This window comes from Diospyros lotus, chromosome 5, assembly GCF_014633365.1.
Source record: "Diospyros lotus cultivar Yz01 chromosome 5, ASM1463336v1, whole genome shotgun sequence".
Lineage (NCBI taxonomy): Eukaryota > Viridiplantae > Streptophyta > Magnoliopsida > Ericales > Ebenaceae > Diospyros > Diospyros lotus.
In genome coordinates, this window is record NC_068342.1 from 28018474 (window position 1) to 28090562 (window position 72089).

Below are 72089 nucleotides of genomic sequence, written 5' to 3' on the forward strand. Positions count from 1 at the left end.
CCGAGTCATCCTTACTCCCGAATCATATTATCGGTTCCTAACTTCAATAGCTAGATCATTGTACTAGCTTCTATCAGGCTTTTACTATTCATAGAGAATAGTAATCGTATACTGGAATAGTATCTGTATGTGAATAGTACACCGGGCAAGTTCCCAGGAAAGAGAGGTGGGTCACAAATAAACACACTAAAATACCAAGTCTTTCCTTAGCCAGAACTTTCCTAGACATGCACTTCCACTGCACAACACTTAAATCCAGTAACCTCTAAGCCTTCAATCGAACAATCCCCAAATTTTCAAATAGGAATTTCGTCCTACGAACCATTAATCTATTTCCCCTAAACCTCCACTTGGGGTTCCTACTAACTGGTCCTATCAATATCGGATCCTCTTAAATCTCCAAATAGGGTTTAACTCCGATATCAACTACATCCGAGTCACTTAGGGCTTCCAATAATCTTAAACTCTGATACCAACTGTAACGCCCCGCTTTCCCGGGTGCATTATAACTTGGGACAATTCCGGGACAATAATTTTTTTCTTCAAACTTAAAGCTAAATCACATCATTCCTCGAAATCATCCCAGAATTCCCATTTATTTATCTCGAAAGAGAATCATTATACATATCAAATGCGGAAGCAAAGATCGAAACCTGATATCTTAACATTAATCATAAATAAATTCTTACATCTTCAACATTCCTCAAAACGTTCAGAATCTAAAGTAGCAGAACTTAAATACATGGATTACATAACATACATTTCATTCCTTATGCACTCTGCTAAGTGCCATTCCATGTCTCATTTATCCTCGTATTTGCTACAATCTCCATCTGGAACGTTTGAATATTCCAGAGGCAAAACCCAAGTTAGATGATGAACCATCTAAGTAAGGGTACATAATGTTATATCATGTGTGTATGCAATGTCTTTTCTCGTAGGTGTCAACTGCACCCCTCACGCTACCTACAATTTTTGCGACCACCTCTTTCGAAGTCGGGGTGTATGGGTGCACCCTTGGTAAAGTAGCAGTGCCAGTTCGTACTCCCTACGGCCTCAATGCGAGTGATCAATGATGTAATACCTGGGAAATTATTAAGAGAATAAATGATATTTAATGAAGGGTATAACTGGAATTATCGAAAGAATAAGGCTATATGACACACTAACGCAGTCTTAGATGATTAAATCAGTCGGAGGGAGTAACCCGGACCTTAGATAGTTAAAGAAAATTGTACAGTATCGACAAGTGATTCGAATTATGATTTTTAGTGATGAAAGAAGTGGGATCGGGAACAGTTTTCGGTACAGCTGTCGACCGGGCTGAGAAAATCGAATCAACGTAGGAAACGTCCAGAAGATCAACGGAGCGCGTCAAGGACTGGTATTTAATGTGTAGAACAACCCTTAAGCGATTTCGGGTTGAATCAAATGGATTTAAGGTCAATTTGACCAATCGGGCCTAAGTGCAGTTTTCTAATTTTGCCCGAGGGAGGTCAAAACGGTAATCTTTCAAGAGTTTTGAGGGTCAAATGAGATGTACTAAACTTGTGGGACTTAGAGGTATATTTAGATTTATCAGGGGAGTTGTAAAAAGGGCAGAATTGTCATTTGAAGAAAACAGGGGTCAAAATGCAAAAAATGGAAAATGGCATAGTGTGAACGCAGCAAAACGGCCGCCGCAAATCTTCGCACGTGGAGGCCGAATCCGGCGATGGGACGGACGGGGAGGAGCTGGGGAAGGTCGTATACGGCGGTGGGTTGCTTGTAGGCCAAGTTGTGGCCGGTGATTGGCCGGATTTTGGCCGGATTTCGAGTATAAAAGGAGGCCGAGGGTTTTGATTTTTGGGCTTCAAATCGATCGAGTTTTTGAACGGTTTCGGGAGAGTGAATAAGGGGCTTTTGGTCGCGAGGCATCAAGGAAGATTTTGGGAGGCTTTAGAAGCATTTTCGTCAAGTGTAAAGGCCGATTGAAGCTCGGCCGAGGGTTGGTGGCGGACCGCCGCGAGCCGCCTGCAACTGCCATTTTCGGGCTTTTTCCGGCGAGTTTTCGGCCTGATTTTGGTGCCATTGGGATCGATTCTTCAAGAGCTTCAAGGGGGTACCGGTTTTGCAGCCATCGGAGCAACCGCCGGTGACCGGTCTTGAGGAAGAAGACGACGCGCGTGGCTGCACGCGCCGGCTTCCACGCGCAGACACGCGCCAAGCGCGTGAGGGCGAGTGTGATAGGGGCATTTTGGTATTCTTCTTCCAGTATTTTTGTTAATTTATTTGAGGATTTATCATGTTGAAACATTTTGGAAAATGTTTGAGGAAATAATTATTTTGGAATTATCAAGGAGAAAATTAGGAGAAAATAGAGAAAATTAAGGAAAAATTGAGGAAAATGGATTTTAATGCTTCCTTAATTAAATATGGTGTTTAGGAAGTATTGTGGCTCGAGGTTGAATATAAGTTCAAGCATTTGGGATTTGGCACGCAAACCGAGGCGTTGCACGAGGATCAAGGCGATCTGAATGCATTCGATGTGAGTGGTCTGATCCTGTCTTTACCTTATCTTAAAAATATGTTGGAAGGTGTGTAGTGGGTTCAGGTGGGCGGTGTTACCCTCCCGAACTTAGGTTACACCAATTGGAACCAGTTCTAGTGAGCGGTTTAACCCTCCTGAACTTGGGTTGTTCTGCGAAAGCATTTCACTTACGTATTTACGTCATCATTTGCATATTGTACATGTGATATATTGCATCAACTGTTTTACTTTCAAAAGAGTCAGTGCATGGCGAGTAATTTTCATATCATCGGAGTATTGATATTCGTGTCAATGTTGTTTTTGAGTGGGACGGGTTGGGGTCTACTTGAGATTGGGACAATGTTAATCCAGGTGAACGGGTGTCACACTGGGGGCACTCGAGGGAATAATGTTAAACCAGGTGAACGGGTGTCACGACGGTGCACCCAAGGGATTAACGTTGGACCAGGTGAACGTGTGCCACAGTGGGACATTCGAGGGATTAAGTATGTCAAGGTGATATCTCGAGTTAGACATGTTTTGCATGTTGCCGCTTGTCTGAATATGCCATGCTCGTGTGTCTCTCATGCATTGTATAATCTGTTCCTATACCGTCACTTAGATGTTTATCATCTAACCTGGGCTATGCCCCTGGAACGTTTAATGTTCCAGCCAGGGACTGCTGCGAAGGCAAGGATGTGGCCGGTTGGGGGCCAATGGTGCTTAGTTTGTTAGTCGTTGTAACGTTTGGAGGCTTTAGTATGTATTTCAGGTTGTAAATGAACAGTTGTATAGTAGCAATTTTATCATTTGATCTGTATTACGTATTTTGCTATTGAAAAACAATGTTAAGAACTATGGTGTTTTGGTATTAGTGTATCCGCTGCGTTGTATTAAGACTCGTTTAGATTATTGATCTTGATAGTTAAACGGGCAAGACTGGGGTTCGCGGGGTTTTGTTTCTGCATGTGAAGATTGTTCTTGAAATACCGCGCGTGTTGAACTTAAAAAAAAAAAGAAATCCCGGGAATACCCTTATAGTGACACGCCTGGCGAGACGGGGTGTTACAAATGATATCAACGTGTATTTATGCATTTCATAGTCATGTCATGTATGCAGTCTACGTGATGGGTACATATCAGAGTATGTCAATATGATGAAAACATTTTCGAGGAACATAAATCACTTACAAACCAAGCATTTTCCATAAAACTAAATCCAGTTGGGAAGTACCATTTATCTTCTCAAGCTTATCAAGCTTTTTCGATATTCGTGCCTATCTCGAAGTGCGTGCATCGCCTCAATTTGCGTGCCAATCTCAAAATTTGCACCAATCACTTCAACTTAAGCCTCAAAGCATCCTAATCACCATAATTATTTAAATAAACATTAAAACCTATTTTTCCATAATTTCTTGCAATTTCTTTAATTTTCTCTCTATTTCTTCCTATTTTTCCTTAATAAATCCAAACTAAATATTTCTAAAATATTTTCTCAAATATTTCACTACGAAAATTCATAAAATAATATTCTTGAATTTCTAAAATTTTACTCACCTTAACTGAGAATCTCCGATTTTCTCAGTATGCGTGCCATATTCCTGAAAAGCCTACCCGGGCCATTTTTCTCGCCAAAACCTCCGGGATATTTCTGAAATATAATTTCCTATTTTCTGAAATTTTTCCAAAAATTTTCTCCAATTTTTTTTTTCTCCATTTCTTTTCTTTTTTTCTTTTCCTTTTTTTTTTCTTCCCTCCTTCTCCTTCCTCTCTTCTTCTTCCTCCTGCCTCCTGCAACTCCTTTGCTCCTTCTTTTTTTTTTTTTTTCTTTCTTCTTCTTCTTCTTCTTCTTCTTCTTCTTCTTCTCCTTCTCCTTCTTCTTCCTCTTTCTTCTTGCGCGGACAGCCCCTGCCATGCGCACAGCCTCCTCCACCGCCTTGGCTAGCTTCGCCGGCCATCGCGGCCACCCCCACACCAGTTGCTGGCGCCTCCGCCGATTGCTGCACCGGCCATCACCACTTGCCGCTCGCATTGCCTCAGCAACTGGCCTCCCCTGCGCAGCCTGCACACAGCTGCGAGCTCGCGGGACAACCATGGCCGTTAACCAGCCACTACCGAGGGCTTCGGCCAACCATGCCACCTCCAAGCACCACCACGAGCCACCGGTGATGCTGCCTCGGCCCTGCATCCGCCGCCCGCACACCATCGCAGCTTGCGGCTGTGCCTTCGCCACACCGCCATGGCTGCCTCGTTTGCTGGCCACACTTTGAGCTTGCGGGTATGGCAGGTTGCTGCTTTGGGCAGCCATCGATCGGCCTCCCTCTCTCGCACAACTCTCTCTCTCGGCTCTCCTCTTGAACTCTTAGAGCTCTGCTTCTTTCGGCCAAACCCCCTGCCTATTTATAGGTAGCCATTGTTATTTCTCCAATGTGCATATATATATATTATACATTACTTTAATCACACAATCTCTCAAATTCGGCTGCCAAATCTCCTTAAATCCTACTGCCATTCTCTTTCAAATTGTGTGAATCTCGCTCGGCCATGAAAATTTTGCAGAGGATGGCTGCCAAATCTCTCCAATTGCAACCAAAATCTCGGCCACAAAAGCTGGCCTTGCACACACGTGCACACGCATATATGTATATATAAATTATATATTACACTTTAATTTAAGAAAATTATACATTAAATCCCAAATTTCATCCCTATTACACTTGTGCAATTCCCTAATTGCAACTACGACCCTAAACCTCAAAATAATTTGCATTATAATAGCGAAAATCCATAATTAATAACTTAAATTTTACTCGAAATGGACAATTTTTCCTTTGCGTCCTCTTGAGACCTTTGTTTCATCTCGAAACCACTGAAGGGTTGCTCATTACACAAAATCAGAGCCCCCCTAAGGTTTCGTTGATTTTTTGAGAGTCTTCTATAACGATTCGGTTTTGCAGGCTAAATAACAGGTGTATTTTAGCTGTATCAAAAATCGTTCCAAATCCGATTTCTTTCGATACCAAAAATCTTTTCTCGGATCGCTCATCAAGACCATATAATTTTTCTTAGACAATTTCACCCCGAGGCATTCCGTGCAACTGATTCGATACTTATAACTGCTATCAAACCAATTTTTCGATATTCTAAACTTATTAAAATTACGTGCCAATCTTATCTAAACATAGGGTATTACATTGGCCTGTAACACCCCACTTTTCTCTTACCGAGCGTGTCACTATGCTGGGGCCCAAAATATACATAAATTATTTTTTTCTTTCTTTGTCGGTACATAACTTAACCCTGAGTACCGAATTCCAAACAAAACCCCCAGCAAAACATTAAAGATGCGGAAACGATAATCGAAACCTGATATGGTACATAATTAATTTACTTTATTTAACATGAGAATCCGTACCATAGTTAACATCATGTCCTCAATATGGAAATACATAAATACATGGAGATTCCATAATGTTCTAACAAGGCTAATCATTATTAAAGAATCAGCTAAAACATATCCGAGTCAGCTTGTTGAATCCATCGGTCACGCCATCACGTGCCGTCTCATCTCAACCTGCTCCTTGCCTAAGCTGCAAGTCTAAACTGGAACGTTGAATGTTCTAGGGGTATAACCCATTAGAAGATGAAACTTCTAGTGAGGGTCAAAAAACATATATATACGAATGCATGATGCAATAACATAAACAACATTTGCTCTTAATGTAACTTCCCAGGCCCACCAGCCCGGCATGGAATTCTAGGCAAATCCCGAACCTCTGTAGAATAAGCCCAACGTTATTCTATCATTGCCCTAGGGGAATTACGGCTACACTCTGGGGGCGACATCTCATTCTCATGCACAAATATTAATGTGACAATCATGTCATGCAAATATCACAATTTTTCATGCAATATGACAAAATGAATCATATCTTTTATAATTATCATGCATAATTATATCATATAGGATAGAACAACTCACATTTTGAGATAAACTTGCATTTTCTCAAAAAGCGTGCATCGCCTCAATATGCGTGCCCAACCTCGATTTTCGTGCCAACATTCAAAAGTTGCACCACTCACATCATCTCGATCACCTCAATCATAAAATGATATTTAATCACTAAATATCCTTAATATTCCATTTATTTAATTTTTCCTTCATTTTCTCTCATTTTTCCTTTCCAAAAATCCCAATAAATGCCTCGGAACTATTTTCTCAAATTTAATTTCACAACAATTCATCATAGGCTATGAACTTCAAAAGAAAAATACTAGACTTACCCGAGTATTGTGTTTTCACGCAAAACGAGGTTCTTTGGTGCAGAAACTGAGACATTGGAAATCCCAAATTTCAATCTTTTTGCAGACACTTCAAGATCACGGAATTATAAGAATTTAGCAATTTTTCTCACATTTTTACATGCAGGGACGCGCCCTCACGCGCCTAAGGAAGCTGGTCTACGCGCTTGAACGTGAAAGACCGCGCGTGCTGGCCACGCGCCGGTCATCTTCTCCAGCGTTAGTTAGCCGGGGATGCTGTTTTTCTCCACCTCGATTAAGCACAGGTCCAGTCGATCCCAATGGCCCTTTTTGCTACTCGAAAGGATGGCCGAAAGGGCCTCAACCGCAGGCTCGAAGTCTCGTCCAGGCGGTTCGCCTCCAGATTCCGGCGAAGCCTCGAACGGCCTCCAAACCTCAAACAAAACACTTGAAAATCTCCAGAGTTAATCTAATACTCATGGTAAACAAAAGCCCCTTAATCTCACCTCTCAATTCATTCAAAAAGCTTGTCGATTTGAAGCTTTCATTTCTTGAAACCCTCGGCCAAGCTCTCGGCTATTTATAGACAAATCGATCCTTACAATGCATTTGGCCACTCAATCCAAACCCTTAGGCGTTTAGCCCTGCCCTAGATCGACCTAAATGCAACCTCCCCCGACCAAAAACGTGATTTACAGAGCCTTGACCAAACGACCAACTTTTCAGTCGAAAAAACTCGAGTGTTCGGCCATACTAAAGGTTGTTGTTGGCCTAAAAGTGGTCCCCAAGCATCCTAAAGCAACCCCGACCATCCCTCGTGCCTTCTCCATGGCAGGAAATGGTCGGTCAATGACCGCCCGTGCGTTGGTCAGATTCCATGGCTCTCATTTTCGTTTTTTGCAAATTTGCCCCCTATTTTTGGTATTCTCATTTTGGCCCTTTTCCACTTGACTCCTGAACTTTACATAATTTCATTTAGGACCCTCAAGTCCCAAAACATCATTTTGACCCTTGAGGATTCTGAAAAAATATCGTTTTGGCCTCCCTCTAGCAATTTCTAAAAATTACACTTAGGCCCGAATCTTCGTTTTGGCCTCAAACCCTCTCGTTTCTTCCTAAAACCTCTGAAGGGTTGTTCCTCATGAAAAATCGAAGCCTCCTCAAGCTTCCGTTGACTTCTCGAAAGTCGTCTATAACAATTCGGTATTACAGCCTAATTGGTAGCTGTTATTTTAGCTGTATCGAAAACTGTTCCTAATCCGATTTCTTTCGGCACCATAAATCCTATCTCGGGGTGCTCGTTAATGCCACATAATTTTCTTTTGGCATCTCGGCTCCAGGGCACTTCCGGTAGTGGATTCGGTCATCCATACGGTAATAAATTACCGTTATATCCTCAATTTATCTATAAATTCCATTTTTTCCCCAAGATAAATTACTTTTGAGTCGTTTAGAATTTCTTGGGTATTACACGTGTAGGGCCCCCACCCAAGTTCTCGAGGAACCAGAGCAGATGCCCTACTAAAATAGAGAAAATTTGAACATGGATAAACCTGTCATGCATGCGAGTTATAGATACTAAAAACCTGATAAAGGAAACTTGGCATCATGGCATGAGTATCAAAACCTCAGCCTGCTATACAACGGCCGGCCTCTAGGCTTACATAGCCTAGGCATGCATAACATACAATACTGGCACAACAGCTACAAAATAAAACATAGTCCATACAGACCCAATAAATTGAACCAAAATGCAATTCGGAAGCGACAAAATGTATCAAAAAAAACCCACAGGCTGACAACTGCTAGGTCTGCATGGCCTTGTACACCGCCTAACCAAGAAGTTGGGAACCGCTAGACTCGCCCACAATTGAGTCCCTACCTTTACCTGAAATGAAGAGAAAACAAGGTGAGTCCAAATGAGTCAGCAAGCTCATAAAGAAAGGAATGGCGAATAGAGTAGGTGCTAAGAGTAAACCTGCATCTCAAGTGCATAACAAACTGAAACTCATGCTAACATGCCAAGCAATCTCGTAAACTGATACATGTATCAACTGTAAAAATAATGATGCTCACATAAAGGATCTTGGGGCCCAAATAAGGAATGCACCAGCACCCAAGTCCAAATCACAAACTTACTGCTGCCCAAAAGGCAAGCGGTACCTATCACTCGAGCTAAAGCTCGCTCGGGTGGGAGCGACCAACACCTGCTGGCACGCATAAGCGTCCAAAATAGAAACTGGGCACGCCGAAGCGTCTTTGAGTAACTCGGTTCGGGAAACCCGACACCATACAACTGTATCTCAAGAACTAGCGCCAAGACTGTGCAAATGCAACAAATAAGGGGTGGCGTAATAGACCAGACAAGATACAAAGCCCCCATAAGCCAAGCATCCCGCCAAGCCTCGCCCAGCTAATAAAACACACGCCAAATGCAAATGCTCGTGTCTACCAACTACAGATAAATATAACATGATCGTGTAACAAGCACTCAAGTGTAAATGAACCACACAAAATGCATAAACTCGACTTGAGTGAACATTTAGCACTTGGTCGTGTAGTATGAATTTAACGGGTTGGGACAAGGAATTAGTGTTATAAAGTGCACACCCGATCCCTATGAACACTAGATATCAAGCAACCCAAAGGTACCTATCTTCATTCCATTTAGAAGGTAGAGAGTGAACAAACTCTCTGGAAACACAATCAAGGTACGCTGGATATCTTTACAGCCTCTATTATCTTATTAAATTATACGCTTATAATAATATAATAACTCAACGTATTCTTACATATAATAAATTAAGCATAACATTTACTTATAATAGTAATAATACTAATATTAATAATAACATTAATGTCAATATAATAAAAATAATAAAAATAATAATAATAATAATAATAGTAATAATAATAATAATAATATTAGCAATATAACAACTCAACTTTTAACAATATGCCAATATCATATTTTTGTACTCACCACACCAAATCATCCATTAACCTTAACCTTAAGCTTAATTAACACCACCCAAACGTCCCCTGTTTCATATGCACATATACATAAATATATATATTTATTTATTCCATTGCACACATGGCCAAAGGCCATTTCCCTTAGTGTTTTAAACACACTCACACAATGATACACACACAACCAAATTAATTCATACACTGCAAGTTACTCGTCCACTGCACTGAATATGTATATATATATATATATATACTAATATTATTTACTTACCCTCACATAAGTATATATATATATACATAGCTGTATGTACGCGCCCACACACCCAATTAGGGCCTCGAACTTCACTGTTTATCAACTCATAAGTTCAGCCACAACAAACTTAACCAACTAATATTCCTCCACTGCAACTCACAACACCAAATCACTTGATTAGGGAGATTATGGCATGGGTTAAGGCACACACTGAATATATATATATACATACATTTGCATTCTTATAAATATATAAACTGGTATAACCCAAGAATTTAACAGCTCATAACCACAGCAATTGGAGAGGATCCAACCACATTTCATGCCTAATCTTGATGGAAAATCAAAGAAAAGTGAAGATAAGAGGAGAGTTTGCCTGAAAATTCTTTCTTCTTCTTCCTCTTCCCTGTTTCTTCTTCTTCCTCACTGATTTTCTTCCTCTTCGACTCTCAGCCAAACACACTGATCTCTCTCTCTCTTCCCACTCAAATCTCCTCCACTAATCCACCACTTTAGTTGGCTTTACGCAGTGGCTTAGGAACTTGGAGGCAGATGAAAGTGGGCAACAAAAGTTGCTGGAAAATGCTTTCAACTGATAATGATAATAATAATAATAATAATATCAATGGTAATAAACGTAACAATGAGAATAATAATAATAATAATTCTAACTATAATAACAATATTAATAATAATATTGACCATAATATTAATATTGATAATAGTATGCATACACAGTTTAATTAAAACCCACTAACACATGATAAATTTTAATTAACAGTTCTAACACCTTAAACTATCAAAGCATAGATAACGAACTTAAAAACGGTGACTGCCATGGCTGATAGTTCGTGTCCCCTTTCGATTGATTGCTCCTTGACGTGGGTCATTATTTTGGCTAACTAATTAAGGCGAGCCTTCTCAGCCACAGGTCGAATCTCAGCATTGCAATGGCCATCGACGCCATGGTCGATGACCACTGGTCCCTGCCATGGCCGAAGAGCTTCGTGATCCACATGGCTAGCGTGGCGTGACCAGAGGGTTGAGGCCTCGGGTGATCGGCAATAAGAGAATAAAAAGGCGATCGACGATAAAGGAAGACGGCGGTGAAGGAGGCCAATTGTAAAGGAAGGCGTCGGCAACTATTTAGGATGTAAAACCCTAGTGGCCAATGACCAAAACTAGATAAAATTAAAAAGCGACCCTAAGTTCAGGATGAAATAGTCTATTCGGCCTAAAAATATATTGCTCTAAGAAGGAGGAAGAGAGAGAGAGCGATGCATACCCTCTCCTAATCGAGGCATACCCTCTCTCTTCTGGCCTAAAAAAACCTCCATTGCAAACAGAATGCTCTACACAAATGAGAGTCCGTAAAAGAACAAGAACAACGAAGATAAGCGAGAAGCGATAATGAATCGATTGTAAAAGCTTACCTCCCAAGACTCGACCATATCAAATATATAGAGAAGAAAATCGATGAGGCGCAGTCCAAAAAATGGCAAGGAGATCACCGCACACAAGAAGAAGGAAACAAATCAGAAAGGTGATGTCGTACAAAGTGGCAAGGAAAGTAGTAAATGGGAGATATTCGGTGCTGATACGAGGGACATCAAGAAATGCTATTTCCAATAACCAAATGTCACCGTAAAAAACCATCACATAGAAAGTGCACTAGTGCTATTAATTTCCAAGCATGTGGAAAGTGAAAATAAATATGATTCTCTATCAACCAAATAAGATTCACTGTGAGGATAGATTATTAAACGTGCAAGTAGCACTTAAACTAACTTGGTGCATGGCGTGAATAAACAAGTGCTTCCTCTACCGAGCACAACCTTTTCCATTGTAGAAGAAAATAACCATGCCTGAAGTGCTAGGGAAACTGAGTTGCAAAAAAAAAAAAAAAACTAGTGACAATTTCTTGGGATGAGATCATAATCAAGTATAAGTGGCTTGAAATTAAAGGGTAATTGCAATTGCTTAAAAGGAACCCAATCATAAAGACAGACGTTAGGCACCAAGAAATCCCCAAGGGTTTTTCCATCTAAGAATCATTTGATCCACCCTCGACAAATAAGTATAATCCACTAAAATGCACTTAAAATATTTTACACGGATGGCGTTAGCAAGTAAAATAGTTGCAGAAGATTTTGTCCAGAAATACGATACCTAGGTCTCATAGAAAGTAAAAAAAAAAGAGTTACTTGTCTGTGTAGGATAGGAGCTCTCTCATTTCCAAGGCATTCAGTCCTGAGAACCAACCCACTAATGTAAAAGACGGTGTTAGCTAGTTGGGAATTTTCCAGCAAAGCAACAAATTTTAAAAATGGTGTCTCTCCAGTTAAATGATGTGTCTCTAACTGGAAAATTCATGAATTTTCCATCTTCAATTAGCAAAAGAACTTAAAATTCTAGATAAAAGCTCAAAATTGAACATGGCATGACATAATACCCTATACAGAAGAAATTTGCATTTTAATTCAAAAGTGGTACATAATATCTTTTTTTTTTCACCGGTAAGTAAGTGATCCATAGAATCACACGCGTGGTTTTAGAATATTAATCAATACTTGAAACATGACGTGAATTGGAAGACAATATCGTGGCTGCCTAAACACCCTTATTACAGAGAAAAGAGTGGTTGTAGTGGGCTTACTCGGTAGTAGTGTTTAGACATGAGAGCCTTTGCTTGGCAGTCGAAGAAAAATGGAGAATGAGGGCCGTTGGATTGGGAAATATTGATGGATGATTGGAAGCTAGAGAGATAAGAATCGTGATGATGCTGCAGTAGAAAACGCCATTGTGGTTGGGCTAATCTGACCATGCATTTGCCCCGCCAAGTTCAACGATCTTTGTGAAGATCCACTTTCAATTGTTTTAGCCATTGCTCTTTCTTGCCAAGCAACAAAGAAATGGAAACTTTACTTTCGACTTGTCACAACTACAACATGGAACCTTTGAGATGCAAACATATTTTCAAGTTCAGCAAGGTAGTAGGAAGATTTCCATCATCCTATTTTCCTGATAAGGCTCCTATTTATGCAGTGTCATATAGTATATTCCAACCATGCAGAAACTGTGTATGGAAACACCTTTTCTTACCATATTGATCATCCATTTGATAGTAATAAATTATCAAAATCATATACCTAAGATTTCTGTATACCTAGCCAGTGCATTAGTTAATGAACCACAAGGCACGACACTGCTCAAATAAAGTCTCATAACTACTTTTCATCATCAGATGGCACAAGCTCCAGAAACACCATGGTTTTCTGTTGTCAAGGTTTTACATTTGCACAAGAGAAGAAAATTTTGATGTAGCATGCCAAGAACTAGTCAAAATTAGTCTAAAATGTTTAATCAAAGCTAAATTCTTTCAGGATTGCAAGCAAAGTGTATAGCGATTTTGCTAGAAATAATAGCGATTTTACAAAATGAAAATGGCCAGAAAAGGGAAACCGATTAACCAAACACAATTGAGTATCACATTCAATCTCCTTCCATCATGAACACCATAAGGGCAAGCCTAAAAATGTTGGAAATAATAGCGATTTTGCGAGTGTGGAACTTCCGTATCGGATGTGAATTCTCTCGTGAAGAAAACCCCACGATCAAATCGCCAAACGTTAGTTCTTACTGTTGAGCCAAGTTGCTCCAATCAACCTATTGTGTATTTTAATGTTTAACAAAACATAATTTTAGTAAAGCTATTTTTAGTATGTTTAAAACCCTTAATGGATTTTTGATATGTGTTAAGTATTATAGTATTTTGTGTATCAAAATGAACCAAGAAATGCTATTTGATTCTAAGTAGAATATTAGCACACTATAAGGGAACATATAAGAAAATGTTTTCCTTTTGGAAAACTAACTCTCGGTATTTTCATAGCTAGTATTCATTATTGTGAAAATGATTTTTAGTGAATTTTTCAAGTAATGGAAAGTATGTTTTTGGAAGTGCTAAAATCGTCAAAACTGGAATTTGTTCTAAAACCCAAAATCTACTTTCTTATCTATTTGGATTTTGATTTTTTAGATATTTTTATTGAATCCAAATGGGGGGTTCTTTGTTATTTACATTTATGCATTAAAGTAAATGGAAGATAAAATATAAATAAAAGAAAATGTGGACATTTACTTATGTAAATATCTTGTAATGAATTTATGTTATGTATTGTATTATCAAAGCAAAATCTTGTTTTTCTAAAATCTGGACTGAGAGTCGACCCTCGATGAGGGACAGTCGACTGTAAGTCAAAATGGCAGTCAACTGTGGATGTGCATCAGTCGATATAGCCGGGCATTGTTTATGCAAAGTTGAGGTAGCCAAGAGTGGGTTTTGGCCAGTCGACTGTCGAGTTGACTGTAGGCCAAAAGGAGTTGACTGTCTGTGAGAAAGTCGACTGTGGGTTGAGCGAGAGTCGACTGTCAGCAGCAAGAGTCGACTGTGGGTGTCGCGGAGTCGACTGTCAGTTAGAGCAGTCGACTGCCAAACTCCAACGGTCAGATTTTTGGAGCCGTTGCAGGTCGTTTTAGGAGTCCCAATATAAATATCAAGAGGAGAAATCTGAAGAAGGAAAATGCTCTACCATTTCCTATCTTCCTAAAGCACACCCAAGCTCTCAAGCACTCAATCAAAGCAATCCAAGGCCCAAGGAGCCTTCAAAGATCTATCCATTGGAGCCTCAAGGGAAAGAATAAGTTTTCTTCTTATTGGTAACTTGTATCATTTCATTTTGCCTTGTATATTGTTCTTGTATTGATATCCATTGTAGTCCCAGTGTGTTGGACATAAGATTGATTTATTTGTATTAGATTATGGATTGTGAGTGGCATCCTAGAGCCCAAGTAATCTAGGTGTATTATTGTGTTGTAATAGTTTCCGGGGTGAGCTAAGGGGAAACCTCGGGGTGTACAAGTTTGCTAGGTGTTCTTGTGTGGAAACCTAGTGGTGGTTTTAGTGGAACCTCAATTGTCGGTTTGACCTTGAGAGAGTGGAGTAGGTGTTGGATACACCGAACAACTATATATCTTGTGTCTATATTGTGGTTGTTTGTGTATTTATATTGCTCTCATTTCCAAACAACATATATATTTATAATAAATGTATTTTGTGTATAAGAAAATCTCAAGAGTTTTAAAAGGGAAAGACTCAATTCAATAAGTTTTTAATCACTCAATTCAACCCCCCTCTTGAGTGGCCATTGTGTGTGTCAAGGGACCAACACTTATAGCTCGAAGCTCGACGCCGGTTCAGTACAGAGAAATTTGCCCTTGTTGCAATTAAAGTACAGAGTGAGAGAGAGAGAGAGATAGAAAGAGAGGACCTGCTGAAATAGAACCGGAGGAAGAACGAGAATCGGAACCCCAAGGCATGCCTAGGGTATTGTTGTCGTTACTCAAAGGGTTTGAAGAGAGCGAATTGAAGGAAACTTGCTTGCGAAGTGGCGATTGCGATTGGAATTGAAGCTTCGCTTCGATCTGGAACCAAACTCCACTCGCTCGCTCATTGTCTATATGTCAATTTGAACAAATTGCCCTCAAGGACCTGCCGAAATCGGAGCGGGAGGAAGAACGAGAATCGAAACCCCAAGACATGCTTAGGGTATTGTTGCCGTTACTCGAAGGGTTTGAAGAGAGCGAATTGAAGCTTCGCTTCGATCTGGAACCAAACTCCACTCGCTCGCTCATTGTCTATATGCCAATTTGAACAAATTGGGATCCTCGAAGATTTCAAACCGTTAGAGAGAGAGGAAGGAAACTTGCTTGCGAAGTGGCGATTGCGATTGGAATGAAGCGGCAACTGGGTTTGGACCGCTTTTATTCTCATTTGGCCACTCACCACAACCGTTGCCCGTGGTCTGGTCTTAATACTGATAAAAATTTAAAAATATAATAATCAATTTATTATTATTATTATAAAATATATATAATTTAAGAATTAATAATATAATAATGTAATTTGCCTAATACTTTTTATATAAATTTTTAGATTATAGATTCAATGATGCCTTAATATTGATTCCTAATTAATAAATATTAAAATTTATTAAATAATTAATATTGATTTTTATAAAAAGTTGTTGAAATTTATTCTACTAAAACTTTATCGATTTTTTAAACTCCTAAGAATCAATTTGATCTAATACAACTGCATCAAGTTCGTTTTTTTGTTATTTTATATAAAATCATAACAAAACTCATACTCATTTATCAAATTTTATGATATTTAAGTATTCGGTTATCATAGTAATTTTTACTGGTTTGAAACATAAAATATCTAATAATTTGAGAGATTGAGTATTTTATAGAATTAAAATTTTTATTATTCTATTTTAATCTTTTTGAAATTAAAATTATAAAAATTATAATATCACATCTACTTTTATGCCCCCGTTAAAAAAAGTATTTATTTTTATGTAATTGTCATCCACATTCGATAATAAATTTTTTTATTTCCTGGATACAACAATTGAATTTATTTGTCTTAGGAAAAAAATCTAATGCAGAGCCCTCGAAAAAACAACAGGGTCAGAAATGCCACTTGTGGATCAATAGAGGCTGGTCTCGATCCCGTAAAAAAAAGATTTATTTTTATGTAATTCTCATCCACATTCGATAATAATTTTTGTTATTGCCTAGATACAACAATTGAATTCATTTGTCTTAGGAAAAATCCAATGTAGAGCCCTCAAAAAAATAGCAGGGTCAGAAATGTCACTAGGGGATCAATAGAGACTGATCTCAATCCGCTGTCTGGGAGAGTCCAGGCTTCGAGAGTTCCTGGATGGGTTTTCAGAGTCTTCGGAATTGTCACCACCGAAAAGTCTTCGGGGGAACTGTAGTTTGGAAGGACCCAAAGAGCCTTTGGGAGACTGGTCTCGAAAAGAGTTCGATATGTCTTCGTGGATGTGACACCGGTGGGGTCTACAACACAAAGACAATTAGAAGGCACGCAGGGGTCTTCCTTACGTGAGCCCTATGATGCTTAAGTCAAACACTGATGTCTTGAAGTAGAGATACATATGAGTATAAGTATGCCTGTTATATGTTCAATATGAGTCTTCGAATGAGTAGTCTCCCGATGGGTCGTAGTTCAAAGTCTAAGTCTTTAGGACTAAGGTTTCAAAGAGAGAGAAAAAGAGTGTGTGCGCGCGCGTGTAAGCAGTTAAAGGTTCAAAAAGGTCTGTTTGTCATGGAATAAGCGGCTATTTATAATCAATTAATGGCGGGGTCCACGTAATGCCTGGTATGCAGGTGAGAGTCTTCCTGATTGTCCAGGAAAGATGCATCTAGTGACGCCGGCGAGCCTGTAGATATCTCCGGGGTGAATGTGCCACGATAAGTATCCTCCGAGTGGGTTTGAAGACTTTTCAGAGCTACTGGGTGATTTGGGCTCTGGAGACATTCGAGTAAGTCTTCGGGTTATGCAGTGCTGAGGCTTGACTGTTCCGGAAACTCCCCGGAGGGTCCGGGGGACTCTCGCCTCGGGAGACTCTTTGGGGTCATCCGAATCTATCGTAATATTTTTATGATTTTTAGATTTACCTAGTGCACCCCACAACAATATTTAAATCAGTAAAAATATTATTAGTTGCTTATTCATACTACACCATGTTGAGATAAATTTTTCTATTATGTTTCAAAAATAAAAACCAAGTTATTAAATTGTTTCTCTTAAAATTCATTTAATTTCAAAATTAGAAAATAATTTAAAATCACAATGGTAGACTTCCTCTGATTACTTTTATTTTTTCTATATATAGAGTTAATTTCATCCCAATCATTTTTGAATAAATGCGAGTTTGAGTCTTATAGTAAAACAAAACCAAAGAAAGTTGTCACACATTCATAACCATTCGTAACCGTCAACTATCGCATATGTTTAACCAATTACCACCTTAGCTTTTGCCAAAATTTTTAAAATTTTTATAAAAATAAAATTTGGAGTTGAATAGAAAATTAAATGTGGAGTAATTTTTGAATAAATTACTGTGTTCGTTTTTCGACAACCTGGTCATTATATTTTAATTTTTGTCATCAGAACTACTAAATTTTAAATTTTAACTTTTTATTACAATTTAGAACATCTTTTAATTTTTTTGGTCAAATTTTACTAATAAAAATTAATATAGTATACATTAATATAAACATCAAGGTGACTTTATTATGGGGTTTATATTAATTTTTGATATTAAGTGATTCTTAAGTTTATACTAATGTAAATCATGCTAGTCTTCATTAGTAAAATTTGATAAAAATATAAAAGAAAGATTGAATTATAATAAAAATTAAAATTTAATAATTGTAGTGATAAAAATTAAAATATAATAACCAATTTAAAAACTTGTATTTGCTTTTGAAGGTCTGCCATTCTATTTTCCATTTGCTATTAAGAGGTGAGAACAATAGGCAAGATCTATCAACCTTTTCTTCATGTCGAGTTTGAGTCCTGGCTATATTTTGCAAAAGTTTATTCTAAGTTATAACATTATCAGACTACTAATTAAGAACTTGTTCTACAAAAGAGGCAATAGTTAGAGTGCCATCCGAACGTTTTATGTTTGGAATGATTTTTGACCTTCCAAACATAAGAGATGTTTTTTTGGAGGTATTCTCTTGGTTTTAAGGGAGGAAACTCTTTGCCGTATTTTTGAAACTTGGTAACTGCATATGTTTGGATCATAGCCACAATAGGAGAGACTAAAGGTAGTACTAGAATAGAAGATTGCTTTGGGATCCATTTCTGGGTTGCTTGTGAAACATGAATAAGGTGTGGAGATGGTGATGGCAAAGGATCATCATCATCTTCCCAACCAGAGGTGATGATGGGAACATTTATTTTTGAAATAGAAGTGTACTTAACAAAGTAGTCATACTTGTCTAATGGTTTTCCAAGTGATTTTTAAGTTTGTACTAATATAAATCATGCCAGTCTTCATTAACAAAATTTGATGAAAAAAAATTAAAGAGATATGAAATTGTAGTAAAAATTAAAATTTAATAATTGTGGTGATAAAAATTAAAATACAATAACCAATTTATTATAAAATATAAAATTCAAGAATTAATAATGTAATCTACCTAATACTTTTTCTATAAACCTTTAGGTTATAGATTCAACGATGCCTTAATACTGATTTCCAATTAATAAATGTTAAAATTTGTTAAATAATTAATATTAATTTTCAATGGGGTTTAGAAGCCCTTGCTCATGAAGGAGAGAAACCAGAAGACAGAAAGAGAGACAGAGACATTTCCTTTTGTGCATTATTGTTTTGAAATTTATTCAACCTTGTTTTTTGTATAATTCTTTTAAATTGATAGAAGAAATGAGTTGCTAAAAAGTTGATGGAATTTATTTCGCTAAAATTTTACCAATTTTTTAATATCTTAAAAATCAAATTTTAACAATAAATATAAGCAAAATAATGAAGTTTCTTAAAACTCCTTGAAATGATAATAGAGTGAACCTGTTGAAGATTGAACCAAGACCATTTGGCTAAAATACTCAAAATGACTCCAAGATGATACTTTAAATATAAACAAAAGTGAAAATAAGAATTTTAGTTGTTAAAAAGACAAATCAAAAATAAAAAACATGCCCAATTATAGGAAATTTAAACATTAGTTGAAATACTATTTAAAAAAAAAAGGAACCAACATACAACCAGAGCAAATATAATTGGAGCTAGAATCAATACTAGCAAGAATCACTAGGGAGAATCAACACTACATTTTAATTGGAACTAGAACCAACATATAATCAATTGTCTAAGCAAGAACCATTAGCCTTCATACACTTTTATTTGAATGCTCTATTAATAATTTTTTCTTCTCTGCTTTGAAGCCTTTCATACTCACTCTTTATATATAGACATCTTCAAATAACTAGCTGTTACATAGAAGGAGATTTAGCTATATTTTTAGAAGAGAAGATGGCTACTACTTTTTAACCAAAATTGTGTATGAAATTTACCCTTGTTTTTAAATTTTTTTAATTAAAATAAAAAAAATATTTTTTTTATCAAACTATAATCAAATGCCATTTCGAAGCTGGCCGAGCAAAACTAACTTATAGCCAAAAGAATTGTCAAGTCTTGATTGAACCAACTGATTTGGACTAAGAAGAGAGTCAATGGTTTGGTAAAAATTATATTAGAATGCTAAATCAAAAAAATTTTAAAAAAATATTAGATAAAAGACAGACTTCTTCAAGCTGCAGTTGACTTTGATTTCTTTTTTTTTCTTCTCATAAGCATAAATCACATATTAGCTTGATTCCCCTTTTAGTATTATTTTTTCTTAGAAACAAGATTCCCTTACCGTTATCAAACTGAGAGAAGAAATTAAAAGCTTGTAGAAGAATGGATCATTGTGACTGTTAAGTGCCTCGTAAAACGCAACTTACCAAATGGTCTTTAAGTCTACAATACTATAAACTCTCCCTCCTTCAATCTCTCTCTCTTTCTCTCTCTCTCTCTCTCTCACACACACACACACACAAAATTAAGTCAAAACTGCAAACATATATATATATATATATATATGTCCATATGACTAAAGAACAAACACAACTTACCTCCACAAGGGCGGGTCCAAGGAATAGGTGGGCAGTGGGCTGTGAAGGGTGGGTAGAGGGCAAAGAAATGAAAATGGTAAGAAAAGATTTATAATGCATACATATATATATATATATATTGATATCTGGGTTGAGAATAACACGGGTTGAAACCCAGTCCAACCCTTCATTGGATCTGCCCTTGTACCTCCATTATTGATTACATCTGAATTTAAGATCAGGTGGTGTTAGTGGGATAGGATACCATGAGAATGGTAGGGCTTCGTCCTCACAGTTATTCCTCGAGTAAAACCTTTAAGGCATCATCCTTATTAAAATATCTTAAAGTAATTCACAACATGAGGTATCTCAACAAATGTCCCAAATTGATGTAAAAGAATTTTACCTTTACAAATACATGTATATATTTTAATTTTCATGTGTTTATAAATAATTAAAAAAATAGAGAATTCCACCAATCTTCTCTAAAGTTAGGCGAAATTATACGTGGTGGTACTATATTTTGAGAAATGACAATAATCTCACTGACCAATGAGGGAAAAGTACTATTTTGCTCCTCGCCTCTCTCATTTCTCCTTTCTCTAAACAAATTCTTACAATACAAAAAATGTTTTTTAAAATATATATTTATAAATACTTTAACATATTTATATAAACTGCATATATATATTCTAAAAAAATATAATTTTTTATTTCTAATTACAAAAAATGAACTAAAAATTTCAAGTTTCAAAAAAGTATATACAATATAAAATTTTGAATATATATTATTTATTAAAATTTTGATAGATGTTAAGTTAATCGATCGAAACCTAACATCTCACTAGATTCAATAAGAAAAAAAGGTCGCATAATTTTGGAAAGTGTTTTGGGTATTTTTAAAAGTTTAATTGAAATTATTTGATTGTAAGGTGAAAAATGCAGTGATTGGAAAGATGTTTATATACAATTTTAGTTTATATTTTAGATTTTTAGAACTACATATATTTTCTATTATAAAATATATTTTTAAAATTAAAAAATAAAAGAAGTCTATTTCTAATTCATTAAGAATAAATTTCACACACCACCCTCTTGAGATTTGACTATAAAACATTGACTACTTGTGTTTTAAAAAATATCACTGATCTTCTATTAGATTAACTCTCATGCAACACATATCTCCTAACTATAAGTAATGATAGTTAATTTTGTAGAAATTTGCAAAATACCCTTCATTCTCTCTACATTTTCTTCTAAAATTACACAAGAATTTAAAGAAAAAGAAAATTAGATATGGTACGTCCGAGGTTTAAAATACAAAATCTACATTTGTTGTTTGAGAAAATATAGTAAGTGTAAGGTTTAATGTTATATTGTAATTTTCTTTTACTATTAGTTAAGCATAATTAAATATTTCTAAATAATTAAAATACCTTATATTTAAATTTTTTTTTTCAAATCTTTCTCTCACCACTATTTCTACATATTAATTGTTTTCTTTTGGTGCTTTCTATTACTCTTTCCTTTCTTTAGCCATTGAACAATCACCACCATTATTGTTGACTATTGTTACCCCTGTTCTCTTTCATCAAGCTCTTATTTTTCTTCGTATTTTTTTTCTTCTTCTTCTTCTCTCACTGCCATTTATACAACTACTATCACTAACCACGTTGCTCTCATACATATGGCATGATGTAGCCCTTGTTCTTCTTCTTCTTGTCAATTTTTAGCGATTAAAACCCTAACGAACCCTCTGCATATGGACTTAAATCGAACCCAAGTACAAGGGCAGTTGGCTTGGATTGTAAACCCAAAAGTTCATCTAAGTTTGATCTAACCTAGACGAATTCATCTCTGTCCATTTCCAGCCCAAATGCAAGGGATTTGAATTTGGTGGTCAACGACGAAGTGATTATTGATAGTTTTTTTTTTCTTTAAATTTAAAAGAAAGAAAGGAAAGTGAGAGAAAAAAAAAAAAGAAATGATGAAAGGCAAAATGATTATTTTGCCTATTTGTTTAACAATAAGAGAGGTTATTATTATTTTTCAAATATGAGAGGTACTTTTGCAATTAGTTAAATCTTAGGATGGTTATTATAATTTACCTAAAAAATAAGCTCATCCAAATAGTTATTACAAAAACACTCATCCAAATGGGCTTTAAGTCTGCAATATTATACTCTCCCTCCCTCTGTCTCTCTCTCTCTCTCTCTCTTTCTCTCTCACACACAAAAAATTAAGTCAAAACTGCAAACATATATATATTATATATATATGTATGTATCAATGTTCTTGATAAAAGAGAAGAGGAGAGGGAATTTACAAGCTGGATCAACCCCTCCCTAAGTATCTAGAGAAATAGAAAATACAATCACAATGCGCCCAACAGGCAAAATTAGCTATGACCATATGGCTCGAAGAGCCTTACACAAGGATCAGGATCATTCTGCCTGATTTCTGCTGCTCGTTCGAATTCCTCACTCACGACTTTTATGTCCACCACTCGTCCAAGATCATGAGTTTATCTCAAATGGATCCTCTGTGCATATAGTCTAGTCTTTTGCCTGCTTGTTGTAGATCTATCTGTATGCAAGACCAAATAGAGTAGTAGTCAAACAAAAAAACACAAAGAGTGGGTGTGGGTGTGGTTGTTGTTAGAAGGCTAAATTAATAAATTCAGCTCATGCCCTGGCGTGAGTTCTATCTCATTAATAATCTATATGCATGCACAAATTCTATCTTGTTCTTGTTCCATGTATCACAACAGTACATATTTCAAGTGAGATGTTAACACCAAGGCTAAAATTGAGAGCAAAGCAAAGGTTAAAATTGAGATGTTCTCAATGCCTATCTATGCCGCACTGCTGCAACTAAAGCATCAAATTTCCTGCCACCATGAACATGACTGGCTGCCTATATATATATATATGTATAAAGATGGCCGGTCACCTTAATCCCCTTTAAACACCAAAGCAACCTACTCTGCTTGAATATTATGGATGTCCCCATTGTCATTGCCCAGGCCTCTCTCTGCTTTGCAAAAGTTGGTGGAGAGAGTCATTTAGCATACACAGCCTTTGGAAAAGGGGAAAGGAGAAGAAGAGAACAGACAGAAGAAGAATGAAGCAGAGAAGAAGAAGAGAGACAGAACGAGCTCAAAGCTATTCCAAAATTTAATTTTTCAATCCATTAACACAACCATATTTCCTAATACATCAAGAAGACCATGTGGTCGAGGGAGGGTTGTAAACATATAAAAAATTGTAATTATCCTAATGAGGACCATGTGCATAGATGAAAGGACAGCAAGGATTCATGTAGAAACCCAATGTGGGGTTAAGGCTTGTGATGATGATTATGAACTATCCTAATGAAATAAGATTTAAAAATCCTAATAATGAATATCCAAAACAAAAAAAACCATTATTTGATGAAAGTGAAACAAAGGGGAAACCAAAACAATTCTATTTATTACTTATTCAATGAAAACCGCCCCTTGACAATGTTAGTTAAATGGCTTTATAAAGCTAATTCCTTCTGGCATTATATTATAAATTATTCTATGAATTTACATTTGTCATATTTTCAGAAATTAACACCAGTGCCAAGGTATAGAGCGTATACTCACCTTAGTGGCAATAAGCCCAATAGTTGAAGAAAGCCCACACCAGTTGAGCAATACTTTCCTTGTTATGTAATCCAAAACCAGAAAGTTTTTCAACTTGATCAAAGTATGCACATTCAATATTTTCAACAGTAACAGCATACGTTCTCTCCATTCCCTGTCAAACCAACTGTGCATAAACTAGGAAAAGTAATCTACATAAGGAGGTCTTAAGGAACAGAAAGGAAAGGGTATGGCAAATATATACACACACAAACATATCCCAGTTAGAAGGAATATTAAATAATTGCCTGCAGGGCCACAAATGTGGTTCTGTTGCATGATCGGGAAGTTGTAAGCAAAAAAGCAAAATATTATACATAAACCTGACTTTACCAACATAAGAAAAAGTTTATATATCCCACACTCTAAAGATTGTATCAGTTTAAGATCTCCTCACGTACTTGCATGAAGAATTTAACACCAGTAGTTTTGCATGAAAAATAGGACATTAAAGAGTTGATTTGGGCCCCTAAAAGAAATTCAATATGCTAAAGCAATATAGGGGAAACAACTTGGTGGAGATCATAAAGAGTGATGGAAGATTTTAAGGGCTGTCAATCAAGCTATCTTTTTTGAATTATTTCCTAATACATAATTAGAAGGTTAGGTGTACAGATTTGGTAGGTTCTGTAAATCAATTAGAGATTGTCTCCATTAGAGGAAATTCCTAAATTGAGAGTTTCCTATGATAGATTAGCTAAGTTTCTATATATATAAAATTCTGGACAGAATGAATAAAGTCATCAAGCCTTCTCCCTAATTTCTAACATAGTATCAGAGCTTTAGGGAACTCTCTGTGGGCGGCCTTCATTGCCATTTATCCTCCTAATCTCCAGCCTTTCATTTTTGTTCAGTTTTCCAGACTTATCACCCCGAGCACTAGTTGCCCTAAATTTTTTAGCAGCCCAGAAGGACGTCAACAACCTCTGCCAAAGTTCTCTCTCACTGCATCGGAGGAGTACCGGCAAACCCAGTCTCCGATGAACTGCAGCAAATCAGTGCTGCATACTGGCTCACTGGGAAGAACCATCTAAAATGGTCACAGCTGATCAAAACCATTTTAAAGGGCAAATGCAAACTCAACCATATAATTGGAACTGGTCCCGAGGAAGGAGATCCTAGTTTTATCTCATGGGATGAGCAGGATTCGATGATTATGGCTTGGCTCTGGAGTTCTATGCCACTAGAAATAAGTGACACGTGTATGTTCCTATCGACTGCAAGGGAGGTCTGGGAGTCCATCCGACAAACTTATTTCAAAAGTTAAGGATGCATCCCAAGTCTATGAGTTGCGGATCAAAACTATGTCAACAAAGCAAGGAGAAAAGACTCGCTGAATATGTAAACCTGCTGAAGGGGCTGTGGCAGGAAATGGATCAATATCGGGTGATAAAGATGAAGGATAGTAAGGATGCTGCATTGCTGACGGCATTCATCGAAAAGGATTGCACATATAATTTTTTAGCAGGACTGAATGAGGATTTTGATCCTGTAAGAATCCAGATCTTAGGTAAATATGATCTCCCCAATCTCAATGAAGTAGTTTTAATTATCTTTGGCAGAAGAAAGTAGAAGAGAAGTGATGTTGGAGAGGAAATCACTGGAGACATCGACAATGCTGACAAAAACTACAGCCTGAGGACCAAGAGAAAACTGGAAGGCTAAATCCAAAACAGCAAGTGGGGAAGATGGGGACGCTATGGTGTACCTATTGTAACAAATCGAGGCATACCCTGAAGAAATGCTGGAAATTGAATGCAAAACCACCCAGTAAAGAGTGGGGAACGAAAGGAGGACAGAATAAGCCTTACAAAGGGAAAGCATACCAGGTGATCGCACAGCAAGAAGCGGAGAAAGGTTTGGACTCAAAACAAATCTCAATAAAGAGGAGGTTGAGAAGTTGAGGAATTTTTTGGCAGCCCTTAAGAAACCATCAGGTACTTGTTCATTGGTACATTCAGGTATATCTCCCACCTCTCACTCTGTTTAACTGCCTTAGAAAAAGTGTTTAGACATTCATGGATTATTAACTACAGAACCACATATCATGACCCATGCCTCTTATAATTTCAACACTTATACTCCTTGTCTTAGTGATTAGGAAAATAGCTACTACAAATGGCTCTCTGACCACTATAGCTAGAATAGGAGATATAAGACTCGGTCCAAATCTCACCCTTAAAAATGTCCTTCATGTTCCCAAACTGTCTACAAACTTGGTATCTATCACCAAGATTTCTCAAGACCTGAATTGCAAAGTTACAATTTTTTTTCCCCCCAACAAACTGATTATTTCAGGATCAGGCCTCGAGAATGATGATTGGATGTGTTGAGGAAAGGGAAGGATTGTACTATTTTGGCGTGCTTGAGACACCGGACATCAGCAAAATAAACCAACAGATTCATACCAATAAGGAATTAAAAATGCACATTGAGAGTTTTCAGAATTTTTTGTTGAGAAGATAATTGTTGGGATAACTCCTCAAATTATGTTTTGATAAATATAAAGTCTATAATGTAAGCTCTAATTTTGAGTAGGAGAGCTATTCGAGGCTAGTCTAATTAGAATTGTAGCCTATAGATAAATATCCTTGGTTCAATTATTAATTAGATCATCCCTCTAGAATATTTGTGTTTTCAAAATTTTACTAACCAGTTATCGAGAGGATGTGTTCCAGGTGTTTCACAGACAATTACCTAGATTTGTTGGGATTATGATGGATATTTCAGTTTGCCATAAACCAGGGCTATTCTACAATTTTTAGTTATCTCAAACCAAAAACTACTTTATGGATCTTGTAGCTTTCCTCTCCAAAACTATGTTTAATGGATTATCGCATTAATGTTGAATCGTGGATGTAGGCAATTGCCCAACCACGTTAAAAATTCAGTGTTCCTATTTTTCTCTTGATTTCTATGTTTGATTGTGCTCGATCCAGATTCCTAATAGGTTTCGTCACAGTGCACATTCTTCAGGATACTCTAGGTGAAGCAAGAGCTTCAAGGCGCTAACAACAGAAAGAAAACACGAGAAAAGAGAGAAGAGGGAAACGTTTTTGCTGAAAGAACTTTACTGAATGATCAGAATTACAGAAATGCAGGTCTTAATAACAAACTTTGCAACTTGCAACAGCAAGTTATAATTGTCTAACCAACCAACAACTAATATAATAGCACAACAGACAACTAATATAATACCATAACAGCTTACAACAAACACAACCGTGACACAACATAAAGAGAAATACACATAACAAAATTAATCAACATTATTTCCTTCTACACTAGGAAAACATAGAGATGAAATACCTAATAACTTGTACTCTGTGAACCCTTTTTGGTTCATGCTTCTAATTGAAAGATGGAATAACATAAAGTTGTTTAATTGTTAGATATAATATGGTTTTGCAACGGGTAACTGCCAGACTAGTCAACATAACATTATTGAATGAGATAATCAACTTGGTTTCATGCCCGATAATGGAAACACTTAACAACATACAGTTATTTTATGGAGAAATTCAGCATTTAGGAAACTAAAATGCAATAATACCACCAAACCTACGCAATCGAGGAAGCTAGAGATGCTGTAGCTTGTCTCTTGTGAGAAATTTCACAAAGAATGCTCCCAAACAGCGAACAGTGATGGAAATGGCTAGGAGGGACAACCACCAAAGCCAGCACTGAAAATAAATAGTAAAAAACAAGATGAGAATGTTAAATTTGGATTGCATAAAAAAAAGTTCACCGTTTCATCATAAATGATTTAAAAATTACACGTGTAATCCATGATGTAGAAAACATGAAACCAATGCCAATAAACATGGAAGAAACATTCCTTGAAGCCTCGGAAATATGCATTGTCGCTCAGTTGAAAGCTATGAAACAAGTCTGCCCTTGCTCAATTTGGGTCGGACTCAGGCATTACTCAATAGAGGTGCAAGGCTTATAGAAGTACCAAATAAGGTTTGTGGATAAACACAATCAAGAGGCATTCTAAGCATGAAAAGGTTTCAGCTAACTGAAATATGGGAAATCAAGAGTACAGGTGGGAGACAAATGGGGAAGAGAAAAATAAAGCACCCCCCACATTGAGCTTCCCCTTCACCATGCTCTATTATTGATTAGGGTACAGCTACAAGATAAATTGGAAATTCAACCACTATAAGTTCAAGCGCCAATCAGTATGAATCCTTTGCTAAACACCACAGGTCGCATTGGTTAATAAGTAGAACCAAGAAAATAACCAAGTTCAGGCAGAAGGGATAGGCTAAAGGAGATGGGAAGGTGATTTAAGTGTGTAAACCGAACAGTCATTGCAAGTACTTAGATATTTTGGAAATAAAGATTCGTATTGAAACATATATTCACAAAGATATCTAGTCAGACCATTTATTGTGACTTTAAAAAAGTCCATTAAATCATAAGTTAATTCTTCTCGTTCTTAATATTAACAAAATAATCAACATAGTCAGACCAGAAAGTTGGAATTAACCCTGCATATTAGATACTTGATACAATCTTGTCAACATGCTTCTGCCCCATAGAGAGTTGGTTTACTACTACTAGGCCTCAACAATAGGCAACTAAGCATGAACATGTGGGTAAGACCGATATGTGTGCCATCAGCTCAAATAACCACAAAGTTACAAATGGAATCAAGTATGCAGGAATTATTACTAAAATTAAATTTTAATGGCAAGGTTGCTACTAGTACTAATGAAGAACCTAAACTTAATGATGACTTACTTAATAGAGCCTACAAAAAAAAGTAAATTTAGGATACTAGGTATTGCAAGTTCTAGGTCATTAATTTCCTTATCATTAATCTCCTTACCGTTAATTTTCTACAGAATAATCAAAATACTTTACTCTTAAAATATATTCTAGAGTCCTTCAGAGACAGTATATTCAATAGTCATTCATTGATGTCTATAATTCAATCCTTGAAATCAATTGCCATGCTTTAAAGAAAGGAAACCTCAAGTCAACACCAATAAGGCAAATTAAAAAGTAAATAATAAACCAACACATCTAAAACAATAAAAAATAAGGATGAGCAAGAAAAAGTAAACCAGCATTATCCATATCAATAAACAATGAAAAATGCATTACTTATTGAAATTATAAAAAAACACAGACAAAGATATGATTGCGAAGTTCAAGAATCAAACCCCTTTCTGAAATGAGCATACAAAATTAACATTCTTAAAAAGAGTGGTTTCTGTTGTCACTGAGAAAATGCAAAAGTGAAGCGAAACAATGAAGAATCTTAAAACTCCTTGAAATGATAATATAGCAAAAATACTCGAAATGATAACTGAGACATTGGCTAAAATACTTAAAATGACTTCAAGATGATCCTTTAAATATATAAGTAGAAATGAAAGCAAGAATTTTAGTGGTTAAAAAAGGCAAATTGAAAATGAAAAACATGCCCAAATATGAGAAATTTAAACAATACCTAAAATATGAGAAAGTAGTTAGCCTTTACAGTCCAACAAAATTCTTTAACAAAAGAAAACATCAAGTTACCAACCAAAAGTAAAATTTAACAAATACATGGAAAAAACTTTAGCCGCTGTGAAAAACCATCACATGAAAAATGTTTAAATGCATTAGTTATTTGTAGTTGTTGCATTTTTTTTTAATGTCCGCTTAGGGATAAAATTGAAATCAAAGTTTAAATTTGATGATCAAATTGAACTAAATGTCAAAACTGGATAAAATTCAAAAATAACCCTAAGCTCGGGATAAAATAGACTATTCCGCCAGAAAACATATTGCTCCAAAAAGGGGGAAGAGAGGGAGAGTAATGCATAATGGAACTCACAACCTCTTTAAGAATAAGCTTTAGCGTCTCATCAACTTTCTCATAAGAGCGTGAAATCTCGTACTTCACCTGAGCAAAACATCTTACAGTCAATATAGCACCAAAAATTCGGTACATAAAAATTGTGCACTTGATAAAAAAATCAATGACGGTAAGTAATGATGAAACATAAGTACACCATCAACAATTCAAGAATATTGAAATGCTCAAATACATAAAAGAAGATTAACAAAATGAAGTGGTTTTACAACTATTCAAACCTTAGTAGTTGAGCATCATCTACTTCCACAATCGAGTTCCATCACTGGTTTGCAGTAATCATATTTCCTAATTCGCTTATGCATTCACTTTTTCATATTCTGTGTATTTTCAGATAGCATACTGTGTGTGGATAGATTGTTAAACGTGCAAGAAAGCCTTGATCAAACCTGGTGGATGGAGTGAATAAACACGTTCTTCCTCAACCGAGCACAACCCTTTCCCTAGTAGAAGAAAATAACCACGCCTGAAGTGTAAGTGAAGCTGAGCTGCAAAAAAAAAAAAAACAAAAAAAAAAAAAGAAACAGGTCACAATTTTTTAGGATTAGATCATAATCAAGTACAAATGGCTTGAAATTAAAGGGCAATTGCAATTGCCTAAACATAACCCAATAATAAAGCCAGACGTTAGGCACCAAGAAAACCCAAAAGGTTTTTCCATCAAAAAATCATTTGATCCACCCTCGACAAATAAGTACAATCCACCAAAATCCAGTGAAAATATTTTACGTGGATAACGCTAAAAAGAAAAATAGTTGTAGAAGATTTTGTCAAGAAATACAATACCTGGGTCACTGAGGAAGTAACAACGAAGAGCTACTTCTCTGTGTAGGATACGAGCTCTCCTATTTCTCAAGCATTCAGTCCTGAGAACCTGCCCATTGAGGTAAAAAGCTATCACGACCAAATTAGTTTAAAAAGGAACGACTATTTTAACATCATAATTGAAATAGCAAGACATAAGAAAAAAATAAAAAAGGAAAGGAATAAAAAGGGGGTAAAAGGTAAAAGATCACGACAGTGATAACTAAAAGCGTTGAACCTGCATGTAGACCTCAAAAGAACAATCCAACTACTTCCTGCAGTCGAAAACATCATAAAAATATGGTCAAATAAACAATTTTATACTGAACTTAAGGTCTTTTTTCACTATTATCCAGTTTTGACATTTGTTTTAATTTTCTCTTAAAGCGGACTGGCCTGTGGCCCTGCAGACGAGGCGTGTTGTTGTGTCAAATAATGGACACAATAGGCAAACAATTCCATGGTCGACTTTGATCCAAATCCGACCCAGTGGGTCGACCGAACATGTAATGGGTCAAAACCCATCTTCTTTCCCAAATCACCAAGTGTTTTGCCTTCCACCTTGCGTTGTCGCCGCTCCCGTCGTAGCCGTTTTGGCCTTTTCCCTACCCCTAGCCGCCTCCTTCTTTCTCACTCTTCATCGCCGGTGGCTTGCTTCCATTAATGGCGGCCACATAGGCAGCCGATTGGGAAAAGAAGAGAGAGGGGAGAAGATCGCGGGTCAAGGCGAAAAAATGACCATGGCGAGATAGATGTTGAGAAGAAGACAAGGGTCATGGGTCTAAAGCGGACTGGCGTGTGGCCCTGCAGACGCGGCGTGTTATTGTGTCAAATAATGGACACAATAGGTGATAAGGGTCAATATTTCCTATATCCTAATGAATTATATCCCTATTTTGGCTTTATAATTATGCTTAAAATAAATAATTATTTGCATTATATATTATTACAGGATGAAGCAAGAAAGCTGTCTTCTACAATTAATTAGGGGCATAAATCGAAGACGTTGGATTACCCATTATTGTTGCTCAAAATCATGGGCCAACTATGGAGTCTAGAGGATGTTTCATGTGCACTTGGCCCAACAATCAAATAGAATCCAACATAAGATAAGCCCAAGCCCAAGCTCAAGCCCAACACAAGGAAGTCCCAAGCCCAAGCTCAAGCCCAACACAAAGAAGGCCCAAAGCCCAAAAATATGAAAAGCCCAAGTCCCACAAATAGGATGACATCATCGCTTACATCATGGGATATGATGACATCATCGCTTACATCATGGGATATGATGACATCATCGCTTACATCATGGGATAGGATGACATCATCGCTTACATCATGGGATATGATGACATCATCGCTTACATCATGGGATAGGATGACATCATCGCTTACATCATGGGATAAGATGACATCATTGCTTACATCATGGTTAAAATGACATCATTGCTTACATCATCAATTAGATATTTTGTATTATTAAATTATATAATTAAGTGGTTTCCATTACATCTTTTAGCCTATAAATAGAGCACTTAGGTGCACTTGTAAGGGATGATTATTCTTGAATGAAATTTTAGTTGTTTTAATTGCTCTTGTTCTCTCTTATTTTCTCTCTTATTTTCTCTTGCAATCTTATTTCTTTTCTTTCTTCTTTTAAATTCTTATGTCATTTATTATTACTTTATTATATACCGCCTATATGGTCGGTTGAATATTGTCTTTAAATATTGTCTTTTCATTATATACCGCCTATATGGTCGGTTAAAAAATAGTCTTTCAATTCTTGTCTTTTCATTATATACCGCCTATATGGTCGGTTAAAAAATAGTCTTTTAAATACTGTCTTTTAATTCCCGTCAATTAAATTCCTGCCAATTTATTTTAAAAATGGGAATGAATAGCTAAATTTAATCTTGGGTTAAGGCGAGGACAGTGTCCAATGTTCTTGAATCTCAAGATAAGCCAAACCTCGATGAATGCAAGATTTATCCGAGTTAAACTCGAGTTGAGTGTGTAAATGATTTTGTGAGTTTGGATTGGGTCATCATCCTAACTTAGAACTCTCATACCATGTATGAGAGTTGCTATAATACAATTTACAGTGACATCTTAACCTAGAACCATCATATCATGTATGAGGGTTGCTTAACTGAGAATCACTCGTATCTTGAATTATAACTACCAAATGATCCTCTATTTATTTCAGATTAATGTTGCTATTTAAATTGCTATAAGAGATTTATTAGGCACTGGTTCTGAACTCGCCTCAACCCAAGACCTTTTTAATATTCCAAAAAACCTTTTCACAATCAAGAAAACTTATCTCTCTTTGGATAAATCAACCCAAATGAACCATTTTTTTGTTAAATAAACCTCCCAGTGAATCGACCCGGACTTGTCCGGAATTTATATTTGTGCTACAACTACACTCACACACTGGTGAGTTTAAACCTCCTCACCATTTCAACACTGAACATCCAAACTGATTAAGGCTATTTAAATTGTAGGGTGAGGAGTGCAGCCAAATTTTGGCGCCGTTGCCGGGGAGGTACAACAGAAGAAAAAAATTCACTCCACGGGTAACTTTGTTCTTAATAATTTTTTTTTCTTTTCTTCTTAACTGTTTGCATATTATTCAAATTGTATGAGACTTAGATCTGGTAGAATCTTAAGCCATCAGTTAAACCATTCTATAGATTCTTTATCAGAGACTAAAATATCACTTTTACAATCCATAATGTCTCAACAAAATGAAAACCTATCTGCTCACGGGAGTGATCATGGAGAACATGATGTTGATGAGATTAAACCTCTCAGGGATTATTTGAACCCTCCAAGGCAAACCACTCCCTCTTGCATAATCCTACCAATAAACCATCATCGATTTGTCCTTAAACCAGGTACCATACAAATGCTCCCCACATTTCATGGTATGGATTCTGAAAATCCATATATACACATGAGGGATTTTGAAGAGGTATGTGGTACCTGTGGGGATCAAAATATTCATGAGGACACTGTTAGACTAAAACTCTTCCCGTTCTCACTCAAGGATAAAGCAAAAATGTGGTTAGGGACTCTAGAGCCCAGATCAATAGGAACTTGGAGGGAGATGCAAACAAAATTTCTAAAAAAATACTTCCCAGCTAATAGAACAGCATCACTCCAAAGGAAAATGATGAATTTCGTCTGTAAACCAAATGAAACATTTGCTCAAACTTGGGAACGTTTCAAGGACCTCTTGCATTCTTGACCACACCATGCATTTGAACAATGGCGGGTAGTTAGTTTCTTCTTTAATGCCCTAACTCCTAATTTGAAAATGCTAGTGTCCACCATGTGTAATGGTGATTTTTATGAAAAAACTCCTGAAGAGGCTGTTGCATACTTTGACCATGTGGCTGAAAACTCTAGAAATTGGGAAGTTGGGCCATTGACCATGGGAGATTTGAGAGACCAATACAATCCACAACCAAAGGGAAAACTCCAATTAAATGAAACTGATGACATCAGTGCTAGATTAGCTCTGTTGACAAAGAAAATGGAAGAATTGGAGATGAAAAAAATGAAGGCTATCAATGAGGTAGAGGTGCATTGTGTAGTGTGTGAAGCCAATAGCCATAGAACAGAGGAGTGTCCAACTCTCCCTGCTTTCAAAGAAGTGTTGTATGGCCAAACTTCAAACTCACAACCAAGGCAAACAGAGGGTAGGATATACTAAAACCAGAACCAGGGTGGAAATTATCAAGGGTACAACCCAAACTCAAACACCTACCATCCAAATTCTAGGAACCATCCAAATTTCTTTTGGAGAAATGACTCAGCACCTCAGCCACACCAACCATTTCCCTCACAACCACAGCCACAACCTCAGCCACAGCCCTACCAGCCTAACCAAGGACCATCTGGCTCATATCAGCCACCGCATAAGAGATCCCTAGAGGATACTCTACAACAATTTATGCAAGGGCAGATGGGGAACAATGCTCAGGTAGCAAAATTCCAAGAGCAAACAAATAGGGCAATTGAGGATATGAGGAGTCAGCTAACCAAGCTAACTCAAACTTTGACTGTGAGAGAACCTGGGAAATTCCCTTCTCAACCAAATCCCAACCCCGTGAGGCAAACAAATCAAGTGGAATCATCAAATAATGGGAACTATAATCATGAGCAGGTGCAAGCAGTCACTGTCCTTAGGAATGGAAAAATAATTGACAAACCAGATGACCCTAGGACAAACCAACCTAATGCACAAGAAGAAGAACAAAATGAAAATATAAAAAATGACAATGCTCCAGCTTTGGAGGAAAAACTTGAAAACAAAAAAAAAGAAGATAAAGAAAAAAATAAGGTGGAAGAATTCAAGAGCAACCCTGCACCACCATTCCCTCAAAGACTTACTCAAACAAAGAGGGAAAAACAAAATGCTGATATTTATGAAGTGTTCAAGCAGGTGAAGATTAACATTCCTCTACTTGATGCAATCAAACAAACACCATCTTATGCAAAATTCTTAAAAGACTTGTGTACTGTTAAAAGAAAGATCAACATCAAGGAGAAAGCATTCTTAACCGAACAGGTGAGTTCCATCCTGCAACTTAAAACACCTCCTAAGTACAAAGACCCTGGTAGCCCAACCATTTCTTGCATAATTGGAAGCCAGAGGGTGGACCAAGCACTCTTAGATCTAGGAGCAAGTGTCAATTTGCTTCCTTATAGTGTATATCAGCAACTGGGCTTAGGAGAACTCAAGCCAACAAGAGTTACCCTACAGCTTGCTGATAGGTCAATCAAAGTCCCTAAGGGGATAGTGGAGGATGTATTAGTGCAGGTGGACAAATTTTACTTCCCTGTTGATTTTATAGTCTTGGACACACAACCCCATCAAGGCCCTCAACCCCCTGTTTCAGTCATTCTTGGTAGACCATTCCTAGCAACTTCAAATGCCATAATTAATTGTAGGAATGGAATACTTAAGTTATCATTTGGAAACATGACTGTAGAGATGAATATCTTTAGAGTTTCCAAACAACACATAGCTGAGAATGAGATGGAGGAAGTAGATTTGGTTCAAACATTAGCTGAGGACTATTTTGCAAAAGAATTTTTGAACAAATCTATGGAAGAAGATCAAGAAGAGAGAAAGTTAAAAGAATTAGAGAACACTAGGGAGGAAGAAGCAATGCCTGTGGCTCAATGGATTCCCAAATCAGAACCATTGGGTTCTCTGAACAATGAGGAGTCACAATCTGATAATACCTCACCCACACCTGAAATGAAACCTTTGCCAAGTGAGTTAAAATATGCATTTCTAGGTGATGAGAACACACTCCCCGTAGTCATCTCTTCAAGTTTGACATCCCAACAGGAAATTCAGCTGATAAACATTCTGAGAGCTCATAAAAAAGCCTTAGGTTGGACCATCTCAGACTTGCATGGAATTAGTCCTTTGACTTGCACTCATAGGATATTTCTAGAGGAGGATGCTAAACCTGTTAGGCAAATGCAGAGGAGACTCAATCCTAACATGAAAGAGGTGGTTAGGAAAGAAGTGCTAAAGTTGCTGGATGCGGGTATTATATACCCCATCTCTGATTCAAAGTGGGTCAGCCCCACTCAAGTGGTCCCAAAAAGGTCTGGAGTCACAGTGGTGAGAAATGAAAAGAATGAGTTGATCCCTACTCGCATCCAAACCGGATGGAGAGTGTGCATTGATTACAGAAAACTCAATGCAATGACTAGAAAAGACCATTTTCCATTGCCATTCTTGGACCAAGTCCTTGAAAGAATAGCTGGACAAGCATTCTATTGTTTCCTTGATGGTTATTCAGGATATAACCAGATTGACATTGCCCTAGAGGACCAGGAAAAGACCACTTTCACATGTCCATTTGGGACATTTGCCTATAGACGTATGCCTTTTGGACTATGCAATGCCCCTGCCACCTTCCAAAGGTGTGTGATGAGTATTTTTAGTGAGATGACAGAACACATTGTGGAGGTTTTTATGGATGATTTCTCTGTCTATGGAGCTAGTTTTGAGGCATGTTTAGAGAATTTAGAGAGAGTTCTAGCTCGTTGTGAAGAAACCCACCTTGTGCTTAACTGGGAAAAATGTCATTTCATGGTCAAACAAGGTCTAGTCCTAGGGCATATTGTCTCTGCTAAGGGAATGGAGGTGGACAAAGCCAAAGTTGAAGCCATCCAAAAATTACCAGTCCCTAAGAGTGTTAAGGACATCAGGTCTTTCCTAGGGCATGCTGGGTTCTATAGGAGATTCATATCATCTTTTAGCAGCATAGCCCGGCCTCTGTGTAATTTGCTCTCCCAGGATGTCCCATTTGAGTGGACATCATCTTGTCAAACCTCTTTTGAGAGGTTAAGAAATGCTCTCATCTCAGCCCCCATTATTCAACCACCAGATTGGTCATTGCCCTTTGAACTCATGTGTGATGCAAGTGATTATGCTGTAGGAGCAGTCCTAGGGCAAAGAAAAGATAAAAAACCTTATGTCATCTACTATGCCAGTAAAACCCTCAATGAAGCGCAAAAGAATTACACAACAACTGAGAAGGAATTATTAGCAGTAGTGTTTGCATTAGAGAAGTTCAGATCATATCTGGTGGGGTCATTGGTCATTGTTTTCACTGACCATGCTGCTTTGAAATACTTGCTCACCAAACAAGACGCCAAACTGCGTCTTATTAGGTGGATTTTGTTACTCCAAGAATTCAACATAGAAATCAAAGATAAAAAGGGAGTAGAAAATGTGGTGGCAGACCATTTGTCTAGACTTCCATGCCAAGACCTTAATCTAGATAAGGAACCAATCAGGGACACATTTCTAGATGAACAACTCTTCCTTATCAATGATACCTCAACCTCTGTTACACCATGGTATGAAGATCTGGCCAACTATCTAGCCACCGGTCTAATTCCAAATCATTGGACCAAGCTAGATAAACAAAAATTCTTTAGGAAGGTTAGGACTTATTTCTGGGATGACCCTTACTTGTTTAAGTATTGTGCTGACCAAATTTTAAGAAGGTGTATCCCCGAGCATGAGCAACAGAGTGTTTTGAATTTTTGTCATACTCTTGCTTGTAGAGGTCATTTCTCCACAAGAAAAACATTGGCCAAGATCTTACAAAGTGGATTCTTTTGGCCTACCATGTTTAGAGATGTGCATCAGTTCTGTAGCTCATGTGATAGATGCCAAAGGCTAGGAAGCCTAACCAAGAGGAATATGATGCCCTTGCAACCCATTCAGGTGTTAGAAATTTTTGATTGTTGGGGAATAGACTTCATGGGACCATTTGTTAATTCAGGTGGACACGAGTACATCTTGTTAGCTGTTGACTATGTGTCCAAGCGGGTAGAAGCAATCCCAACAAGAACAAACGATCATCGGGTTGTAATGAAGTTTTTGAAAGAAAATATTTTTAGTAGGTTTGGAATGCCTAGGGCCATCATAAGTGATGGAGGTTCTCATTTCTGCAACAAACCAGTGGCTGAATTAATGAGAAAATATGGAGTAGTCCACAAGGTTGCAACCCCATATCACCCTCAAACCAATGGCCAAGCTGAATTGGCCAATAGGGAGATAAAAAGGATTTTAGAGAAAACAGTCAATTCTAATCGCAAGGATTGGTCCTTGAGGTTGATTGATGCACTTTGGGCCTATAGAACTGCTTACAAGACCATTCTAGGCATGTCTCCCTACAGGTTGGTATATGGCAAGCCATGTCATTTACCAGTTGAAATAGAGCACAAAGCCTACTGGGCCATTAGGAAGATTAACGAGGAATCAAAAGAAGTGAGCCTTAATAGGAAATTGCAACTTAATGAACTTGAAGAACTTAGGGATGAGGCATTTGAAAATGCCAAATTGTCTAAGTTGCATATGAAAAAGTTGCATGACCAACACATCAACAGAAAAAAATTTCATGTTGGTCAGCAGGTGCTTCTCTACAACTCAAGGCTTCATTTGTTCCCAGGGAAGTTGAGATCAAAATGGACAGGACCCTATACAATCAAGACCATATCAGAATATGGGGCAATAGAAATTGAAATCAAAGTCTGGACAATGTTTTAAAGTGAATGGTCAAAGGCTGAAACCATATCTAGGCATAGCTAAGAAAGAACTTGTTGAAGGATATGAAGAGATGGTGGAGTTGGGTGATCCACCATCAATGGTTGAGTGACCTTTAGGAACACATTCGTCTGGGAATCTGACGTTAAAAGACCACCAACATTTAGGTTAAATGGATGTTTCTAGAATTGAAAAAAAAAAAAAATTGTTTCTTTTCTGCATTACTTAAATAGTGTTTCTCTGTGTGCAGTCTAAATAAAAATTTTGCATACGAGTTCATGCACTGAAGATCGCCAGGTATGCCTATCCTCTATCCTTTTATTGCCGATTGAGGACAATGCGCAATTCAAGTTGGGGGGTAAGGTGTACTTAGGAATTTATTGGTGTTTGAATTTAATCTATTGTGCAAGTAATTTTGTTTGACTCGATAATAATGCTTTGTGTGGTATATATGATTTTATTAAGCACCTAAAAAAAAAAATTAACTAACCCAAAAATTAAAAAAATAAATAAATAAAAATAAAAAACTAAAAAATATATATATATTTCAAATAAAAAAAACCAAAAAAACAAAAATATATATATATATAAAAAATTTGAATTGAGAGAGACAAAATTGGCGCTGGTGGCGGCCATTTTTCTCGGGCAGTGCAATCACACTGTCCTATAAAGGAAGAGGCACACTGCCAAATGTTGAAAAAGGAGGCACCGAGTATTGAAAAAAAGAGACGCGCCTGACCCTACAATTATGGCGTGCCTCGAGCCAAGTATAGAATAGTGACACCCATTGCTCTATAAAAGACTCCATATCTGTATGAGCCAAACCACACTTCTGCAAGCAAGCTCAGTTTCCTCTCCTTCGTGTTGTTCTTCGATCAGGTATTTTCGTTCATTTTGTAAGATTTATAGTTTCTACTTTTCTTTTATTATAGTTGTCTTTTGATTTAAAAAAAAAAAAAAAGGATCTTCAACTATCAAAAATCCGCAAGTACTATCCATCTCTCCCAATGAATGATTTGAAACAAATTTATATTGGTAGGTGTGAAAGACTTAGGATATTGATGCGTAATAACATCCCTGAAGATATTCGTTGGTTGATTGAAGCAAAAGTTCGATTAGCTGGCGAAACTTCACCTAGTTTTAAACACTTCCCGGGCTTAGGGAAGAGTAGTTTTGCGAAGAAACGAAGAGTTAAAAGAGTGAATGGTTGTCACAAGTGTGCTCGTTGGACCTGTAACACTCGATGCAAATCTGTGGGGTTTACGTCCGTAAATCGAGAAGATAAAATTAGTTTCATAAAGGATGGACTGAGTAAGGAGTCATTGGATGATATCCGATTGACTCTTGAGACGCATCCATGTGGAATAGTGCAAAGAGAACTTCTTGCTTTATGGACTCAGTTCATAAGTGACCACCAACGCTATAGTCTTGGGAATCTGACTAAAAACGACCCTGTTTGCCAATCTATAAGAAAATTGGATGGGAAGCTTATCCTCGCTTCATAGAAAGTGTTTAAGCCGTTTCTAGACGTAAAACTAGAGGAAGATGTGAGCCACAATCACAACTACTTGTACATACGCATGATTTTTGTTTGTATTTATTTCTTGTTGAATTGTTGTATAGCTACTTTTGATTGCCAAACCTCTTTCCAGGGCATACAAAAGAAACAAACATGGAAGGCCAGTTAGTTCGTCGAATCAAAACCATATGTGTACTTTGTGGCTCTCAACTTGGGAGTGATATTTGTTACGCACTTGCAGCAAGCGAACTAGGCCAAAAATTAGGAGAGAAAAAGATTAATTTGGTATATGGGGGGGGGAAGTCGTGGGTTGAATGGTTATGTTTCACAAGCTGCACTTTTTGGAAAATCATATGTGGTAGGTGTAATGCCAATCCCTTTGGCTGAACCACGTATTTCTGGGATTACACGCGGTCAACTTGTAGAAACGACTTCTATGTCTGAGCGCATGGCTTGTAAGATTTATCAGTCAGACGCTTTCATCGTTTTACCAGGAGGTTTTGGTACACTTGAAGAAATCTTCTGTATAATCTCTTGGGCCAAGAGCAATCTGCATACCAAACCCATTGGACTTTTAAATGTTAACCATTTTTTCGATGGGTTGCTCTCTTTTATTGATCAGGCTGTGGACCAACAGTTCATTTCTCCTTTAACAAGAAAGATTCTTATTTCTGCATCCACCATCGAGGAGCTGCTAGAGAAATTACATACTTATGTTCCACAGCACGATCCTTATGAGCCTCGGATAGATTGGTCTAAGGCAATCAAAAACAAGCGGCAAAAAGGTTCGATTAATTTAGAATTATCCCTGTAAGGCAAGTCTATGATAAGATGGCTGAGTAAGGAGTACTTTTTGTATTCTTGAGACGCATCTCCTATGACTTGTACAAAATTTCTTTTCTTGTGTTCTTAAAAAAATAAAAAAATAATAAAAAAAAAAAAACTGTGGAATGTTGTTAGGCGAGTCTATGATAAGATGGCTGAGTAAGGAGTACTTTGTACTCTTGAGACGCATTCTGTTTATCTTATGACTTGTATGAAAATTTTATTTTGGTGTGAAAATATAAAAATATATATATATGGTATGCTCATTTGTTTGTTTGAGTTTTAGCAGTTCACAGTAAATCTATGGACTTATGGAGTTACAGGTATTCCTAACAACCCTATTTTATTACTGCAATTCAAGTTGGGGGGAGTAAGGTATATTTATGAATTATCTGGTCTATGTTTAACTGTGAATTTGCAATTGCATGCTTGTAGTTTTGTGTGAATTAAAAAAAAATAAAAAAAAATGTGTGTGCTTTAAATAATGCTATCCCTAAAGCTTTGGAATTGTACACTGATAGCCAGTTGAATTTGCAATATGAATCATGAATGCATTAATTTCTTATTTGAAAACGTATATGTATGGAATTAGAATAGATGATTTGCATGCATCGGGTGTTCAATAATTAGAAATTGGTTTATCTGTCATAAAGTCAAAGGCAATGGTAATTAGCTGATTAGCACACTGCATGATCCCTCAACAGAAGTAGAGACTATTACCCGAGTGAGTGTTTGAGCCTGATAATCGTTACTTCTGAGTGAAATAACACTTACTCTAAATATGCTTTATTGTTTATCTCATCTTTTCAATAGCTTCAAAGCATCAATTAGCTTTGAATGTCTAGTATGATACAGATGAATTTGGCTGGTTTCAAACTCTGAATTAGTTGATTGAGTAACATTGTTTTATAGAAGTATGATAGGGGGAGCAATTTCTTTCAATTTGGGCTTATTAACCTCTTTCTTTCTTTACATTAACCTCCATTACTAGCCCATTTGAGCTGTTCCTAGCATAATTTCTTTCCTTACCTTCGTCTAAACCTGTAACCATATGAAGTTTGTCCAACCTGGTGTGTTTTTAGGAATCAGTCTATCTCGGTATTTTCATATAAAAAAAAAGAAAAAAAAAAAGGGAAGTTCTCTTAGCTTTTCAGCATGAGTGTTTCAAAATAAATGATGAAGAAAAAAAAAATATGTCTAATTTGATATTAGTGCCAAAAATAAAAAAATAAAAAAATAAAAAATCCTGACACACCATTTGCACACTTTACCATTTTCTTTGACAACCCGTATTAACCTCATAGCCCCATTACAACCTAGTTTGGTCCTTCTTGATGCTATAAATCATGTGATCTCAAGATTCGAGTTCGGAGTAGGGAATTCTGTTTAAATTCAGAAGTTATTTATCTATGGCATTATTCCAGTCATGAAGCTATGTTAATTTCCCTGTTCTTTCATGAAAATATGTTCTTTGTATTTGGGATGACACCGAGTTTGAACTTGTTATACATTTACTCTTATAACGGTGCACCCTCTTGTGTGTACACCTGAGGAATCGTTTTATTAGAGGAAAAATCCACAGTAAAGTTTAAAGTCAAAACTTCGAGGGAGTAAATCTGTGTATTGATCATCCTGATTGCCATTCCTAAGATTGTATGACCTTTAACCATAAATCTAATTATGAATGTTCGACTTATTTTGAATGTTCTACTCTACGCATTTTGGTTTCGAATTTGAAATTTTTATATTCATGCAAGTATTGCGATTAGATCATGGCTGGTATATAATCTAATTGCTAAGGGACTAGCAATATTCAAGTTGGGGGGTGTGATAAGGGTCAATATTTCCTATATCCTAATGAATTATATCCCTATTTTGGCTTTATAATTATGCTTAAAATAAATAATTATTTGCATTATATATTATTACAGGATGAAGCAAGAAAGCTGTCTTCTACAATTAATTAGGGGCATAAATCGAAGACGTTGGATTACCCATTATTGTTGCTCAAAATCATGGGCCAACTATGGAGTCTAGAGGATGTTTCATGTGCACTTGGCCCAACAATCAAATAGAATCCAACATACGATAAGCCCAAGCCCAAGCTCAAGCCCAAGCTCAAGCCCAACACAAAGAAGGCCCAAAGCCCAAAAATATGAAAAGCCCAAGTCCCACAAATAGGATGACATCATCGCTTACATCATGGGATATGATGACATCATCGCTTACATCATGGGATATGATGACATCATCGCTTACATCATGGGATAGGATGACATCATCGCTTACATCATGGGATATGATGACATCATCGCTTACATCATGGGATAGGATGACATCATCGCTTACATCATGGGATAAGATGACATCATTGCTTACATCATGGTTAAAATGACATCATTGCTTACATCATCAATTAGATATTTTGTATTATTAAATTATATAATTAAGTGGTTTCCATTACATCTTTTAGCCTATAAATAGAGCACTTAGGTGCACTTGTAAGGGATGATTATTCTTGAATGAAATTTTAGTTGTTTTAATTGCTCTTGTTCTCTCTTATTTTCTCTCTTATTTTCTCTTGCAATCTTATTTCTTTTCTTTCTTCTTTTAAATTCTTATGTCATTTATTATTACTTTATTATATACCGCCTATATGGTCGGTTGAATATTGTCTTTAAATATTGTCTTTTCATTATATACCGCCTATATGGTCGGTTAAAAAATAGTCTTTCAATTCTTGTCTTTTCATTATATACCGCCTATATGGTCGGTTAAAAAATAGTCTTTTAAATACTATCTTTTAATTCCCGTCAATTAAATTCCTGCCAATTTATTTTAAAAATGGGAATGAGTAGCTAAATTTAATCTTGGGTTAAGGCGAGGATAGTGTCCAATGTTCTTGAATCTCAAGACAAGCCAAACCTCGATGAATGCAAGATTTATCCGAGTTAAACTCGAGTTGAGTGTGTAAATGATTTTGTGAGTTTGGATTGGGTCATCATCCTAACTTAGAACTCTCATACCATGTATGAGAGTTGCTAGAATTGGAGATGAGATATACCCAAGCTCAGACAATCAAAATCATAGTCTGTAGTATAATACAATTTACAGTGACATCTTAACCTAGAACCATCATATCATGTATGAGGGTTGCTTAACTGAGAATCACTCGTATCTTGAATTATAACTACCAAATGATCCTCTATTTATTTCAGATTAATGTTGCTATTTAAATTGCTATAAGAGATTTATTAGGCACTGGTTCTGAACTCGCCTCAACCCAAATGAAGAAACCTTTTCACAATCAAGAAAACTTATCTCTCTTTGGATAAATCAACCCAAATGAACCATTCTTTTGTTAAATAAACCTCCCAGTGAATCGACCCGGACTTGTCCGGAATTTATATTTGTGCTACAACTACACTCACACACTGGTGAGTTTAAACCTCCTCACCATTTCAACACTGAACATCCAAACTGATTAAGGCTATTTAAATTGTAGGGTGAGGAGTGCAGCCAATAGGCAAACAATCCTATGGTTGACTTTGATCCAAATCCGACCCAGCGGGGTCGACCGAACATGTAATGGGTCAAAACCCATCCTCTACTCTAAATCACCAAGTGTTTTGCCTTCCACCTTGCGCTGACGTCGCCCCCGTCGTTGCCGTTTTTGCCTTTTCCCTGCCCCAAGCCGCCTCCTCCTTTCTCACTCTTCATCGCGGGTGGCATGCTTCCATTAATGGCGGCCACAAAGGCAGCCGATTGGGAAAAGAAGAGAGAGGGGAGAAGATTGGAGGTCAAGGGGAAAAAATGACCATGGCGAGATCGATGTTGAGAAGAAGACAAGGGCCATGGGTCTATTGCCGTCGATCGAGTGGGCCTTGCTTCCGCCATCGTCGACGATGTTTTCCAAATCAAGGTTCACCGTGACTGCCCTGACTGACGGTTCGTCTCCCCTTTTGGTCGATGGCTCGCTGACGTGGGTTATCATTTTGGTCGACTGATTGATGCGAGTCTTCTCAGCCACGGGTCGAATCTCAGCATTGCAATGGCCATCGACGCCATGGCCAAGGACCTCTGGTCACTCCCATGGCCGAACAGCTTCGTGCTCGACATGGCTCGCGTGGGGTGACCACAGGGTTGAGGCCTCGGGTTACCGGCGATGAGAGAACAAAAAGGCGACCGACAATGAAGGAAGGCGGCGGCAACTGTTCAGGATGTAAAACCTAATGGCCTGAGGGTTGAAGATGATGGATTTCTTTTGCTGATGTGTCCGACAAATCACACATCAGCACGCCACCTAAGCACCACATATGTTGGGACTCTCGTCTGTTCGCTTAGGGATAAAATTGAAATCAAAGTTTAAATTTGATGACCAAATTGAACTAAATGTCAAAACTGGATAAAATTCAAAAATGACCCTAAGCTCCTGATAAAATAGTCTATTCGGCCAGAAAACATATTGCTCTAAAAAGGGGGAAGAAAGGGAGAGTAATGCATAATGGAACTCACAACCTGTTTAAGAATAAGCTTTAGCGTCTCATCAACTTTCGTATAAGAGCGTGAAATCTCGTACTTCACCTGAGCAAAACATCTTACAGTCAGTATAGTGCCAAAAATTCCGTACATAAAAATTGTGCACTTGATAAAAAAATCAATGACGGTAAGTAATGATGAAACATAAGTACTCCATCAACAATTCAATAATATTGAAATGCTAAAATACGTAAAAGAAGATTAACAAAAATGAAGTGGTTTTACAACTATTCAAACCTTAGCAGTTGAGTATCATCTACTTGCACAATCGAGTTCCATCACTGGTTTGCAGCAATCATATTTCCTAATCCGCTTATGCATTCACTTTTTCATATAGCATACTGTGTGTGGATAGATTGTTAAACGTGCAAGAAAGACTTGATCTAACCTGGTGGATGGCGTGAATCAACATGTTCTTCCTCTACCGAGCACAACCCTTTCCCTAGTAGAAGAAAATAACCACGCCTGAAGCGTTAGTGAAGCTGAGCTGCAAAAAATAAAATAAAAGAAACAGGTCACAATTTCTTAGGATGAGATCATAATCAAGTACAAATGGCTTGAAATTAAAGGGCAATTCTAATTGGGTAAACAGAACCCAATAATAAAACCAGACGTTAGGCACCAAAAAAACCAAAACGGTTTTTCCATCAAAGAATCATTTAATCTACACTCGATAAATAAGTACAATCCACCAAAATCAAGTGAATATTTTACGTGGATAACGCTAAGAAGAAAAATAATTATAGAAGATTTTGTCAAGAAATACAATACCTGGGTCACTGAGAAAGTAACAACGAAGAGCTACTTCTCTGTTTAGGATACGAGCTCTCCTATTTCCCAAGCATTCAGTCCTCAGAACCTATCCATTGAGTTAAAAGCTATCACGACCCAATTAGTTTAAAAAGGACCGACTATTTTAACATCATAATTGAAATAGCAAGACATAAAAAAAAAATAAAAAAGGAAAGGAATAAAAAGGGGGTAAAAGGTAAAATATCACTACAGTGATAACTAAAAGCGTTGAACCTGCATGTAGACCTCCAAAGAACAATCCAACTACTTCCTGTAGTCGAAAACATCATAAAGATATGGTTAAATAAATTATTTTATACTGAACTTACAGTCTGTTTTCACTATTATCCAGTTTTGACATTTGTTTCAATTTTACCACTGAACTTTAACTTTTGCTTTAATTTTCTACGGAAGCGGACTGGCGTGTAGCCCTGCAGACGCGGGGTGTTGTTGTGTCAAATAATGGACACAATAGGAAAACAATCCCATGGTTGACTTTGATCCAAATCCGACCCAGCGGGGTCGACCGAACATGTAATAGGTCAAAACCCATCCTATTCCCCAAATCACCAAGTGTTTCGCCTTCCACCTTGCGCTGACGCCGCTCCCGTCGTTGCCGTTTTGGCCTCTTCCCTGCCCCTAGCCGCCTCCTTCTTTCTCACTCTTCATCGCCGATGGCTTGCTTCCATTAATGGTGGCCACATAGGCAACCGATTGGGAAAAGAAGAGAGAGGGGAGAAGAGAGGAGGTCAAGGAGAAAAAATGACCATGGCGAGATCGATGTTGAGAAGAAGACAAGGGCCATGGCTTTCTTTTGCTGATGTGTCCGACAAATAACACATCAGCACACCACCTAAGCACCACATATGTTGGGGCTCTCGTCTGTCCGCTTAGGGATAAAATTGAAATCAAAGTTTAAATTTGATGACCAAATTGAACTAAATGTCAAAACTGGATAAAATTCAAAAATGACCCTAAGCTCCCGATAAAATAGTCTATTCGGCCAGAAAACATATTGCTCTAAAAAGGGGGAAGAAAAGGAGAGTGATGCATAATGGAACTCACAACCTGTTTAAGAATAAGCTTTAGCATCTCATCAACTTTCTCATAAGAGCGTGAAATCTCGTACTTCACCTGAACAAAAATTTTGAACATAAAAATTGTGCACTTGATAAAAAAATCAATGACGGTAAGTAATGATGAAACATAAGTACTCCATCAACAATTCAATAATATTGAAATGCTAAAATACGTAAAAGAAGATTAACAAAAATGAAGTGGTTTTACAACTATTCAAACCTTAGCAGTTGAGTATCATCTACTTGCACAATCGAGTTCCATCACTGGTTTGCAGCAATCATATTTCCTAATCCGCTTATGCATTCACTTTTTCATATTTTCAGATAGCATACTGTGTGTGGATAGATTGTTAAACGTGCAAGAAAGACTTGATCTAACCTGGTGGATGGCGTGAATCAACATGTTCTTCCTCTACCGAGCACAACCCTTTCCCTAGTAGAAGAAAATAACCACGCCTGAAGCGTTAGTGAAGCTGAGCTGCAAAAAAAAAAAAAAAAGAAACAGGTCACAATTTCTTAGGATGAGATCATAATCAAGTACAAATGGCTTGAAATTAAAGGGCAATTGTAATTGAGTAAACAGAACCCAATAATAAAACCAGACGTTAGGCACCATGAAAACCAAAACGGTTTTTTCATCAAAGAATCATTTGATCCACCCTCGACAAATAAGTACAATCCACCAAAATCCGGTGAAAATATTTTATGTGGATAACGCTGAAAAGAAAAATAGTTGTAGAAGATTTTGTCAAGAAATACAATACCTAGGTCACTGAGAAAGTAACAACGAAGAGCTACTTCTCTGTGTAGGATACGAGCTCTCCGATTTCCCAAGCATTCAGTCCTGAGAACCTGCCCATTGAGGTAAAAAGCTATCATGACCCAATTAGTTTAAAAGGGAACGACTATTTTAACATCATAATTGAAATAGCAAGACATAAAAAAAATAAAAATGAAATGAATAAAAAGGGGGTAAAAGGTAAAATATCACTACAGTGATAACTAAAAGCGTTGAACCTGCATGTAGATCTCCAAAGAGAAATCCAACTACTTCCTACAGTCGAAAATATCATAAAAATATGATCAAATAAATTATTTTATACTGAACTTAGGATCTTTTTTCACTATTATCCAGTTTTGACATTTGTTTCAATTTTACCATCGAACTTTAACTTTTGTTTTAATTTTCTCCTAAAGCGGACTGGCGTGTGGCCCTGCAGACGCGGCGTGTTGTTGTGTCAAATAATGGACACAATAGGCAAACAATCCCATGGTTGACTTTGATCCAAATCCGACCCAGCGGGGTCGACCGAACATGTAATGGGTCAAAACCCATCCTCTACCCCAAATCACCAAGTGTTTCGCCTTCCACCTTGCGCTGAAGTCGCCAACGTCGTTGACGTTTTTGCCTTTTCCCTGCCCCTAGCCGCCTCCTCCTTTCTCACTCTTCATCGCGGGTGGCATGCTTCCATTAATGGCGGCCACAAAGGCAGCCGATTGGGAAAAGAAGAGAGAGGGGAGAAGATCGGAGGTCAAGGAGAAAAAATGACCATGGCGAGATCGATGTTGAGAAGAAGACAAGGGCCATGTGTCTATTGCCGTCGATCGAGTGGGCCTTGCTTCCGCCATCGTCGACGATGTTTTCCAAAATCGAGGTTCACCGTGACTGCCCTGACTGACGGTTCGTCTCCCCTTTTGGTCGATGGCTCGCCGACGTGGGTTATCATTTTGGTCAACTGATTGACGCGAGTCTTCTCAGCCACGGGTCGAATCTCGGCATTGCAATGGCCATCGACGCCATGGCCGAGGACCTCTGGTCACTCCCATGGCCGAACAGCTTCGTGCTCGACATGGCTCGCGTGGGGTGACCACAGGGTTGAGGCCTCGGGTTACCGGCGATGAGAGAACAAAAAGGCGACCGACGATGAAGGAAGGCGGTGGCAACTGTTTAGGATGTAAAACCTAATGGCCTGAGGGTTGAAGATGATGGATTTCTTTTACTGATGTGTCCGACAACGGACACATCAGCACGCCACCTAAGCACCACCTATGTTGGGGCTCTCGCATGTCCGCTTAGGGATAAAATTGAAATCAAAGTTTAAATTTGATGACCAAATTGAACTAAATGTCAAAACTGGATAAAATTCAAAAATGACCCTAAGCTCCTGATAAAATAGTCTATCTGGCCAAAAAATATATTGCTCTAAAAAGGGGGAAGAAAGGGAGAGTAATGCATAATGGAACTCACAACCTGTTTAAGAATAAGCTTTAGCGTCTCATCAACTTTCTCATAAGAGCGTGAAATCTCGTACTTCACCTGAGCAAAACATCTTACAGTCAGTATAGTGCCAAAAATTCCGTACATAAAAATTGTGCACTTGATAAAAAAATCAATGACGGTAAGTAATGATGAAACATAAGTACTCCATAAACAATTCAATAATATTGAAATGCTAAAATACGTAAAAGAAGATTAACAAAAATGAAGTGGTTTTACAACTATTCAAACCTTAGCAGTTGAGTATCATCTACTTGCACAATCGAGTTCCATCACTGGTTTGCAGCAATCATATTTCCTAATCCGCTTAAGCATTCACTTTTTCATATTTTCAGATAGCATACTGTGTGTGGATAGATTGTTAAACGTGCAAGAAAGACTTGATCTAACCTGGTGGATGGCGTGAATCAACACGTTCTTCCTCTACCGAGCACAACCCTTTCCCTAGTAGAAGAAAATAACCACGCTTGAAGCGTTAGTGAAGCTGAGCTGCAAAAAAAAAATAAAGAAACAGGTCACAATTTCTTAGGATGAGATCATAATCAAGTACAAATGGCTTGAAATTAAAGGGCAATTGTAATTGAGTAAACAGAACCCAATAATAAAACCAGACGTTAGGCACCAAGAAAACCAAAACGGTTTTTCCATCAAAGAATCATTTGATCCACCCTCGACAAATAAGTACAATCCACCAAAATCTAGTGAAAATATTTTACGTGGATAACGCTAAAAAGAAAAATAGTTGTAGAAGATTTTGTCAAGAAATACAATACCTGGGTCAATGAGAAAGTAACAACGAAGAGCTACTTCTCTGTGTAGGATACGAGCTCTCCGATTTCCCAAGCATTCAGTCCTGAGAACCTACCCATTGAGGGAAAAAGCTATCACGACCCAATTAGTTTAAAAAGGAACGACTATTTTAACATCATAATTGAAATAGCAAGACATAAAAAAAAAGAAAATGAAAGGAATAAAAAGGGGGTAAAAGGTAAAATATCACTATAGTGATAACTAAAAGCGTTGAACCTGCATGTAGATCTCCAAAGAGAAATCCAACTACTTCCTGCAGTCGAAAACATCATAAAAATATGGTCAAATAAATTATTTTATACTGAACTTAGGGCCTTTTTTCACTATTATCCAGTTTTGACATTTGTTTCAATTTTACCATCGAACTTTAACTTTTGTTTTAATTTTCTCCTAAAGCGGACTGTCGTGTGGCCCTGCAGACTCGGCGTGTTGTTGTATCAAATAATGGACACAATAGGCAAACAATCCCATGGTTGACTTTGATCCAAATCCAACCCAGCGGGGTCGACCGAACATGTAATGGGTCAAAACCCATCCTCTACCCCAAATCACCAAGTTTTTCGCCTTCCACCTTGCGCTGAAGTCGCCCTCGTCGTTGCCGTTTTTGCCTTTTCCCTGCCCCTAGCCGCCTCCTCCTTTCTCACTCTTCATCGCGGGTGGCATGCTTCCATTAATGGCGGCCACAAAGGCAGCCGATTGGGAAAAGAAGAGAAAGGGGAGAAGATCGGAGGTCAAGGAGAAAAAATGACCATGCCGAGATCGATGTTGAGAAGAAGACAAGCGCCATCAGTCAATTGCCATCGATCGAGTGGGCCTTGCTTTCGCAATCGTCGACGATGTTTTCCAAAATCGAGGTTCATCGTGACTGCCCTGAGTGACGGTTCGTCTCCCCTTTTGGTTGATGGCTCGCCGACGTGGGTTATCATTTTGGTCGACCGATTGACGCGAGTCTTCTCAGCCACGAGTCGAATCTCGGCATTGCAATGGTCATCGACGCCATGGCCGAGGACCTCTGGTCACTCTCATGGCCGAACAACTTCGTGCTCGACATGGCTCGCGTGGCGTTACCACAGGGTTGAGGCCTCGGGTTACCGGCGATGAGAGAACAAAAAGGCGACCGACGATGAAGGAAGGCGGCGGAAACTGTTTAGGATGTAAAACCTAATGGCCTGAGGGTTGAAGATGATGGATTTCTTTTGCTGATGTGTCCGACAAATGAAACATCAGCACGCCACCTAAGCACCACGTATGTTGGGGCTCTCGCTTGTCCGCTTAGGGATAAAATTGAAATCAAAGTTTAAATTTGATGACCAATTTGAACTAAATGTCAAAACTGGATAAAATTCAAAAATAACCCTAAGCTTCCGATAAAATAGTCTATCCGGCCAAAAAATATATTGCTCTAAAAAGGGAGAAGAAAGGGAGAGTAATGCATAATGGAACTCACAACCTGTTTAAGAATAAGCTTTAGCGTCTCATCAACTTTCTCATAAGAGCGTGAAATCTCGTACTTCACCTGAGCAAAACATCTTACAATCAGTATAGTACCAAAAATTCCTTACATAAAAATTGTGCATTTGATAAAAAAATCAATGACGGTAAGTAATGATGAAACATAAGTACTCCATCAACAATTCAATAATATTGAAATGCTAAAATACGTAAAAGAAGATTAACAAAAATGAAGTGGTTTTACAACTATTCAAACCTTAGCAGTTGAGTATCATCTACTTGCACAATCGAGTTCCATCACTGGTTTGCAGCAATCATATTTCCTAATCCGCTTATGCATTCACTTTTTCATATTTTCAGATAGCATACTGTGTGTGGATAGATTGTTAAACGTGCAAGAAAGACTTGATCTAACCTGGTGGATGGCGTGAATCAACACGTTCTTCCTCTACCGAGCACAACCCTTTCCCTAGTAGAAGAAAATAACCACGCCTGAAGCGTTAGTGAAGCTGAGCTGCAAAAAAAAAATAAAGAAACAGGTCACAATTTCTTAGGATGAGATCATAATCAAGTACAAATGGCTTGAAATTAAAGGGCAATTGTAATTGCGTAAACAGAACCCAATAATAAAACCAGACGTTAGGCACCAAGAAAACCAAAACGGCTTTTCCATCAAAGAATCATTTGATCCACCCTCGACAAATAAGTACAATCCACCAAAATCCAATGAAAATATTTTACGTGGATAACGCTAAAAAGAAAAATAGTTGTAGAAGATTTTGTCGAGAAATACAATACCTGGGTCACTGAGAAAGTAACAACGAAGAGCTACTTCTCTGTGTAGGATACGAGCTCTCCGATTTCCCAAGCATTCAGTCCTGAGAACCTGCCCATTGAGGTAAAAAGCTATCACGACCCAATTAGTTTAAAAAGGAACGACTATTTTATCATCATAATTGAAATAGCAAGACATAAAAATAAAAAAAAAATGAAAGGAATAAAAAGGGGGTAAAAGGTAAAATATCAATACAGTGATACCTAAAAGCGTTGAACCTGCATGTAGATCTCCAAAGAGAAATCCAACTACTTCCTGCAGTCGAAAACATCATAAAAATATGGTCAAATAAATTATTTTATACTGAACTTAGGGTCTTTTTTCACTATTATCCAGTTTTGACATTTGTTTCAATTTTACCATCGAACTTTAACTTTTGTTTTAATTTTCTCCTAAAGCGGACTGGCGGGTGGCCCTCAGACGCGGCGTGTTGTTGTGTCAAATAATGGACACAATAGGCAAACAATCCCATGGTTGACTTTGATCCCAATCCGACCCAGCGGGGTCGACCGAACATGTAATGGGTCAAAACCCATCATTTACCCCAAATCACCAAGTGTTTCGCCTTCCAGCTTGCGCTGACGTCGCCCCCATCGTTGCCGTTTTTGCCTTTTCCCTGCCCCTAGCCGCCTCCTCCTTTCTCACTCTTCATCGCGGGTGGCATGCTTCCATTGATGGCGGCCACAAAGGCAGCCGATTGGGAAAAGAAGAGAGAGGGGAGAAGATCGGAGGTCAAGGAGAAAAAATGACCATGCCGAGATACATGTTGTGAAGAAGACAAGCGCCATCAGTCAATTGCCATCGATCGAGTGGGCCTTGCTTCCGCAATCGTCGACGATGTTTTCCAAAATCGAGGTTCACCGTGACTGCCCTGACTGACGGTTCGTCTCCCCTATTGGTTGATGGCTCGCCGACGTGGGTTATCATTTTGGTCGACCGATTGACGCGAGTCTTCTCAGCCACGGGTCAAATCTCGGCATTGCAATGGCCATCGACGCCATGGCCGAGGACCTCTGGTCACTCCCATGGCCGAACAACTTCGTGCTCGACATGGCTCGCGTGGTGTGACCACATGGTTGAGGCCTCGGGTGACCGGCGATGAGAGAACAAAAAGGCGACCGACGATGAAGGAAGGCGGCAGAAACTGTTTAGGATGTAAAACCTAATGGCCTGAGGGTTGAAGATGATGGATTTCTTTTGCTGATGTGTCCGACAAATGAAACATCAGCACGCCACCTAAGCACCACATATGTTGGGGCTCTCGCATGTCCGCTTAGGGATAAAATTGAAATCAAAGTTTAAATTTGATGACTAAATTGAACTAAATGTCAAAACTGGATAAAATTCAAAAATGACCCTAAGCTCCCGATAAAATAGTCTATCCGGCTAAAAAATATATTGCTCTAAAAAGGGGGAAGAAAGGAGAGTAATGCATAATGGAACTCACAACCTGTTTAAGAATAAGCTTTAGCGTCTCATCAACTTTCTCATAAGAGCGTGAAATGTCGTACTTCACCTGAGCACATGGTTAAGTCACATGTCAATTGGCTAGTAGTCCATGTAAGCTGCCATGTCATCACCCGATGACATGTCACTGCCACCACACTATCACTCAGCTAGTGTCACTACCTCGAGCTGGGTCCAACTACCTTGAGTTGACTTGAGCTAGAGTGAGCTAGGTGAGCTGGAGTTGAGCTGGAGTGAGTTAGCTTAAGCTACTGTGAGCTATTCAAAACTCACGTTGAGCTATCTCTAGCTATCTCATGAGCACATTGCTGCTAAGCTCATGATCCATCTGATCAAGTTTAACTTGTGCGTACACAAGTATTCGCTCAAATTCCAACAAAAATATCACTACAGTGATAACTGAAAGCGTTGAACCTGCATGTAGATCTCCAAAGAGAAATCCAACTACTTCCTGTAGTCGAAAACATCATAAAAATATGGTCAAATAAATTATTTTATACTGAACTTAGGGTCTTTTTTCATTATTATCCAGTTTTGACATTTGTTTCAATTTTACTATCGAACTTTAACTTTTGTTTTAATTTTCTCCTAAAGCGGACTGGCGTGTGGCCCTGCAAACACGGCGTGTTGTTGTGTCAAATAATGGACACAATAGGCAAACAATCCCATGGTTGACTTTGATCCAAATCCGACCCGGCGGGGTCGACCGAACATTTAATGGGTCAAAACTCATTTTCTACCCCAAATCACCAAGTGTTTCGCCTTCCACCTTGCGCTGATGCCGCCCCCGTCGTTGCCGTTTTTGCCTTTTCCCTACCCTAGCCGGCTCCTTCTTTCTTACTCTTTATCGCGGGTGGCATGCTTCCATTAATGGCGGCCACAAAGGCAGCCAATTGGGAAAAGAAGAGAGAAGGGAGAAGATCGGAGGTCAAGGGGAAAAAATGACCATGGCGAGTGTAACGACCTGCTCCCACTTACGGGCGCCACTGGTAAATAATCGACCGGATTACTCACCCGACAACCACAACTGAAGGGTTGGACTATGTTTCAACAGGAAACACCCTAGGTGGGAACTAGGCTTCGTCCTTCCCTTCGCTCCACTCAGGAATCGGTCCCAACTCAAATAAGAAAAATCCAGCGGACCAAGACCCGAAACCCGATTGAGCTTCACCTCTCTTCAGCTCACCCCATAGCAAGCCAGAGGTGACCCAGGCATAAAGCTAGCATATAAACACTTTGCTGAGTATTGGGGATTTATGAGAACGTACCTTGCTGATCTTTACTTGGTCCGAAACTCATCTTGGCCAACTAAGCCATATCCAAAGAACCATCTCACAATCATTTATCACACTATGATGATTGTAACAATTAAATACATCTAATGCTCAATATCGCTTACCCTCAATTACATGAATACGTATAAGAATTTACAAGGGAATATACAACAACACATCTCAGGCAACAAATTTAATTGCCACAACAGCCTCCCGACGCCATCCCTGCTTGCCTCTGGACTTGCAATATCTACACATGAGGTAAAACCTCATGAGTCATAAAGACTCAGTAAGGGTGCAATGCATGTAAATATGAATATAATCATGTTTATGTATGCCAATGCATGCAAATGAGGCTAGGCTCACACGTCCTCACAACCCACTAAGGTTTGGGGCATCAACCTATCAGCCCCCACCACACTATTCCTCCATATGGCCATAGGTCCACTAGGTCTTGCATCACACAAGATATAACCACTACATGCTAATGCAACATAAAAACATTATCAGACATATTTACCAACTTGCAAGGCCACCACCACATGAGGCCGTCCCTTACCTGGCTCGAAGCCTCATCTCTGCCTCGGCGAGAACGCCAGCCCGAACTCCGAGCTCTTCTAGGGTTACCGCTTCCCGGTCGAACCTAGAGGCAAACACACAAAACCCCAACTCCATTAACATCCGGCATTTAACCAATGCCCTCAACTAAGCCGCACATCGCCAAAATCATCCATCAACAAGATTTCAAATAACCCCAACACTGGGTTTAATCCAACCAATACTACACAATTCATTATCTCATATAATGAAAATAATTAAATTAATTTACTTCAATTAATTCAAAAGAATTAATTGATTACCTCATTCAATTTGGAAGGAAAAATCGACCAAACGCCCACGCCGGCGTTGCTTCCCGAGCTGCCGTCTCATGCCCGAAATCCCATTCTCGAGCTTCCGATATGCTCTACAAGCCTCAAAATAATTTCCAGGACTTTTCCCCAATTTTCTGGAATTTTTAGCTATTTTTCCAGATTTTCCTTCTTTCTTTTTATTTTCTTTTTCTTTTTTATTTTTCCTTTCTTCTTCCTTGGTCTTCTTCTCCCGCGCGCAGCCACTGTTCACGCTTCTTCTTCCTTGCGCGGCTGCCCCTTCCTTCTTCCTCACACACGGCCGCTTCTTCCAGCCACCAACCATGGCCACGCCGGTCGTCGCTGCCGCTCGCACCGCCGCCATCGCCGCTGCCAGCACCCTCATGCGCCATCACCTGCTCGCGGCCAGCCATGGCTGCAACCAGCGGCCATTGATGGCTGCTGAAGCTTCCACCGACACCGACCCTCGCCTCAGTTGGTGCTCACACGGCCACCACCGGTCGCTCTTGCCTCAGCCTCCTTCGAAGCCCAGTTCACCGCAGCTGCCCCGTTGTCGCTGCACCACCGTCGGCCATGGCAGTTGCTGCCATGGCCGAGCGACTCCCCTCTCCCATCTCGGTCTCGCTCTCTCCCTTTCATGCTTTCCCTCTCTCGGCAAAGCTCTCTCTCGAGCTCATCTTCACGCTCTCAATCTCCTCTCTGGTTTGATTCCTCTCGGCCATTTCAAAATGGCAGAGGCGTACACGAGGAAGCTTCAAGGAAGCTTCCTCACGCCTATATATATATACATATATAGATATAAATTAATTACATAATTAACCCACTAATTTCTTATAATTGCACTTGAGAACCCTTAATTCCACTTAGGAATTTTTGATAATGACATTTGGGCCCTCTTAGCCTAATTTAATTACCTTTAAGCCACACCAAGACTTGATTTATCGAAATTAATAATCGACCGCTACTCGGGAATTCCGACCTCGTCCTTGCGCCTGCACGGGACCTTTATTCGACCCGAAAATACTTAAGGGTTACCTTACTCAGAAAACCGAACCACCCCTAGGGTCCCCTCAACTTCCAGGAGGTCCCCTCCGACTATTCGGTATTGGCACCCACTCGGGCTTATACAAAATTTATTCAGAAAATTATTCCCGGTCGGACCGCTTCCAGCGTCCTTAATCTCATCTAGAGACGCTCATCAACCTTTTGCCCCTTTTCCTGGACATCCCAGTCCCGAGGCACTCCCAGCCGCCAATTCGGCAAATTTATTAATTAATTGCTCGAATTTGACTTTTGGCCTTCCCGGACCACCCGAGGCCCTGCCAAAATAGTCAAAACTTATTTATTTTCAATACCATGTAATATCGGGTATTACAGCGAGATCGATGTTGAGAAGAAGACAAGGGCCATGGGTCTATTACCGTCGATCGAGTGGGCCTTGCTTCCGCCATCGTCGACGATGTTCTCCAAAATCGAGGTTCACCGTGACTGCCCTAACTGACGGTTCGTCTCCCCTTTTGGTCGATGGCTCGCCGACGTGGGTTATCATTTTGGTCGACCGATTTACGCGAGTCTTCTCAGCCACGGGTCGAATCTCGGCATTGCAATGGCCATCGACGCCATGGCCGAGGACCTCTGGTCACTCCCATGGCCGAACAGCTTCGTGCTCGACATGGCTCGCGTGGCGTGACCACAGGGTTGAGGCCTCGGGTTACCGGCGATGAGAGAACAAAAAGGGGACCGACGATGAAGGAAGGCGGCGGCAACTGTTTAGGATGTAAAACCTAGTGGCTTGAGGGTTGAAGATGATGGATTTCTTTTACTGATGTGTCCGACAAAGGACAGATCAGCATGCCACCTAAGCACCATGTATGTTGGGGCTCTCTCCTGTCCGCTTAGGGATAAAATTGAAATCAAAGTTTAAATTTGATGACCAAATTGAGCTAAATGTCAAAACTGGATAAAATTCAAAAATGACTCTAAGCTCCCGATAAAATAGTCTATTCGGCCCAAAAATATATTGCTCTAAAAAGGGAGAAGAAAGGGAGAGTAATGCATAATGGAAGTCACAACCTCTTTAAGAATAAGCTTTAGCGTCTCATCAACTTTCTCATAAGAGCGTGAAATCTCGTACTTCACCTTAGCAAAACATCTTACAGTCAGTATAGTGCCAAAAATTCCATACATAAAAATTGTGCACTTGATAAAAAAATCAATGACGGTAAGTAATGATGAAACATAAGTACTCTATCAACAATTTAATAATATTGAAATGCTCAAATACGTAAAAGAAGATTAACAAAAATGAAGTGGTTTAACAACTATTCAAACCTTAGCAGTTGAGCATCATCTACTTGCACAATCGAGTTCCATCACTGGTTTGCAGCAATCATATTTCCTAATCCGCTTATGCATTCACTTTTTCATATTTTCAGATAGCATACTGTGCGTGGATAGATTGTAAAACGTGCAAGAAAGACTTGATCTAACCCGATGGATGGCGTGAATCAACACGTTCCTCCTCTATCGAGCACAACCCTTTCCCTCGTAGAAGAAAATAACCACGTCTGAAGCGTTAGGGAAGCTGAGCGGCAAAAAAAAAAAAACGAAAAAAGAAACGGATCACAATTTTTTAGGATGAGATCATAATCAAGTACAAATGGCTTGAAATTAAAGGGCAATTGTAATTGCGTAAACAGAACCCAATCATAAAGCCAGACGTTAGGCACCAAGAAAACCCAAACGGTTTTTCCATCAAAGAATCATTTGATCCACCCTTGACAAATAAGTACAATGCACCAAAATGCAGTGAAAAGATTTTACGTGGATAACGCTAAAAAGAAAAATAGTTGTAGAAGATTTTGTCAAGAAATACCATACCTGGGTCACTGAGAAAGTAACAACGAAGAGCTACTTCTCTGCGTAGGATACGAGCTCTCCGATTTCCCAAGCATTCAGTCCTGAGAACCTGCCCATTGAGGTAAAAAGCTATCACGACCCAATTAGTTTAAAAAGTAACGACTATTTTAACATCATAATTGAAATAGCAAGACATAAAAAAGGAAAGGAATAAAAAGGGGGTAAAAGATAAAAGATCACTACAGTAATAACTAAAAGCGTTGAACCTGCATGGAGACCTCCAAAGAACAATCCAACTACTTCCTGCAGTCGAAAACATCATAAAAATATGGTCAAATAAACTATTTTATACTGAACTAGGGTCTTTTTTCACTATTATCCAATTTTGACATTTGTTTCAATCTTATCATCAAACTTTAACTTTTGTTTTAATTTTCTCCTAAAGCGGACTGGCATGTGGCCCTCCAGACGCAGCGTGTTGTTGTGTCAAATAATGGACACAATAGGCAAACAATCCCGTGGTTGACTTTGATCAAAATCCGACCCAGTGGGTCAACCCAACATGTAATGGGTCAAAACCCATCTTCTTCCCCAAATCACCAAGTGTTTCGCCTTCCACCTTGCGCTGCCACCGCCCCCGTCGTTGCCGTTTTTACCTTTTCCTTGCCCCTCGCCGCCTCCTTCTTTCTTGCTCTTCCTCGTGGGTGGCTTGCTTCCACTAATGGCGGCCACATAGGCAGCCGATTGGGAAAAGAAGAGAGAGGGTAGAACATCGCAGGTCAAGGGGAAAAAATGACCATGGCGAGATCGATGTTGAGAAGAAGACAAGGGCCATGGGTATATTACCGTCCATCGAGTGGGCCTTGCTTCCGCCATCGTCGACGATGTTCTCCAAAATCGAGGTTCACCGTGTCTGCCCTAACTGACGGTTCGTCTCCTCTTTTGGTCGATGGCTCTCCGACGTGGATTATCATTTTGGTCGACCGATTTACGCGAGTCTTCTCAGCCACGGGTCGAATCTCGGCATTTCAATGGCCATCGACGCCATAGCCGAGGACCTCTGGTCACTCCATGGCCGAATAGCTTCGTGCTCGACATGTGCGTGGCGTGACCACAGGGTTGAGGCCTTGGGTTACCGGCGATGAGAGAACAAAAAGGGGACCGACGATGAAGGAAGGCGGCGGCAACTGTTTAGGATGTAAAACCTAGTGGCCTGAGGGTTGAAGATGATGGATTTCTTTTGCTGATGTGTCCTACAAAGGACACATCAGCACGCCACCTAAGCACCACGTATGTTGGGGCTCTCGCCTGTCCGCTTAGGGATAAAATTGAAATCAAATTTTAAATTTGATGACCAAATTGAACTAAATGTCAAAACTAGATAAAATTCAAAAATGACCCTAAGCTCCCGATAAAATAGTCTATCCGGCCCAAAAATATATTGCTCTAAAAAGGGGGAAGAAAGGGAGAGTAATGCACAATGGAACTCACAACCTGTTTAAGAATAAGCTTTAGCGTCTCATCAACTTTCTCATAAAAGCGTGAAATCTCGTACTTCACCTGAACAAAACATCTTACAGTCAGTATAGTGCCAAAAATTCTGTACATAAAAATTGTGCACTTGATAAAAAAATCAATGACGGTAAGTAATGATGAAACATAAGTACTCCATCAACAATTCAATAATATTGAAATGCTAAAATACGTAAAAGAAGATTAACAAAAATGAAGTGGTTTTACAACTATTCAAACCTTAGCAGTTGAGTATCATCTACTTGCACAATCGAGTTCCATCACTGGTTTGCAGCAATCATATTTCCTAATCCGCTTATGCATTCACTTTTTCATATTTTCAGATAGCATACTGTGTGTGGATAGATTGTTAAACGTGCAAGAAAGACTTGATCTAACCTGGTGGATGGCGTGAATCAACACGTTCTTCCTCTACCGAGCACAACCCTTTCCCTAGTAGAAGAAAATAACCACGCCTAATGCATTAGGGAAGCTGAGCTACAAAAAAAAAAAAATGAAAAAAGAAACGGGTCAAAATTTCTTAGGATGAGATCATAATCAAGTACAAATGGCTTGAAATTAAAGGGCAATTGTAATTGCGTAAACAGAACCCAATCATAAAGCCAGACGTTAGGCACCAAGAAAACCCAAACGGTTTTTCCATCAAAGAATCATTTGATCCACCCTCGACAAATAAGTACTATGCACCAAAATGCAATGAAAATATTTTACGTGGATAACGCTAAAAAGAAAAATAGTTGTATAATATTTTGTCAAGAAATACCATACCTGGGTCACTGAGAAAGTAAGAACGAAGAGCTACTTCTCTGTGTAGGATACGAGCTCTTCTATTTCCCAAGCATTGAGTCCTGAGAACCTGCCCATTGAAGTAAAAAGCTATCATTACCCAATTAGTTTAAAAAGGAACTATTATTTTAACATCATAATTGAAATAGCAAGACATAAAAAAGAATAAAAACGGAAAGGAATAAAAAGGGGGTAAAAGGTAAAATATCACTACAGTGATAACTAAAAGCGTTGAACCTGCATGTAGACATCCAAAGAACAATACAACTACTTCCTGCAGTCAAAAACATCATAAAAATATGGTCAAATAAACTATTTTATACTGAACTTAGGGTCTTTTTTCACTATTATCCAGTTTTGACATTTGTTTCAATTTTATCATCGAACTTTAATTTTTGTTTTAATTTTCTCCTAAAGCGGACTAACGTGTGGCCCTACAGACGTGACGTATTGTTGTGTCAAATAATGGACACAATAGGCAAACAATCCCATGGTTGACTTTGATCCAAATCCGACCCAGCGGGGTCGACCGAACATGTAATGGGTCAAAACCCATCTTCTTCCCCAAATCACCAAGTGTTTCGCCTTCCACCTTGTGCTGCCGCCGCCCCCGTCGTTGCTGTTTTTGCCTTTTCCCTACCCCTAGCCACCTCCTTCTTTCTCACTCTTCATCGCGGGTGGCTTGCTTCCATTAATGGCGACCACTTAGGCAGCCGATTGGGAAAAGAAGAGAGAGGGGAGAAGATCGCAGGTCAAGGCGAAAAAATGACCATGGCAAGATCGATGTTGAGAAGAAGACAAGGGCAATGGGTCTATTGCTGTTGATCGAGTGGGCCTTGCTTCCGCCATCATCGACGATCTTCTCCAAAATCGAGGTTCACCGTGACTGCCCTGACTGACGGTTCGTCTCCCCTTTTTGTCGATGGCTCGCCGACGTGGGTGATCATTTTGGTCGACCGATTTACGAGAGTCTTCTCAGCCAGGGGTCGAATCTCGGCATTGCAATGGCCATCGACGCCATAGCCGAGGACCTCTGGTCACTCCATGGCCGAACAGCTTCGTGCTCGACATGGCTCCCGTGGCGTGACCACAGGGTTGAGGCCTCGGGTTACCGGCGATGAGAGAAGAAAAAGGCGACCGACGATGAAGGAAGGCGGCGGCAACTGTTTAGGATGTAAAACCTAGTGGCCTGAGGGTTGAAGATGATGGATTTCTTTTGCTGATGTGTCCGACAAATGACACATCAGCACGCCACCTAAGCAACACGTATGTTGGGGCTCTCGCCTGTCCGCTTAGGGATAAAATTGAAATCAAAGTTTAAATTTGATGACCAAATTGAACTAAATGTCAAAACTGGATAAAATTCAAAACTGACCCTAAGCTCGGGATAAAAGAGTCTATTCGGCCTAAAAATATATTGCTCTAAAAAGGGGGAAGAGAGGGAAAGTAATGCATAATGGAACTCACAACCTTTTTAAAAATAAGCTTTAGCGTCTCATCAACTTTCTCATAAGAGCGTGAAATCTTGTACTTCACCTAAGCAAAACATCTTACAGTCAGTATAGCACCAAAAATTCCGTACATAAAAATTGTGCACTTGATAAAATAATCAATGACGGTAAGTAATGATGAAACATAAGTACTCCATCAACAATTCAATAATATTGAAATGCTCAAATATGTAAAAGAAGATTAACAAAAATGAAGTGGTTTTACAACTATTCAAATCTTAGCAGTTGAGCATCATCTACCCGCACAATCGAGTTCCATCACTGGTTTGCAACAATCATATTTCCTAATCCGCCTATGCATTCACTTTTTCATATTTTCAGATAGCATACTGTGTGTGGATAGATTGTTAAACGTGCAAGAAAGACTTGATCTAACCTGGTTGATGACGTGAATCAACACGTTCTTCCTCTACCGAGTACAACCCTTTCCCTAGTAGAAGAAAATAACCACGCCTGAAGCGTTAGGGAAGCTGAGCTGCAAAAAAAAAAAAAAAGTCATATAAAAAATCGCGTTAACGAGATACATCATATTAGTTTTAATAAATAAATATGACATTTAATCCCTCAATAATTAAAAAATTTAACATTTGATTCCTAATATGAAAAAGATTAAATTTGATAAAAAAAAATACCTAAATTTATAAAAAAAATTAGAAATTTCATAAAAAAATATTTTAAAAATATTCAAAAAAGACCTAAATTTAATAAAAAAGACCTAAAAATTTAACAAAAAAACCTAAAATAATAAAAAGACCTAAAGACTTCATAAAAACATCTAAAAATTAAAAAAAAATCTAAATTTCATAAGAAAGCCTAAAAATTTCTTAAAAAATACTTAAAAATAATAAAAGACCTAAATTTCATAAAAGGACCAAAACTTTTCATTAAAAATCTAAAAATACACAAGGGATGAACCCCAAGCTCAAAATTGGAGTAAGTAGCTTGGAGGAGGACAACAAACTTCCAAGAAGCTTTTCATGTTCATTAAGTTTGGCAACTAGCAGTCAGTATCTACGAGGAGTTAAAACCATATGATTGCCAACCAGATAAATTACCTGGAAGATTTCCATTATAGAGTAGTATTAACTCGAATAATTCAAGCCTATGACAAAGATACAAATAGTTGCTGGAGTTAAGGGATCCATCCTATCAGGCTTCAACATTCATTCACTCCATGTTAGCGTCTGACGGATAACTCCCTAGTACCCTTAAGAATGTAGCCATCTCCTGCCATAAGAAAGAGCGAATATTCCTAATATCATATCTACACCTTAGGTTTCTAAATTGAAGAAACAGCTTCTCTCACGGGTATGTCCATGAAAGCAACAAGATAAATTCTACAACACACCTTGGTAGATTCAACAAGGAATCTAACACTCTAGTTAAAACTTAACTCCATAGATTTTGAGCTGCTGCAGATTTTAGTGTCTAAAAACAGTACTATTTGTGACACCCAAAGCTATTTTACTGAATAGCAAGACTTGTCCTTTACCTGTCACCCAAACATCAAACTTTTCAACCGAAACTCAGTTTCAGTTCCATTTCAGAGTGCTAATAGAAATAATATCATTTCAAAACTTCAACAGAAGCATCAAGCTTTCCAATATATCATCCAGTTATTTAAAGGCAACCTGCCAGAACCAACAGAATAAAAACCAAGATAGTTTCAGAAAGAACAAAGAGGCCCTTTGGTACAAGAACTAGATTAAGTACTAAAATGCCCATAGGAAAGTTCCACCATACCCTTCACCTTAGAGGTGGACCTCTTTTATATGGGTAACAAGGTTATTTGGCTACTTCCACAGCTTCTCAAGTTTATCTTTCCCCCTTCATGCAGCTTTTTCACTGTTATCTTTTTCTTTTTTAAGTAACATTAATCAAGTAGATCGAAAGCTTTATGTGCATGTGCAAGGTATTATTTCATAGAATCAAGTGCTCATGCACCTTAGTATTGTAATTTAATTTCCAGCTATGAGTTCGTTAGAATCAAGGGGCCACGTGACAGGCCCTAGGAAAAGACAAAAGTTATGGTTGTAACCGCTCGGTGGGAGCAATCTACTGCATCCGCACCCACCCAAGCGAGTATATCAGCTCTCTCAGCGTGTGGGAGAGTTATCGAAATTCAATAGAACAATTCTTCCTCCCTATTCTCTCTTTCTCTCTCTCTCCCTCTCTCTCTCTCTTTCTACATTCTCCCTCTTCTCTCTTCCTTAGCTCTATTCTACTATGTATTTTCACTGGTTTGAGGCTAACTACATTGTCGCACCGTGACACATCCTTTGAGGCAGCTAAACACTAATCATTTTGGGCATATTTCCTCTCGAGCTGAAAGAGCTTCCCAAGAGTTTGAAGAGGCCCAACTTTGCCTCCAGGACCAGCCACAAAATGCTGTCCTACAAAATAAAGTTGCTGTTTTGAGGAAGAAAACTATTTTCTTGAAAGAAGCTAAGAGACTATTCTATCAGCAGAAAGCCAAATGTGAGTAAAGTGACAAATGCACCGAGTTCTTCCATGCAATGGCTAGAAGAAACTCTAAGTGCAACTTCATTGCTTCGGTTTACAGAGAAGACGGATCACTTACTGCATCTTTTAATGAGGTTGCGGATGAGTTTGTAAGGTTCTATGAGAATCTACTAGGAATAGAAGTCCCTTGTCAGCCGATTGATCCAAATATCCTGAACTTGGGGCCAAGTATCCAACCAAATCAAGCATCCAACCTAATCAGAAGCATTAGCAATGAAGAGATAAAAGCTGTCTTATTCAGTATAAGGGGGGACAAGGCCCTGAGCCCTGATGGGTTCTCTTCCTATAACTCTTAAGAGCTTAGATGATTGATATGTTAGTGATAGTGCCCTAGATGCTAGATTTACATTACACGGGATGTATGTGAATGACACTCTTGATGTATTCTTGATATTAATAAAAGGGTCATATCTTCATTCATACCTCTCCCTTTGGCTTTTATGAATGAGTCCCTAGATATCCTGATAAAGTTCTTACTCTCAAAGGGTTGAGACAGTGTGACCTTGATTTATAGTTCAGAATATCTTAAAGATATTCCCGGTCCTTAGATTTATCAAAAGGGGAATATGATATATCGATTAGTGGATCGGCACATGGGCTACTACCATTGTTAGCATAGGATGCTAGTGGGAATAGGGTGGTGAGTCACACGCTACATTGCGTGGGACGCATATAGTAGACATGTGGGTGGGTGTTGCTAGAACATCTACTAAATGTGACGCCATCGATAAATCACATGGTTTGAGGATTAATGATTTGTTTTTGGCTCCCGATTGTGTATCTGGTCTTTGGACTAAAGGTGACATGGTGCCTTGTGCACTAATGTCAGGGATTTACCGCCCAGTAGAACCATCCGGTGTAAGAGGAGAGAATGTTCATTGTGTGGTCTTTGTACAGTGGTGTATGGAAATAGATGTTCGCTGATAGGATCCATTGAGATCCATGGGTTGGAGACGTACATCCATAACTTGTAAATCAGGTCAATCTATGGGACATGTAATGCAGTATGGGCGGAATGATCAACAAAACAAGTCCAAAAGTTGGCGAAAACAGTGTAAGATCAATTATGGAATTGAGATATTAAAATTAGGGTTTAAGAAATCTTCAAAGTTGAAATAGAATGAAACGACTGCCTACAAAGTCTCTTAAAAGACTACTTATACTAGGTTACTAATCCTTGATCACATAGGAATCCTAGTCCTTAATCACAAGGAATCCATCTAATATAAGGAATCTATCTTTTTTTTAATAGTCAAATGTGCTAGTCACATGACTACTTATTAAAACTAATAAATAAAAAAGTATTAAAACCTAATAATTGAAATACTAACAATAATTAAACAAATAAAAACACTAATAACTACAAAACTGCTCTTGCATCAATGTGGCAGCTCACAACCATGCTAATACATACTAAGATAAGTTAATAAAATAGGTGTTCCTCGTGACAGAGACAGTGCCAACAGTGGTATGAGAGCAGATAATGTGCAGATATGCCCCCGACTCATACCTGAGAAAGGCTCGGAATATACAGCAACGTATGGCAACTTCATGCCATATTACACTGTTTTCTCAATAACAAGGAAAAAAGTGATCGCACAATACATATTCACACTAGAATGACATTTTTCGAGTGAAAATTGTAACACCCCTTACCTCAGTTTCAAAGCGAGGGGTGTTACAAGTGCTCTAGTTGGTTGGATGGGATTGTACTAACTTGGATTTGGATATAACCTATTATTGTAGTTCTGATTGATTTGGTTGACTGCGAGTTGATTTTAGTCAACCAGAACAAAGCATCTTGTTGCCACTTGCCATGCTGTTGCCACCATCTTTTCCTTCTAGTTGCCATTGTCAGGCTTTCAGTGGCATCTTATTTGTGTGACACCTATTACCACGCTTCAGCACTTCTTAAAGACCATCTAATTGCCTCCTAGCAACTTTCTGCTTCAGAAAACTTAAGAGACAATATGGCTGCCACCTTGCATTAAATCCAACCCCTACCTATTTCCATCTGCTAAAAAGCTTTCATTTTCTACAAATAGTACATGTAGTTTGTTGTTTCATCTTCCACGAATCACAATATCCATTCATATATGGATGAGAAAGGGTCATGTTTCCATGTTGTATGGGTTGACTTCACAATATCAACTATGTGATGGAACACAACCATATCAATTATCTTCATTCACTACCATGTCATCAATTGACATTATGAACACCATGTAACAACCCTAACTTACTTAGGATAAGGTGTAGTTAATGATAATAATGAATTTTACTGTTGACTACCTGAATTTGATCAGCACTAGCTTTAGCTAATATTAATTTCAGAGATCTCATCTTTACATCAACCTAAAGAGTTGGTCACAAATACTCAATTAAGCCATCAAATTCCTTAGATATTGACTTGATTCAAATTGAGACATATCAATGCTTCACGCTTTGAAGCCTTCGTAGTTTTTGCAACACCATAATGAAAGAAACCAATTACAAGATGGTATCTCTTATAAGAAAAATAAAACTAATTAACTTAATAAAAAAGACACATTAGACCATCAACAATAATACCCTATCAGAATATAGTCCAAGAAACAAATGTACAATGGAGTGAATGATATTAACTATCTAGTAACCTTTATTTTTTATAGTTTCCTTGGGTTCTCAAAGCATAAGATGATTTAAAGTAATCAAAAAACTTCATAACCTCCAAGAATCAGTTTAAGCATAAGATGATTTATAAAAGTTGTTAAACATCCATTAGACAGTCTAAACATAATGGACAAATAAACACATAAATTAAGGTGATCTCCCACCACCCGGAGGGAGTGATAAAATCCCCATCACTCACGGGGTATGTATATACACAATGTCAATGTACATATATATATATATATATTCACTAATATTCCATACCTATAAATTAGGGTGATCTCCCACCACCCGGAGGGAGTGATAAAATCCCCATCACTCACGGGGTATATACATACACAATGTCAATGTACATATATACATATTCACTAATATTCCATACCTATAAATTAGGGTGATCTCCCACCACCCGAAGGGAGTGATAAAATCCCCATCACTCACGGGGTATGTACATACACAATGTCAATGTACATATATATATATTCACTAATATTCCATACCTATAAATTAGGGTGATCTCCCACCACCCGGAGGGAGTGATAAAATCCCCATCACTCACGGGGTATGTACATACACAATGTCAATGTACATATATATATATATATTCACAAATATTCCATACCTATAAATTAGGGTGATCTCCCACCACCCGGAGGGAGTGATAAAATCCCCATCACTCACAGGATACATACCTCTTACGATGCAAATACAATCCCAAATAACGCAACGATTTGAAAGCAAACCAACACTGCAAGGGAAATGAGAAGGGTGACAATATTAGATTAACAAAGAAATCATTTCACATTGCACATTGCACCTCTATTTAGATTAACAAACATCAGTAATAAAGTCAGTCTAATTTCTTGTACTCATCCATAATAACAAGACAATAAAGAAAATTTTAAGCTGGGAAAGCAAGAAACTAATTAAATAAATCAAAGACCTGAAATTTGAAAAGGGACCAACCTTCAATTCATTAATTAATTAAACCAATTACTAATGAAATGAATCAAAGACCTAAAATTTTGAACTGGGAAAGCAAGAAGCTAATGAAATGAATCAAAGACCTGAAATTTGAAAAAGGACCAACCTTCAGTTCATGAGTAGCTTAACCACCAATAATTATTATAAGCCTATATAGTCAGTGAACAATTAAAGCACAAAAAAAAAAATCCAATTACTCCAATTAATTAATGGTGTATGGATGAAACACCTTGCTTGTGGGAGTGTATAGAGGCAAGGGGGCTTCATGAGGGTAAAGACGGGAAGCCCATGAGGGATTTGTATGTCCACGTAGTTGTTTTCAAACATGAAATTGGAACTACATTTATTAATAGAATTAGCAAACTCCCAAAAATTAACTGCTGGATCAATGCCTAATTAAGTCGTAGATTAGAGAGTGAGTGATTTCTACTTTTCTAGTTAATTTTTCTAGGCAGTTGTATCTTTTCAAACACAGCAACATCTCCTTCATTGGGTTGCCTGGCATCCCTCATGTAATGATAATATATAACTAATGGATTATCATATGTTTATATATATATATATTATGATAATATATAATTAATTGATTATCATCTATATAATAAAGCAAGACAGTTTTTGAAATGTCTCAAATGTATAGACATTTTAACGACTGAGATCAATTTGGCTGAAATGAATGACTTAGATGAATTTTTGTTCCCGCCCGTTCCCGTCCATCAGCTCTGTCCCCCCACCTTGCCTCTCCATCTCTATCTCTCACCCTATCTCAGCTTTTCTTTCCTCTCTCCTTCATTAGAGACCACTCTCACTATTGCCTTCATCCCTTCGGTCTCTTCTTTTTCCCATGACCCAGCGTCCGGATTTGGCTTGGCATCTTTCCCACCCCTGACCCACAACATCACCGCGATCAGTATCAAGGACAGCGCTGCCATGTACAAGTTCGACCCACTATCGTCATCGCCGTCGGACGTCGATTTGCCGGCTCCCAAGCGACAACTGGTGGGTTTAAGTATTTTATTTCCATTATTTGATTCTTTTCTTAGGTGGGGGTGGGTATTGTTTGAAGTTTCAACATGTTCTTAATCTTTGTAGTATATACACACACACAAATCTGAGAAAGGCGTTATCGTCGGAAACCCAGATGGGCGAAGGTTGTGGCTGGAGGAGTCTGGTGCGGTGGATCTGAGAGGAAGAAGAACAGAGGGATGGCAGTGGTTAGCTGTGGACGGAGCATTTTTCTGATAATCACTTCGGTTGCTCAGTAATTTGTTTGTTTTTGCTTCTGTCTCTCCTCATTTCTCTCTGTTTTTGGGCCGCGACATCTCTGTTTTTCTCTTCTCCTTTCTCTCTGTATTTATATACACACACAGGCACATATACACATACACATATACACACACACCCTCTTACTCTCATCGCGGCCGGTGGCGGAACACACATATACACACACACTGTTTCCTCTTCTAATTCGCAGAGAGTTCACCAACACAGCCAAGTTTTGGATCAGTCCAATCTTTATTCTTCCAAGACAATTTCGTCCATGGCCAAGTCCCTTCTCCCCACTAGGCGCAGGCTTAGTCTGGATCCCCAAAATAAACTCTACTTTCCCTATAAGCTTCCATGGATGCTCTGCTCTTTTTCTTTTTTCATTTGTTTTTTTTTTTTACTGTGAGAATCTCGCAGCTATTACTCTTTGGGTATTCACTGAGTAAATTTACCGAGGACGTGAAATAGCCCACGAATCACGGAAATATGTGCATGGGCTCGGCCACAGGTACGTTTGATCTCTGCATCTTCTAGCTTACACTCACATTCACATATGTACTAATGAGCGATAGTTTTCTATGAATTTGTGGTTTTAGTGTTTTGGGTTTCTTTAATCTTGGCTGGGTTATGATTTCCTTTACTGAGTTTTTGATCTGGGTGTCTGTTGTTGCTATTTTCCTATCTTTCCCCTTCAATTATGCTGCATGTGCACATTATTTTCTACTGTGTATTTTTTGGGTCAATTGTTGCTTAAGTTTGGTAGACTCGAACTCTCAACTTGCTTTTGTCTCTCATCCTTTCCCTCTGTTTTTGTTGATGGCTATGTTTGGGCCATGACATATCTGTTTTTCTCTGAATTTGACATTTAGAATTATTATTTTTTAAATCATGGATGATTCAATTTCAAAAGAAATAAAAACCTCTTTTTTATGATGATCAAATGTTATTTTTAGTATAAAACTTTATTCAAATAATGATATCAAAATAGGAAATTTAATTTAAAATTTAATATTTTTATTGTTGAATCTTTGATACTTAAATAAAGGTTCTGGTGAAGCCAAAGAAGCGGAGGAAGTAGCTTTTTATATGCTTTTAGCTTAAATTGAACTCCAGGAACATGTGTGGAAGCTACCTTTGTATTTGAGATTTGCTTACAGAAATAGGAGAGCATTGTTTTTCCTTTTGGTTACTTTGGTGTTTGAGTTTGATCATATATATGATTATTGCTATGAGGAA

The 72089-nt window shown here is 38.3% G+C and overlaps 2 long non-coding RNA genes across 3 annotated transcripts; both read right to left on the reverse strand.

Annotated features, from left to right (window-relative positions):
- Positions 1 to 30509: 30509 nt before the first annotated feature.
- LOC127802503 (uncharacterized) lies at positions 30510 to 53195 on the reverse strand. Of its 2 annotated transcripts, none has more exons than XR_008023300.1 (6): positions 53093 to 53195; positions 52710 to 52808; positions 50006 to 50071; positions 46910 to 46946; positions 30891 to 30978; positions 30510 to 30592 (listed from the first exon to the last, which is right to left on the reverse strand). It is a non-coding gene; the product is annotated as an uncharacterized LOC127802503 (long non-coding RNA). The 2 variants fall into 2 exon arrangements; XR_008023301.1 differs by lacking the exon at positions 50006 to 50071 and adding an exon at positions 52293 to 52358.
- A 161-nt stretch (positions 53196 to 53356) lies between these two features.
- LOC127802506 (uncharacterized) lies at positions 53357 to 59676 on the reverse strand. Its single transcript, XR_008023303.1, has 4 exons — positions 59620 to 59676; positions 59071 to 59323; positions 58813 to 58878; positions 53357 to 53384 (listed from the first exon to the last, which is right to left on the reverse strand). It is a non-coding gene; the product is annotated as an uncharacterized LOC127802506 (long non-coding RNA).
- Positions 59677 to 72089: the final 12413 nt, after the last annotated feature.